This window comes from Arachis ipaensis, chromosome B4 (genome assembly GCF_059453495.1).
Source record: "Arachis ipaensis isolate K30076 ecotype BB chromosome B4, ASM5945349v1, whole genome shotgun sequence".
NCBI classification, from domain to species: Eukaryota; Viridiplantae; Streptophyta; class Magnoliopsida; order Fabales; family Fabaceae; genus Arachis; species Arachis ipaensis.
This window is the reverse complement of record NC_142439.1, coordinates 28,135,512-28,207,600: the sequence shown is the minus strand read 5'-3', so window position 1 is coordinate 28,207,600 and position 72,089 is coordinate 28,135,512. Positions and strand designations below refer to the sequence as shown.

The 72,089-nt window shown below is 36.6% G+C and overlaps 2 protein-coding genes, 1 non-coding gene and 1 pseudogene across 4 annotated transcripts; 2 read left to right on the top strand and 2 right to left on the bottom strand.

Moving 5' to 3' along the window:
• Positions 1 to 2,669: 2,669 nt before the first annotated feature.
• On the bottom strand, positions 2,670 to 3,422 carry LOC107637702 (dirigent protein 22 pseudogene; annotated as a pseudogene). Its single transcript, XR_015881047.1, has one exon. The product of XR_015881047.1 is annotated as a dirigent protein 22 pseudogene (transcript).
• Positions 3,423 to 15,682: 12,260 nt separating this feature from the next.
• Positions 15,683 to 16,201, top strand: LOC148567022 (uncharacterized). The gene is made up of 2 exons (XM_088483721.1): positions 15,683 to 15,874; positions 15,956 to 16,201. The coding sequence occupies exons 1-2, from the start codon at positions 15,683 to 15,685 to the stop codon at positions 16,199 to 16,201; spliced, it is 438 nt and encodes a 145-aa protein (XP_088339847.1).
• Positions 16,202 to 21,789: 5,588 nt separating this feature from the next.
• DG1 (Tetratricopeptide repeat (TPR)-like superfamily protein) lies at positions 21,790 to 28,610 on the bottom strand. Its single transcript, XM_016342631.2, has 11 exons — positions 28,163 to 28,610; positions 26,590 to 26,964; positions 26,253 to 26,494; positions 25,964 to 26,155; positions 25,457 to 25,538; positions 25,178 to 25,366; positions 24,973 to 25,086; positions 23,870 to 23,963; positions 23,630 to 23,787; positions 23,095 to 23,538; positions 21,790 to 22,848 (listed from the first exon to the last, which is right to left on the bottom strand). Exons 2-11 carry the CDS (start codon positions 26,953 to 26,955, stop codon positions 22,075 to 22,077), a joined length of 2,655 nt encoding a protein of 884 aa, XP_016198117.2. The 5' UTR covers positions 26,956 to 26,964; positions 28,163 to 28,610; the 3' UTR covers positions 21,790 to 22,074.
• Positions 28,611 to 47,387: 18,777 nt separating this feature from the next.
• Positions 47,388 to 47,495, top strand: LOC148567021 (small nucleolar RNA R71). Its single transcript, XR_015882685.1, has one exon. It is a non-coding gene; the product is annotated as a small nucleolar RNA R71 (small nucleolar RNA).
• The last annotated feature ends 24,594 nt before the right edge of the window (positions 47,496 to 72,089 follow it).

Genomic DNA, 72,089 nt, shown 5'->3' with positions numbered 1-72,089 from the left:
AAATCATACTGTAATAAGAATAAATTTGCTGTGATGGACGAATTTTGTATGTACTGTAAAAATTTACATATCTGTTAAACAAAATTTATGAAATTGTAAAAAAAAAAAGTAACTTTTAAAAAATAAAAAAAATTGTTATGAAAAATAATAATTTTTTATTGTTATTTCAGTAAAAAATCTAACACTAATAAGACACTAAAATTTAAAAAAAAAACGTTGCTTAATAAATAGTAAATAAATAAAAATGAGAAAGAGAGAAAAAGAGAAAGTGAAGAGGCAGGTTTTACTGTTTTAGTATTAGAAAAGAAGAGAGAGAGATCAGGCTAAAAGTAAAGAGCTTTTAATTTGGTATTAAATTTAGCATAAAGGAGTATTATCCCCTTTAACTATACATTAGGAAATCCCCTTTCTTTCATCATGAGTTATCTGTGCTTAAAACTTCTATTGTAATGAGTTTGTTCTGTAATAAAAAATTTCTTACCTGGAGAAAATTTATTTTAATTTATTTTTTTCTTAATCTACAGTATTACTATTGGTATTTGATTATTAACAATGGAAGCAAGAATGATAAACTAAAGTTGATTATGAATGATATTTGAAACTTTGAGAGTAGGGTTGGCAATATCACTCGAACTCGCGGGTACCCACTCTGCCCTTACTGTCTTGGTGCGAGGCGGGTTTTTAGCGGGGCAGGTTCTTGGGAAGGGCGGGGCGAGGTCGGGTTTAGGTAATACTCACCCCTATCCGCCCCACTATATATATAATATATATAATTTTAATATATAATATGTATAATATATGTAAAATAATTAGTAAATGATTAATAATATTGTATCATATTTAAATTTTTATTTTAATTTATATTATGTATGTGATAATGATTATATAAATTTTAAAATTTAATTTTATTTATTTGATTTTAATAATTATAGGAGCGGATAGGGGCAGAACGGGTACCCGCAAAAATGGATTAGAGTTCAACATTTTACTATCTGCAGATAGAAACGGAATGGATTCTATGCGGGTCCCGCCCCGTTGCCATCCCTACTTGAGAGCTGAACTTAGAGTTAAACCCCAAAATGGTCCCTGAGATTGGCGTCGTGCACTAAAATCGTCCTTGAGATCCCAATTGCACCAATTACGTCCCTGAGATTGAGAAAAGTGCACCATATTAGTCCCTGACCCATTTCTCCTTAACGAAGTGATGACATGGTTGGATGACGTGGATGGTAAGTAACACGTGTCACTCCATGATTTGACCACGTGTAATAATATGATGATGTGGTGACCAGTGACACGTGGCATGCTGACGTGGATAGTTATGCCACGTGTCACAATGTTATTTGGCCACGTGTCCATTTGTGCCACGTGTCACGACAGTATTCGTCCACGTGTCATCCATTATGTCATCGTTGTAAATGCACCGAATTAGTCCCTCACTTTGCATTAAGTGACTCATTTTAGTCCCTGAAATTGAATGTCGTGCACCAAACTAGTCCCTTCACTAATATTTTTTTATTTTTTTTCTATAAATTCAAAATTCTTAATATTTTTGAATACATTAATTTCAATTCTATTTTTTCACATGTTATTCAAATAAAAGTGCTTTTATAAAATATTTTTTCTCTTGCGAATATCCTAATCGTCGACTTGGAGTTGACGTGAAGGTATTTCAAGCACCTTCACTACTATCTCCGACCTCTTTCAGTACTTTTATAAAATATTTTTTTCTCTTGTAGATACCTCTAACCGACGTCTTGGAGTTGACGTGAAGGAATTTCAAGTTTCCCTCATTACCATCTCCGACCTCTTTTATTTATACTGCAAAGGTCGGAGATGATAGTGAGAGTGCTTGAAATACCTTCAATCTAGCTCATTTACACATAACGAAAATGTGTACTTCATAAGAATAAAATATATATATATATATATATATATATATATATATATATATATATATTTTTTTTTTTTTAATTATTGATTTCTTGTTAAAAGCACATGTTTTTTTTATGAAAACAAAAAGTATCCAATCAATCATATAATTATTTTTTTATAATAACATACTTATATATTACAAAAATTACCAATGTTCAATTATTAAAAAAATTATATAATTAAAACTAAAATCTTACAAATTTTTATGAAAGCACTTGTATTTAAATGATATATGAAAAAATAGAATTGAAATTAGTGCATCTAAGATATTGAAAATTTTAAATTTAAAAAAAATGAGAAAAAATTGGTGAAGGGACTAATTTGGTGCACGACATTCAATTTCAGGGACTAAAATGAGTCACTTAATGCAAAGTGAGGGACTAATTTGGTGCATTTACAACGATGACATAATGGATGACACGTGGACGAATACTGTCGCGACACGTGGCACAAACAGACACGTGGCCAAATAACATTGTGACACGTGACACAACTATCCACGTCAGCATGCCACGTGTCACTGGTCACCACATCATCATATCATTACACGTGGCCAAATCATGGAGTGACACGTGTCACTTACCATCCACGTCATCCAGCCATGTCATCACGTCGTTAAGGAAAAATGGGTCAGGAACTAATATGATGTACTTTTCTCAATCTTAGGGACATAATTGGTGCAATTGGGATTTCAGAGACAATTTTAGTGCACGACGCCAATCTTAGGGACCATTTTGGGGCTTAACTCGCTGAACTTATGAATTACAAATCTGATAACAATACATTTCAAATTGAATAAAACACCATAACAGTTAATAATGAAAGACATAAACATCATACTCAACAACGGCTACCATTTCATCAATAGAATGAGTCTTGGCCTGAGCGTACCCACGGCAGAACCGGAACACCCCACTGCCGCCGACTATTGGCATCTCCCTGACGGCGCTCTCCACTGTGTTCCGGCCAAGCACGCTGAGACTACTCCCATTGTACTCCCCTTCGGTAAATGCAAAACTCATTACCATGAGAAGCCCCAGCTCGCTCTGCGAAGCCGAACCGTACATTCCCTGAGCTCTTCCCACGATCTTGGAGCTTCGATCTGCCGTCTCCGTTAAGGGATCGTCCATCATAACCACCGAACCGAACCCCGTCGGCGATGTTTCGCTGGACGGAGCCGCTGCTACTCTCACGGCAGTTTGGTTGGTGCCGCTGACGATGTCGTGGAAGAAGAAGTGCAGGTGGGTGAGCTTCTCATCTTGCTGGCTGATTCCGAGCTCTGTGGAGAACAGTAGTTCATGGGAAAAAGAGTCGTGTTTTGCGCTTGTCGTGACGGCGACGGCAACGGTGAGGAACATGATGATGAAGACGAGGGAAGAAAAAGAAGGGAGGATTTTTGGGAAGGTATTGACCATGATGATGAGCTGTAAGTTTGTTAACTTTTTTTTTTTTTTTCGTTCTATAATTTGTGTGTATAGGAATCAACTTTTTCATTCAGAATGCTCGTATTTGTATATACAAAGAGAAGGGAAGAAGTAAAGTAATGAATCCCTCATTTTTTCCCCCTTCAAAGAAAAGATGCTACGATGACAACGACCTCACAATTTGGCAAGTTATATGGTACAAAATATAAATACTATTGAAAAACTATTAACTAGAGTTGATTTTTAACCGGGTTAACCAATATAAATGTTCCCCAATAATTTTTTTTTTTTTTTTTTTTTTTTTACCAAAGATAGGAGACTCGAACCCGTAACCTCTTAATTGAGTATGGAGAGTCTATGCCATTTGAGCTATTATTTAAATGTTGATAAAAATACACTCGAATTTTACTATCGATAAAAATATTTTTAAATAATTTAAAAATATAACAAAAATATCCAACAGTAAATATATATTTTAAAAAAATACTTTAGAAATTGAATTTTGATACAATTTTTTACAAGCATGATTATAAAAATAAGATATTATTATAATTAAAATTTGGTAATTTTTCATTAAGTATCTATGTTTTTTATAATTTTTTTTGTTAACAAACAATAATACTTTTAAAAAAATCACAATACAATATATACTTAACAAAAAATCATCAAATTTTAAAAATAATAATATCTCATTTTTGTAATCATGCTTGCAAAAAAATCGCATCAAAATTTAATCTCTAATGTATTTTTTGATAAATACATATTTAATGTTAGTTTTTTTGTAAAATTATCTAACATTAAATATGTATTTCTTAAAAAATACATTAGAGATTGAATTTTGATACAATTTTTTACAAGCATCATTTAAAAAATGAGATGTTACTATCTTTAAAATTTTGTGATTTTTGGTTAAGTATATATTTTTTTATAATTTTTTTATTAATAACTAATAATACTTTTAAAAAATTACAAAAATATTTATACTTAAAAAAATCACCAAATTTTAATAATAATAATATCTCATTTTTTTTAATTATGTTTACAAAAAACCACATCAAAATTCAATCTTTCAAGCATTTTTGAAAATATATATTTATTGGACATTTTATCGCATTTATAAATTATTTAAATGTATTTTTGTCGATAGTAAAATTTGGGTGCATTTTTGTCGGCGTCTGAATAATTGAGGGACGTTTTTGGTGGTTAGCCCTTTTTAATGATATGGTATCGATGTTATTATATTAATAAAATTTGAAATGGTTCGGTTGCTCGTAAGGATATAAGATCAGTTGGGTGCTGGGTTCAGAGCAAATACGGATGAGAGGAAAGTTTTCGGACCTAAACGCAAACTTTGCGAGAAAAGGAGATACCGGTGGGTCGGCAGGTGGGGCCACCTCAAAGACACACCGATACTAAAGTAAGTGTCCGTACGACGAGGCGGCTAATTAGGGTAAAGATGAAGTAATTTGGGGGAGGGGAAGGTCCTTCCCCATTTATACTTTGTACTCGGGTGAGCCCTCTTGGTTGGGCCTGTCAGCCTAGAAACTTCTGCCAGCTGTCCAGATCTTCCCCAGGGGTAGAGTAATAGGCCGGTCACTTTTGCGCGTACAGATCGGTAACCTATAAGGTGGACCTCTGGCCCATGTTGGGTTGGGTCAGAACAGTGCCCCCAACGTGGCAAGTTGTGAGGATCGCGGTTGGCGCATTCACGTTATTCGGGTCTTCTTGCATGATAGTCCTCCTCTGCTCGTGATTCCGTTGATGGGATCCGCGCCTTTGGTGCGCGTGACTTGCCCCCATCCATTGTCTGGGGCGTCACTTCGATTTTTGTGCTAAGAACATTAAATTCTCTTTATGACTGATTTGAAAGCGGAGGAAAAGGTCCATTTTGCCCTTGCCTTTTCACGCTCCCCCATTGACGGTTACCATCTCCGCATTCATAACTCTTTCACATCTCCTTTACTTCTCATTCTCCTCTTTTATTTTCCCCCACGACTGCTATTTCGCAACCAACACTTTACCTCCTACTTGCTGTGTATTTCACTGCATTTGCCTCCAATTCATTAATTTCTTCTGCTTCACTTACTGGTAAGTGAATCCTTCGTGCTTATTTCGTTCATTTTAATGCTTCTTTTTTGTTGCTATTTGTTGTGTTTGCTTTTGCTGCTATTTGTTGCGCTTGATTGCTGTTTACTTGAATTGAACTCGCCATTGCTAGCTAGTTTTTAGGGGGTACCATAGGTATTTGCTTCTTGGATTTAGGCCTAAAATTGTGTAAAATAGCATACGGTAGTGTTATAACAAAATGTAGAAAAAATGTAGTTCAGTTTTGACTTCTCTGAGTTTTTGACTTCCTATTTTGACTTAAGTAGTGCCCCCATTGTAGGTATGGTGTAGCAGCCTCTGGTGCAAAATCTTGTAAATCATTATGTCTGGGTTACTTCTGATGTAACGAGCACGTCCTCCAAGAAAACTCTGAAGGAGCTACAAGAATTCCAAAATTCAGGGCCACTATGCGGGGTGTGGTCCAAAGGAGGCATACTACGACTTGTTCGTTCTGGGAGCGCATTTGCTAACTAAATTTGTCGTCTTCCTGGGTTCCCGACTAGATGTAGGTGTATAAGCCCATGTTCACCATGTTGGGCCTTCGTCTCCCTTTCTCTCCTTTCATCATGGCCCTTTTGAATCGGTGTGATGTTGCCTCGTCACAACTTCACCCCAACAGCTGGGCCACTATCTGTTGTTTTGAGATGGTATGTGAATACCTAGAGCTCCCGGCCTCCATCAATGTCTTCCTTTACTTCTTCCTGCTCACCAACCCCTCCCAAGAAGGAAAGTATAAGAAAGGATACCTTTCCTTCGGGGGCTATACAGAACCGACAAATCATCGGTCTTTTAAGAGAACTGTTTCATGGTTTCAAAGAGACCTTCTTCAAAGTGAGGCCGACTAGGGGCTACCACCCCTTTTGGCTCACCCTTGAAGGAGAAAGGTGGATACCGATCTATTAGAGTTTCAGTGCTGGCGCCAACTACTTAATAAAGATTACCTATGATGCACTAGGTCGAAAGAACTAATAGATCGCTAACGTTTAAATGGTTATTTTTTGTTCTAAAAATCTTATTCCTCATCTATTAATGGGCAACCGAGAATCCGGTCGCGAATGTGTGGGTAAGATTCTCTTCCTGTCGATTTCCCATTCTTCCGACTTGCTCATTATTGTTTTGCTTCTAATTTCATATACTTTTTGTCTTCTAACTTCTTAACTTTTTTATTTTACCTTTTGCTTCTCCTGTAGTTGGGATGGCTATAGGGCACATAACTCTGTCCCGCTTGATGACTCATCTCTTTCCAGGAGATGATAGTGGCAATGATAGCTCGACGACCCCCACCGACGAGCCTGAAGCCCCTGTAACCGACAAGGGCGAAGATTAATCACGTCCTCCACCTGAGGAACCTATCTGGAACGTCGCTACCGACGAAGATGATCGGGGTAAGGGGATAATGATCGAACCTGAAGCCGAGTTGATCGTTATTTCCAGCCCTAAGAAGAGAAAGATAAACTCCGGCTCACAGAAAGTTCCCTCCATGGTGGAGAAGAACTTTGACGCAGGGATCTGCATCGACTCCCAACTCCTCCCTAGTATTGAGGAGTTCTTCCAGAAAGAAGACCTGGTCGCTTGGGTGAGGTGAACGTACCTGAGAGAGCAAGAACGTAGTAACAAGAAATTGCAAGGAAAACTAAATCAAGACAAGATCAAAATCTAAATCCATGAGGTAATTAAGCTAAATCTATCCTAATTCTAGAGAAAAGAGAGAGCTTTTCTCTCAAGAAAATAACCTAAAATATGTTGCTAAACTAAACCTATTTGCTCTCCCTTTGTTCTCTCTTGAATTTGGCCTCAAATACTTCAAAAATGAGTTAGATTTGGGCTTGAGGAGGTGTAGAAATCGCACGCCACGTTTTCTTTAAGTGAGTCACGTGCTTCGTGTCACGCATACGCGTGAGGTATGCGTATGCGTGACCTGACAAAATCTCCCACTCACGCGTACACGCAAGGCATGCGTACGCGTAACCGTGAATTACTCCAAATCCTCATTTCTTCATGAATTCTCCACTTTTCATGCTTTTTCTTCACTTATTCAATCCAATCTTTGCCTTCTAAACCTAAAATCACTAAAAAATACATCAAGGCATCGAATGGAATTAAAGTGAATTAAATTTAGCAAATTAAGGGCCTAAAAAGAATATTTTCACTCTTAAGCACAAATTAGGAAAAACTCACAAAGCTATGCTATTTTTGTGAATAAATGTAGGAAAAGTTGATAAAATCCACTCATTTCAATACAAGATAAACCATAAAATTGTGGTTTATCAATCTCCCCATACTTAAACAATAGCATGTCCTCATGCTAAACTCAAGAAAGACAAGAAAAGGGTGTTAACATTTATTCAAAGTAAACTACATATATACAATTTATCTAGATACATGCAACTATTTGGTCAAAATATATAATTTTCAAGAATACATATATGAACATAAGGGTTAAAGCAATCACAACCAAATCAAATCCAACAATTGATTAGAGTTCTAGAAAAGAATTTATAAACTTGCAAGGTAAGAAGTAATCATAGGTGAAAACATAGAATTGAGCAATCGAACCCCTCACCGGATGCGTATATGCTCCAATCGCTCAAGTGTTTAGGGTTGATTTACTCAATTCTCCTCCAATCATGCTTTCTAAAATTTGTTTTTCATCTAACAATCAATAATTATTCAATATATGCATACAAATATCATGAGGACTTTTTTTGTCTTTTTGTCTTTTTTTTTCTTCTTCTTCTTTATATATATATATATATACAAAAGAGACTAATGCATATGGTTTAAGCAATTAATGCATGAATATATACCCAATTCTCAAGATCTTCAACAAAAAATATAAAAATACACTTTTATCTCAACCAATGTTCCCAACTTTTCCACACTCGAATTACACATACTCTCACTAGCCTAAGCTAATCAAAGATCCAAATGAAGGATATTTATTATTTTTTACTTAGGAATAGTGATGTGCTAAAATTAAGAATAAAAGATAATTAAATAGGCTCAAAATTAGTTAACAAAGGTGGATAAAAGGGTAAGACCATTTGGGTAAGTGAGATCAAATGAAATAACAGCCTCAATCATATAAATGCATATATACATCAAATAATGGACATAAAGAATCAAACAAATCAAATATTACAATCATAGAAATAGAATAATACACACAAGAATGAAAATAGTGGTTAATATGATGTAACCACATAATTAGGCTCAAAGCTCACATGGTTGTGTGTTCTTAGCTCAAAAACGTGTTCCACAATTAATTCAAGCAAGTTTCAATGAAAAGTATTTTAACTCAAATCAATTTTGGAATGCCCTATAGATGAACTCCTTGGAAAATTTTATTATTTTGACTAAGTTTATTATATATGTATATATGAAAAGAAATGCAACTAACTAAGAAAAATGCAATTGAAGCTCTAAAATATATACAAGCTAAGAAAAAATGCAACTAAGAATTCCAAAAGACCTAGTAATAGAATAAATTAAAATGCGAAAGTATTTGGGATTAAAAATTTTTCACCCAAGATTCGCCACTCGGTCGGACGACTGACCCCCCACACTTAAAAGTTTGTACGGTCCTCCGTGCATATTTTTTCTTCTACATTCGTTTTTGCTTATGGTGGATCATCCTGAAAGATAGAAAACAGGATAATAAGATAAGTAAATGCAAAGCCAAGGAAGTATAGATTATTGGAATGAGGAAAGAATCACTAAAATGAAGTGAGTAAATAAGTTTGTGACATTAAGAAAAATAGTATGTGACGCGTGGTTTAGAATTCACACACTAGTATTGAAATCTATATCACAATTACACAAAAGAAGTATACACTTCACTCATTCTAGTGTGCTTGAGATACTTTAAATAAAACTTATAGGTTAAGATAAACAAACAAGTAGTAAAGAAGCATAAAAGCATTCAAGCAATAATCAAGTGATTGTGAAATGGATAATGAATGGGCATTGGTTGATGTGCAAGAGAATTCAATGAACGAAAGAAAATATAAAAGTTACACATCAATCAATGACACATTTTGTGCTTTTGTTCGTATCCCCTAATTGACATAAAGCGGGAGACATGAGTTCTATGCAACTTAGAAAAATAGAGATATAAAGTGATATCAATCACATAGCAAACATAGTCCACAAAGCTTAAAAATTTCAAAAAGATATCACTGGATGAGCTTACAATCCAATTTCATAAATGAAGCGTTATGCCAAAATGAATGGTTTCAAGTATGTGTAGACCACATAGTTAAACAATTAAGGGTCAACATGTCATTAAGGCTTAAGCATAACCTGGTAATAAAAACAATGATCAATATGAATGCATATGATCAAGAAACACAATGCATTAAGATAAAAGCATATCATCAACCATCAAGAAATTTCCTAGTCACGGTTAAAGGACGTAAATATCATGGTGGCCAAACACATGTAATTCAAAAGATTTAAAATGTTTTGAAGGCAATTCACAAGCACTTGGTACTTACAAATGTTAAGCATGAAAATTTCAATACCAAGCAACAAATTATAACCTCAATTTCAATCTAATAGTGAGTATTAACAAGAATGATGCTAAAATAGCATCAAGTCAGTAATCAGCAGCAATATCTCAGTAGAATCAGCAAATTAAATCAATAATCTAACACTTATCACCAAAATATAACATATCCTAGCCAACTAATCTACTAAGACAGAGAATTAACTAACTAACTAACTAACTAACTAACAAATGGAGATGATGGTGGATGGTGAATATTGGTGGTGGTTGAAGGAGGGAAAGAAGAGAAGAGAAGAGAAAAGAAGAAAAGAAGAAAGGAAATAGAGAGAAGAGAAGAGAAGAAAAGTATGTAAGATAGGGGAGTCATGCGTACGTGGAAGGTCACGTATACGCGTGACATGGGAAAATGGGATGTTGCGCGTACGCAGAAGTCACGCGTACGCGCGACTTGGAATTGTCCAAACGTACGGTATTCACACGACACTGGCACAACAAGGCAAATGTTCTGTCCAGGGGTGACGCGCATACGCGTGGAGCAAGCTTACGCGTGACTTTCCTTTTGTTTGTTTGTTTGTTTTTTTGTTTGTTGTGCATTCATTATGCAGAGGCACAAAACTCGCACAAACCCCATTTGGTTCAGGAAGGCGGTCACGCATACGCTTAGGGCAAGCATACGCGTAAGGCAGCCATACACGCGGCATGGTGCTCTACTTTTAATGATTTTTCAAATTTTTACACCAAATCAAGCATTCCAAACATCCAAAAAGTTACTTAAAGACTACCAAACCTTATTGATCATATTAAACTATCAAACAAACCTAACGAAACTAAAAAAAAGTGAAAATTAAGCTTAGGTACCAATATATACAAAAGAGAAAGTGGAAAGAATTTACCATGGTGGGGTGTCTCCCACCTAACACTTTTAGTTATAGTCCTTAAGTTTGACTTTTTGGGAAGCTCTTTGTCATGTTGGCTTATGCTTATACTCATCTTTGAACTTCCAACAATGCTTGAATCTCCAAAATGCTCCATGATTACTAATTGATTGTACCAAGCATTGATAAAGTTCCAAACAAGCTAAGGGCTCCCAAAGTAGATCTTCCTTTTGTAATCCGAGGTCACAAATCTTATTTTCACACCCGTCTTCAAGTTGATCATCGAAATTCCAATCGGATGTCAAGCAATCTGAATTCTCATTCAAGCTCACAAACATCTCCCTAGACCCAAGCAAGTGAGCTATACAACGTTTGAATTTCAACTTTGAGCTTTCAACCATAATGAACTTTGAATTGTGTTTTCAACCACTAACCATCTCTCTTTTTCTCTTAGAGCTACAAAGAGCTTTAAGTTGACCATCCGTCTCAAGTAAACCATATTCAAGCGTAATAAGAAAGCTAAGAGATATAAATTTTACCCACTTGAATGGAAGAATAGATGGTAATGGCTTAGGGGTAGATGTCTCCAGTAAATAGGGCACAGTTCTTCCGTTTTCAGAAAATCTTTTTCATTCAATTAAAATCATATTTCTCTCAAAATCGTCTTCCGCTTTAAACTCTTTATTGCAACTAATTATTTTTTCTTCAAAAACTAAACTCAATTAATTTCAATAAAAATTCATATATTTATAAATAAATAATTTTGTTCTTTAAATCTTTCTCAAAAGCCAAGTCTCTGCTCCTTTTTACTCGAAAACTCTGTTCAAAATACTCATTTAGTTATAATTAATTCCAAATCAAAATTCGACTGTCAGAACTCAGTTGCATACTATCATATAACTCAGTTTTCAGCCAATTATTCAACAACAACATCTCAGTGCCTTATTTCTCAATATGGCTGAAACACAACAACAAATCCAGCAGCAATTCAGCTAAAATTTCAACAGCCAACAATCACATATTTGAGCAATAGACATCAATAGACAACAATCCAACCATAAATATCAATTATTTCATAATTTTAGCCGATTAAAGAGTCAAACTCTGCCTCTGTGAAGCGTAGAACACACACAAGATACTGGAGGAGGTTTCTGATCGGTCAAACGGAGTGAAAACATCGAAAACTCAGTGGGTTCCTTCCCTCTTTGGGTTCGGCCAAACTGGTTCCTGGCAGAAGCAGCTCCACTTCACGATTCTACCAAACAAAACACACATCACCGCATAGAGGATGAAGATACGGTCACTTTTATTAGATCAGAATTTTTGTGGGGATCACGGATCTTAAGAAATCAAGCTCGGAAAGATGAAAAATCAACAAAAATTATCCATGCATGTCACAGCTGAACTAGAGGAGAGAGAGAAGATTTGTGCTTATATATAATGTGTAATTAGTGACTAATGTCACTTAATTAGATGGGAAAGGCATGTGTCACGACACGTGGCGTATTAAGCGCTGCGTGTTGCGTTTTTGAGCTACTGAGTCAGCGAGGTTAAATTTTTAAATATCTTAGAAGATAATTAAGATAATTAGATATGGTAAAAACTCAAATAATTATCTCAAGTAGTGGTATTTAATTAGAATAAAGATTGGATAAATTACTAATATAAATGACATTAGTAAAGCCTAGCTTTTTTCAATCTTCTAGGTCCAATATCAAGTGATTGTCTTTCATCAAATAAAATTAAATAATAACATAATATTAATATTACATTATTATCCATTTTATTTAAAAATCAGAAAAAAAAATTTTTTATAAGCGCAGACTGATAGAAAGAATTATTGTCGGTCTAGAATTTTTCTCAATAGAAATAAGAACTTTGTTGTAAGCATAGCTCCAAACCAACAAATAACTCTCACATCAAATTTTAAAAGTTTTTGGTTGTTACAAAGTACAAACCCCAATAAAAATTAACCGAAGTATTTAAACCTCGGGTCGTCTCACAAGGAATTGCAATGAAGTGATCAATTATTGGCTATGAAGAACAAGGGGGTTTGATTTTCAATTGACAAGAAAATATAATGACAATAAAGTAAATGACAAGAACTAATAAAGGAAAGGAAAGAACTCTTGGCTAAGCATAAGAATTGAGATCACCATCCTTGTCTACAAACTAAATATTGACAATTACGAGGAACCGAGCTCATTAAGTCTACTTTTATGCTTGAATTATATCGAATGGCTTGATCAACATCAATCCATAAGTCCTAACCTAGCTACTAATTGACTTAGTAGTAGACTAGTGTCAATGGTTATCAAATTGACCACAAAGAGTTCTCAAATCTCCAAATCAATGAGACCCAATGACTCAAGGTCACTCAATTCCCTTAGCCTAGGCCAAGAGTAAAGAAAACTACTAAAAAAAACTAGTGAAAATATTTTATCAAACACCTAGTGTGCAAGAAAAGTAAACATCACAAATTGCAAGAATTAATGAAGCTATAACTAACAAAAATAAGGAATCAACAATAACAAGTGAAGTAAACATCAAAAGACATAGAAACATAAAACTGCACTAAAAGAAAATTCAAATCAACAAGAGTTCATGAAACATAAAAGCAACAAAATAAAGAAAATGACAAGTAAAACTAGAAGAGTAGAGATTTAACAACAAGAAATTAAAAGAGAAAACTAAATCAAAACAAGAATTGAAAGTTGGATCTAAGAAAATTAAACCTAAACTTCCCTAAATTCTAGAGAGAAGGGAGAGCTTCTCTCTCTAGAATTCTCACCTACACTATGATGAAAACTAAACTATGACTACTTGCTTTCTTCCCCCCTTCAATCCTTGGGTTCAATAGCATCAGAAATGAGTTGGATTGGGCCCAAAATGCCTCAGAAATCGCTGGCCACGAGTTGCTCAAAATGGCCCACGCTGATCCTGCGACGCGCACGCATGGGCGACGCTTCGCCTAACTGTCTGGTAACTATGGCAAATTTTATATAATTTTGAAGCCCCAGATGTTAGCTTTCCAACGCAACTGGAACCGTCTCATTTGGACTTCTGTAGCTCAAGTTATGATCGTTTTAGTACGAAGAGGTCAGAATTGACAGCTTAGCAATTCCTTCATTTCTTCATGAGTTCTCCATTTTTACATGCTTTTCTTCATTCCTTCAATCCAATCTTTGTCTTCTAATCCTGAAATTATTTAACAAATATATCAAGGCATCGAATAGAATTAAAGTTAATTAAATTTAGCTATTTTAAGACCTAAAAATATGTTTTTACACTTAAGCACAAATTAAGGGAGAATTACAAAACTATGCTATTTTATTGAATAAATATGAGAAAAGTTGATAAAATTTCCTAAATTAAACACAAGATAAACCACAAAATTGGGGTTTATCACGCACACACTATCTAAGTAGCTAGACTGTAATAAGGTGGTTAAACCAAAGTGATTTAGGTTTTGTTACGCATTTAAATGTTTTTGTCAATCAAATTTAATTAAGTTGGTTCAAACTCAACAAAAATTATTTACACACGTACGTGTGAATCATACTTTTTTTACGTGAAAAATAACACTGAAATTATTTAATCGTGACATTGAATTTTTTTAAATTTTGACACTACAGTTTGTTTTTTTATTTCTTTTTTTTCTTTGTGCAAAATTTATGTGTTTTTATTTATAAAATACGTTTTTTCTTTTAAAAATTTTAATGTTTATTGTAAAAAAAGATAAACCAATAAAAAAATAAAACTTTGCATAATTCTTTTATTTTATTTTTTTTATTTAATTTTTTCTCTTTTTTTGTTTTTATTCTTTTGAGAGGGTGAAATAAAAAGAAGGATGAGGAGGAAGAGTTTAAGAAAAATATAAAACAGAAAATAGCATCAAAATTTTTTAACAGCGACACAAAAATTTCTTACTTTTGACACGAAATCTCTTAATTGTGACACAGAAATTTCTTAATCGAAATTTCTAAGGACTTGATACAGTAATTTTTTAACAAGAACTTATTTGACTGCTTCTTCTTATTCTTCTTCTTTCTTCTTTTTCTTTGTTGTTTTTATTTGTTCGTTTTTGTTATTTTTTTTTGTTTTTCCTCTTCTTATTTTTATTCTTGTTTGAGAAAGAGATAAATAAAAAAATAAAATAAAGAAAAAGAAGAGAAAGAGAAAATAGGAAGATAAATTGACGTAGAAAAAGAAGAAGATGCATGATGTGTACGTAAAATTCAGTTATTTGAGTTTTTGTTTATACTAAAATAAAATTGGTGTGTAGATCTAAGATGTGTAAATACAATTTGATTTAACTTGAAAAAAAAAACTTGAATGTGCCTAACTTTTTTGAGTAATCTAAAGTTTAAACCTTTTTTTTTATCTTTTTGAACCTTTAAGACAACCAAAGAAAGGTAGGAATTTTTCTGTTTCGTCTTATACCACGTAGAAGAAAAGAACCAAAGAACCAATTATTTAGGAGTAAATAGTCAAATTGGTCCCCGAAAGATAGCCCGATCTTCAAACGAGTCCCCGTAAGAAAAAGATAATAAAATTTGTTCCCGAAAAATTTAAAATTGGTAACGTTAGTCCTTCCGTCAACGTTTCGTCAATTCCGTCAGTGATGCCGTTAACTGTTGCTTATGTGGCTGTCAGTGTGGCATATGAGCATGCTAGCTTGGCGCAGAGTGGCTGGTGACAAGATATATTTCCATATGTATGTCAAATTAGTCCTAGGTCTGTAAACCCTAATCCCCTCTTCGTTTTAAATTGCCATTGTTGCTGCAGCTTGAGATTGATTCTGCAGAGGCCGAAAATTCATGACCGATTGCACGATGGGTAGCGTAGGTGGGGGTCGCAGTCGACAAGTGTCGCAATCACACGGAAGTCATGCCTCGAGCTCTTCGCTGCGGTGGCGGAGGAAGAACTCTGACCTAGTTTGCTTTTGTGAGCTGAAGACAGTGATCAAGAAGCCTGGGACAAGAGAAAATCCTGATAGATTGTTCTATGCTTGTCCAAGATACCGGGTGAGTTATCAATGTAGTCTTCTTGAAACTTCAAATGATTTGAGTTGGATTTTGACATTTTGGTACCCTGATGTTGTGCAGAAGGGCAGCCACTGCAATTACTTTAGGTGGGCTGAGGACGACGAGTATGAAGGATTAGAGCACTTAGGAGAAGTTAAAACTGATGCACAAATGGAGAGTGATGCTGCTTTGTTGAACCATAACATATCTTGGAGAATGATGACCTTAGAAGCTGAAGTAAAAGCACTTAGGATGCAACTATATTTTGGATTAATAGTTGTGATTGTGATTTTTATGATTATGTGTATGTTCTTTAGTGGGAAGTGAAGCAGTTACTGTGAAAAGGTGAAAAGGATGATGCTGTGAACCTTGACAGTTTTCTGTTGTTGTGAAAACCTTGCATGTTCATGTTTCTTTACTAGTAAAAAGGTTATTTACATGCAACATTGTTGTTGATCATAACATAATGTAAGCAAATCAGAATAAGCAGAATTAAAATTAAGTGAAGTAGGAATAGCATAACATCATAACATAACCAATGGTGAACTAGTTTCCATTGTCACAGATTCAAATAAGAACATTATTTTAACATGATAATAATCCAAAAGGTAGTAGCTGACAGTTGAAAGCAGTATACCATAAAGGGCTATACAAAAAACAGGGCTATTGAAGATACCACAACTACCACATTGTTTATAAATGGTAAAATTTAGCCCTGACAAAATAACAGATACTAATTGTCCTATATTTTATGTCTTCAAGTCTTGAAGTCATTCCATGTCTTTTTTTTTCTGGGAGGTTTGAAACCCGGAGTTGGAACAAATGTCATGAAGCTGGCAAGTTTCTTGGCTGTTGCGGAGCTGCTACCCTTGATGGTTTCAGCAGATACAGCAATTGCTCCTGGAGAGGCATTTCCCTTTGCCCTGGCCCTGGTGACATGGAGTTTTGGAGGCCTTCCTCTTTTTCTAGTCTGAATCAAACAGTTATCATCATTGTCTGAAATAAAAAATAGCTACAAGTAACCAATGCTCAAATTAAAAGTCATGGGCAAGATTACCTGAGTGACATTGGTTGAGGTTTGGGATTGTTGTGTCAGTGGAAGCTGAGCATGCTGAGTAACAGGAATTTCAGTCTGTTCATCTGGAGCAGCTACTGCTACTGCAGGTGGTGTTTGTATGGGCTGAGTGTGATCTTCCTTTTCTGCTTCGGGACCAGGTGCATGTTGTAGTTGTTGAACAGCTGCAAGCTGCGATTGCATCATCCTTGCTTTCTCTTGAGCATCGTCTTGCTTTTTCTTGCTGGAAGTTCTCTTGGTGTGGCCCACCTCTCTACAGTACATGCACCGAATTGGAGCATACTTCCTTTTCATTTTTGTTTTCGTGCCAGTGGGTCCTTCATCCTTGTCCTTCTTTCTATTTGTTGTTGGTCTGCCTGGTTTAGGTTTGATAGGAGGTGGAACAGGTGCAGGAGAACCAGTTTTCTCCCATAGATCTTATCCCTTGACAGGATTAACATTGAATTGGTATGTTCTTCTGTAAGCATCCATGCTCAACCATTCGTGGCAATACTCCTCAGGCCTCTTATCATTTTTTTCTTGAATGGCTGATATTGCGTGCATACAAGGCATTCCTATATATTTCAGAAAAAAAAATTCATTCAGTTAAGTATGAAGCATGGTATACATATGAAAAATGAAATCAGTTATGAATTCAACCAGTCAACTGCCAAAACCTGCAGGAGCAAGTATGCTTCCCCAAATCTACCACCATATTAGTAGGCTATCCTTGAACTTCGTAGACTTCCTCTTTCGCATCACCCGACCAGTAGGGAGCCCAGTTTCTGGATAACTTAATAAGAGATTCTAGCATACTTTGCTGAACTGGAGCAAGTTTTCCTTGATAACTCAGAAGCTTCAGTCTATTATCAGACATGCTTTTCATAACCATTCTTTGTACCTCCTCTGCCAGACTCAGAATAGGCTTACCTCTGTCATGCTTCATCTTTGCATTGAAGGATTCACAAGCGTTGTTGCAAATGTTGTCGACCTTTGGCCCTTCACTGAAATGGGCTTTGGTCCAAGCTTCCTTCGGCCACTTGGCTAAGTATTCCCAAGATTTTTGATTAATCCTTTTGACTCTATTCATATTCCTCTCGAACTCAACCGGGGTCCTCGATCTTGCACACTCCCAGACCAAGTCCTTAAGTTCGACGCTGCCCCAGTGTTTGGAGAAGTTCCTCCACAAATGCCACACACAAAATCTGTGTGGAACTGCTGGGACGAGTTCTTTGACTGCTGGTATTAACCCCTGCACAAACAGTCAAGCCCGACAACATTTACAGTCATTACAGTCCTCAAAGAAGCATCATTAAATCAAAAAAGTCCTTAAAAATCAAATCGTGATTCAAATTAGTCCTCACCTTTTGCATGTCTGATATGAAATACAAGTTCTTTGCCTCATATTCTCTCAGGTCTGATAGGAGCAGCTCCAAGAACCATTTTCAGTTATTTCAACATCAACAATTGCGTATGCAATCACAAAAATGTGATTGTTTGCATCCTGTCCGCATGTAGTGAGAAGCTGTCCTCCATGTAATGTTTTCAGGAATGCCCCATCTAGACCTATCAATGGCCTACAGCCTGCTTTGAAACCCTTCTTACAAGCATCTAGACAGACATAAAATCTCTCGAACTGAGGCGGATTATCAGTTATGGGAATCACACCCACCTGAACTGTCGAACCTGGGTTGGCAGTGAGCAATTCATGTGCATAATCCCATATCAACCCGTATTGAGCAATCTCATCCCCTTCAACTATCTTCCTAGATGCCTTAAGAGCTCGGGTAATGCATGAACTATTCAGCTTCACGTTGCACTTCCTAACAAACCACTCATATACCTCCCTATGCTTCATCTTAGGGTGCTTCCTAAGTTTTGGGTATAACTTATTCACAGTCCATTCCAATGTAGTAGCTCTGTTTTTTCATTTTCTTGCGCAAGTGTGATTGTCAACTAGTATTTTTATCTGCCAGGAACCATCACTGGGGTTGTGTCTACAATATACTACCCATGGACAGTCTTCACACTTACAAACTGCCCTGACTCTAACCTTGTCATTCTTACAGAACCTAATATTCCTATCCCATTGTATAGTGTAATCTCTAGTGGCAGCCATAAAATGTTGCTTGGATTTGAAAACCATACTTACCTCAAACTTCAGATCACCAAATTTGGTCTTGTCATTATAATGTGGATACACAGCTGGCCCTTCATCTTCAGAGTCTAACTCATGGGCAGAATCTTCTGACTTCCATTCATCTCCATCTGATGATTCTTCCCAATCAAATTCGTCATCTGACTCTGAAATTACATGAAAATACCGTAAGATTTGTGTAGAAAAAATAAATTAGTTGAATCAGATCTATTAAACAAGTAAATTCAATAACAGATATACAATTAATTATATAATACCTTCATCAGAGCATTCATCAGATTCGATGTCCTCATAGCTGGAGTCATCAGTGTCAATAGCTTTGTCCCTTGTTCTGTCAGCAGCAGGCCTATGCTTCTCTCTGTGATCTACTTTCTTGGCCCAAGAAGACTCTACTCCATCAACTCCACTATCACTGTCACTACTGTATATGGGATCTCCTGCAACTTTTGGAGGCTTGTACAAACTGTCTTCAGCACTATCATATGAATCATGAGATTGACTATCATCTGCAAATGGAGTTGCCTTAACCTGCCTTCCAGATCTTGTACTGGTTGTGGCTTTCACCTTCTTGCTGATCTTGTCGGCTGCTGTAGCCTTGCCACTCCCTTTAGCAGCCTGGGGTTTAGTCCAAGGTTTGGGCTGCTGGACGGGCTTTTGCATGGGCTTGGTTTTGGGCTTTGGAGTGGGTGTACATGTGGGTTGGGGGTTGGGCTGAGGAGTAGGCTTAGGTGTGGGCTCAGGAGTGGGCTGAGGTGCGGGCTGAGGTGTGGGATGAGGAGTGGGCTCAGGTGTGGCTTTAGGTGTGGGCTTATGTGTGGGCTGAGGAGTGGGCTTATGTGTGGGTTGAGGAGTAGCCTTAGGTGTGGGCTGAGGACTAGCCTTAGGAGTGGGCTGAGTTTTGGCTCTTTTTGGCTTAGGTGATTTTTTTGTTGTCTTACAGTAATCTTGGGACATTGCATCATTGTGGTCCTTGTTCAGTTTCTCTGCTTCTTCAGGGATGGTTGGCAAACAAAGTACTTCATCATCATCCTTACTCATGCAGTCAACCACGTGTGGCTTAGACACTACATGCTCAAAATAGATGTTGATGAGGTGATGATTCCTCCTGCAATCCTTAACCAATTCCAACAGATCAGTGTCATTTTCTAGCTTCCTCAACCCATTATCCAGCAGCGTTCCAGGAACTTTCCACAAGCAATTGTTCATCTCAGCATATCCCAGCTCCTTGTAGTATCCCTTCACAAAGAAAACGTCTAGAGTGTCTAAATCTACACCCATTAATACTTCAGTATTATCTGGTTCATAACACAGATAGCCTGATTCATCTGTTTGGAACTTCCCACCATGGTGAAATACAAAGGTCGTTGGGGGACCTTCCATCTGAAACCAAAACAGCAACACACACAACTGATGCAAATTTATTTCATGGAGAGGCAATGCATATTCAACATCAACTCCCAAAATGAATCTAACACACACACATGCAGCTACACAGAGCACAAACAACGTTCTCAAGAATCCAAAAACAGGGTCATATCATGGATAATCACCAAAGCCCTAAGCCTGAACACATTCTCCTAAACCCTAACATTGTAAACAATAACAATGGATTTCCAACGATAATACAACTACATTGATCAGGAGATAAAACCACAATCACTCTCACAAAATAAGAAAAGAAAGCTAACCTACCTCTCACGCAAGGCGATGGAGTGCCCTTTTCGGTTGACCAACGTGGTCGCAAACCGGTCACCAACAACTCCAGCACACTGTCGTCGTTGGTCAAGCCTGGTCGTCGCCGTTCAATGCTTCGTCTTCCTGGAGGAAACAACTAAGACGAAGGGATTGCAGGAGTTTTTTCGTTTGAAGATCGGGGTATCTTTCGGGGACCAATTTGACTATTTACTCAATTATTTAGCCTCCAAGGTGTAGAAAACTATATTCAGTCTTTATCATTGATCTTGATAAAATTTTTACTACGAACATAGTTTTTTGGATCCCAAACCATGAACTAAAATTCTGAGTTCACTTTCAGAAACTATAGGAATTTTCTCCCTAGTTTTCCAAACTAGAACTGTAAAATTCTTTCGCCTAAAACTATAGAATTCTTTACCGATAGAGTTTCATTTGTAATCATGAACTTTTTTTTTAAAGAGATTAAGATTCTTAAATTTCACATATCTCTTTATTTTTTCTTTTAAAAGTTTGAAAACAACTTTATAGTTATCTATTTTTCGTTTCATATATAAATATTCAAACTAAGTCGTTAAAAAACAAAAGACTGATACTCTTAATAAGAATTTTCACCAACTTTAGGAGGAGGCTTTGGTAGGACAACTTTAGAAGTCTTGCAAAGTCTTGTTTTCATTTGTTGTTGTTCGATTGCCTTCTCTTTACGACTTTACCAAGAAACAAATTTAAATTTCACAATCGGAACTTGAAAAATGAACTAAATTATCAATAAATTGAAACTCATGTTGAGGGACATACCTGAGAAGAAAGAAATCTAATGCAGTAAGAGAGAACATGCACCTTGGCATTCAAATTTAATTTCATTCTTAACCATTATCTTAAAAAGTTTAGGGCACCTAATAATTCCACAACAATTGCTATGTTGATATGTATGTCCCAATATCGAAATTTAAGAAAATAAATAGAGCACAACAGAGTAGAACAAGAACATTAAGTGGCCCTGAACACTTATTTGGTATCAATAGTTATGAAATAAAAATTGAGTTTCAGCAATTAAGTATGAACTACAAACAAAATGAAGTAAACTTGACAACATCTGTGAACAAGTTCGTGATATAGAGAATAGCCTATGATGTTTAAAGAAGATGAATAATGTTTATTCCTTAAACTATACTTTAATATACATCCCTTCCAATTACAACAGTGGTGCTTAAATAAAGCTGGTCAAATTCAAAATCTCCCTGCCCCTTCTGCTATAAAAGATTACCAACTTTTCCTCACTAGCTACAACCAAGTTCAGTGTGTAAAATGTATCTTATCTTCCTTCCTCATTTTCTTCCATGCTTCCAATATTTCATATGCTGAGGGCTTGCCAGGTACTCCCTCACCATCATCATCATCATCTTTATAGTTTCCATCTTCCCCGAGCACCTCATTTGAATTATCGGAAGACTTTTCGGGTGCGAGATTATCGGCAAATTCCAGCCTATTAGCACCATAATTTATTCTATCTTCCATCTTAAATTTTTGAGGCCTGAAAAAGTCATTTTCTCCTATATCATCTTGATCATAATTGAAGATAAATGCCTCTGATTCACTGGAGTCATTTACGAGCTCAGCACTTTCCATCCTCATTCTCCCTGAAATATTTGGCTCATCTTCTCTTCTTTCATCTGAATCAATTTCGTCATTCTGAAAATTTCCCGTACTTCCAATCCCAGAAGGGATGACTCTAGAGATTGTTTTTGACGCACCTAATCCGCAGAGAACATGCAACGATCTTGATAAATTTGAGACTGTTGCTTCTGACACGACATCACAGTTACCAAGAGAATCCAATAGCCGCTGTAGATTTTCATGGTTAATCCGGTCTTTATTTTCCTTAAACATGTCTGTCCACTGCTTTTCAGTCACTCGGAATGGTGCATATGCCATGGTGTTAACTAAGATAACAGCTCGCTCATAATTGTGTTGAGATATAGCTTGAATCACCAATTCAAAAAAGAACATACGGTGAGGAATTTCACCAGCTTCCAGAATCATGTCGAATTCATGCTCGAGTAAATGACACTGCAATGAAACCAAAATGTTAAAAGTTACCAGCACAACAATAAGTACTATTTGTGGTTCCATTTCTGACTGAATCACTGATATATGGCACCAGTAATATGAAAAAAAATGCAGAGAATCTAAATAATCATGATAATAGTGCCACAAAGAAGTTAAAAGATTTGCGTTTGAGCTGAATTTGGCAGGAACATATGAAAGTATGGCAGAAATATAAAACAAACAAGTACAAAATAAACTAGTTTGTACCTTGCCAGCTCTTGATGCTTTTACAAGTACTGTCGCAGATTTATTTTGATCCAATTTACAACAAAAAAGAATCATCTCTTTGTAGACATGCTCGAAGTATTCCCACTGATGAGCACTGGCAGATGCTTCCAACATAGCACTATATGTGTACACGTCCGGGATAATCGAGCTACCATCACCAACAACTTCTTGAGGGGCAAAGGTATCTAATCTAAGGGCCCTAACTTCCTCAAATAACTCTTTAGCTTTCAAATACATATCATTCTGGCCATAAACTTTGAGCATCGTATTCACAGCCCCTATGTTAGGAGTACAAATGCCTTTCATGTGTTCAAAAATATGTATGCAATCGTTAAGATGCCCACCATCCATTGAAGACATTATCATGCCGGTGAAGGTAACTTCCAACGGCCGAGCATGAGAAAGTCTTCTAATCTTCTCGACCTGCAGCCATATTTCAACAAGTTGTATTCTTATACTGGTTTACAAGTAGCTTCAAGTATGTCTAACCATACCGATGCAGAAGTAAAGTTACCTCTACAATAGCATCTTGCCACCTTCCATAATTGCAGAGGCAACACGCGAGTTCATAATACACGCTGGCAGCTCCCATAACTCCTCTACTTTCCATTTCCCTGACAGTTTCAATAGCTTCGTCAACTTTACCTTCCTTCCACAAACATCTTACCAATACTAAGAAAGTTAAAATAAATATGTCAGGGCAACCAGCTGTCAAATATTGGTAGTAAACAATCAGAAGGAAACAAAAATCTACCTTTATAAGTTAAAGCTTTTGGAACTTCCCCACTTCTCGTCATCTTTCCGAACAGCTCATGGACAAGGTCATAATTGCCTGATTCCAGCATTACCTTATCACATGGATTGCTTGTAAGACTTGAATGCAAACATGCTTTAGGGTAATAATATCTAAAGGTAAATAACCGTAGGACTATCAACCAGTTTTCCCATTCTATCATGAAAACTCGGAAAAAGAATATAACTTAGAATTAGCTACTTAATTTGTGAATGAACTGATAACTAGAGCCATCATACAAACATGGGTACCTTCGTCTCTACATAGTTTAACCACATCACCTAAATGACAACCTTAAAGAAACATGTTTCCAAAAGACACCAGGTAGTATACATAAAAAGCTTCCTATCTTCCATTTTTCATTTTTCATTTTTCAACTTCCTAGGGAAACTGAGTTAACATATGAGCTCAGTTGTTAATGATCTAACATGCAGAAGATGCTAGCATGTGAATATCCACAAAGAAATTGTTAGTTACCGATCCTAATACAAAGCCATTACACCATGAAAGCCATCCAGTTGGGTTTGGAGAAGGTAGTGCAAAAACTACCGAAGCCTTGTGAATGGAGCTGTTTCCAATATTTGATCCCATTATCTACAAGTCACAAGTGTACAACACTATTTCACCATAGTTTTCTCTCTTATGGAGCCATTACACCTTACAGGAAAACTAAAAATAGAAAGGAGAAGTAAAATATGTAAAGGTTGTTCGAGAGACCTCAAAGGCCCCACCTGAAAACTTAGTTGACAACCTGTACAATTCCCCCTCTTTACTTATTCCACTCAGTTCCAGTTTTTCCCTACTTTCCCACCTCCTTGCCACCCAGGCAAGATAGTTATATCTCAAGTCTCTCTTTTTCCTCTAACTCATATTTCTCGCATGGTTGTGTAAGATGTGCCTAATATAACACAATAACTACCAAGTTAGAATATCAGTTTTCAATTCCATATGCATGTTCAACAATAAACAAAAACATAGTGATGTTATATTGCATCTCCCTATTCCCGGGTTACAGTAGACAAAATAGAAAAATTAGATCGGCAATGTTGATATCCTGTACTTACCTCCATTGCAAGTCCATAAGTTGCTCCATTAGGTTTCAGACCACTTCTCTTCAGTTGCTTGAAAACCCAGGACACAGCTTTCCACTGTTTCGTTGGAACACAAGCATTAAGTACCTATTGAATGGAAGAAACTCAACAGTTTAATAAATCGGCAAACTAGCATTTAGTACAATGTTTTATGAAAGATATTTAATTACTTTCTTACAGCATTATAAATAACCAAATCAGGTTCAAGAGTTGGATCCCAGTCCTTGTGACGCATGAATTTAAATATTTTGGGTTTCTGCCTCATGCATTCAACAATAGTCAGCAATTCTTTAAGAAGACCAGCTTGACCAAGTGTAACAGCAACACTGTGATATGCAGCCATATCAGGATATGCATGGATATTTCTCTGAATAAATTGAAAGCAAAATCAATCCAACTGTAAAACAATATATGTTAGAAAAGAAACCCTCCAGGTGAAAAACAAACTGACTCTTACACGCATCAAATTAAAAATCTGAAGAGCTTCCTTTGGTCTTCTTGCCTTCCCAAGAACAGAAAGAAGTTTTGTGTACACAAACCTACAAAATTATCAATAGTTTCTTAACAATAGAAAACATACAATGCCAAGCACTAAGCATATTGATACACAACTAACACATGGGTCAAAATTACGAAATAACTCTGCACACTGTGATTTAATAGAACAGGATAAATACGTTTTCTATGAGTCCTTCCTTTATCAAGATTATTTATAGACAAATGCCAACAAACACATTCAAGTCCCAAGGCACTATGCCACTATGTTACACTTGCACCATCCAATAGGGTGGCTCAAAGTGCAAGGCTTCAAGCTGGTCGCGCCAAGGAAGGATAAATGAGCACAATTTCAAAGCCACGAATGAAATTACGCAGAATTTCTCTAATGGTCTTAGAGAATCTCGCCAAGCAAGACAGATTCCACATGTGAAAGATATAAAAGTGATGCTTTATACTAACAAATCACCTGCTTTGATATTTCCTGTGATCTTTATAATTATACACCCATTGGACAGCAGAAAGTGCTTGCTTCCAACAACCTTTGGCACCAAGCAACTCAACAATCCTCATCAACTGACCCTCGGTAAATGGTAATCCTGAAAGCTTCATTAATCTTGAAAACTTCCAATCCTTCACAGTAATCTCCCTATCACATAACCTACAAAAAGAAATAACTTTGAAAAACAAAATCAAAACTTCACACACAATCCAAAGAATAGAGAAATTAACTAGAAATATGAAAATCAAACACAAACCTATCAACAAGAAACCTTATGACATCAGCCTCACTACGACTCCTTGTCTTCTTTCCCTTATGCCAGCCTTCATTATCCGCATTGAACCAAAGCTCGTTCATTTCGATATCATCATCGAAAACCCACTTCAGTTCATCCACCTTTCTTGCCTCAAACATGTCCTTCAGCTCCTTCAACCTCTCCCTCTTCAGCTTCCCTCCTTCACATTCCTCGTTTGCCCTCACTCGCTCCCAAAACTCAACCTTTTTTTATAACGATAACAAGGTGAAGAAATAACTAACTGCACCAATAATTAACTAACTATCAAAACTTACTACAAGAAATTAGTTAAAGTTACCTTTTGAGTCCCCTCCCAAGGCTTCCCCACCATCAAGAACCTGTGATCATTTTCACTTTCCTTGGGTTTTAGAGCTTCAACCACTTTGTTGAACTCCTTGTACTCATGCTTAAGAACTTGGAATTGCTGTTCCTCCAACATGGCTTGCTTCTGTGACTCCGTGAGTGGAGGGGGCTCATTGGATTTCTGGGCTTGGCGGTTGAGCTTCCGGTTGTGTTTCTGAATCTGTTTCTTGCGGAGGTTGTGGACGATTTTGGGTGTGGGGTTGACACCCTTTCGGATGAGGGTGCGTTTGATGGCTTCCTTGTCGGGTTCGAATTGAGCGTGAGAAGGGAAGATGGTGGTGTATCTCTGAAGTGCTTCCATGGTGTATCTCTGGCAAGGAGGTAAGCAAGGCGAGAATATGAGAGATGAGAGCCCAAAAAGAAGAAGAACCGATGAAGGATTGCAGCCATAGTTATCAGAACCGAACTGCTAATTGACCCGGTTTCAACCAGTGGGTTACTCATTCCCCCAGTTGACCCAGTCATAATTAAATAAAAATGTAAAATTATAAAAATAAAATTAAAATCAAAAGTTAAAACTTAAATACATATCTTCACAAACATATTAATAACGATCAAGTATCAATTTTTAGACATAACGAATGATGTAAAAAGAGATAATAAACTAGTCAGTAGTACAAAATGCTTTCTTAATTTAAATGAACATGGGAGAGAGCAACAAATAACACAATCAGTAAATCAAACTCAAAAGGTGATCTCAAAGTTGGCATCTATATTTTCATAGGACAAATTTGAAGCTTGACCAACATTTCCTTCATTTTGATTTGCACCTATATCTACATTTGTATATTTTTCACAAATCAATACCAAGAAGAATTCATAATAGCAACTGAGTTGTGATGAAGACATTTTTAAAATTCTAGCATAAAAAAAAAGAGCATGGGAACAACAATTTTATTCTGAGTTGCAGAGAGCATGAACCTCAGTTTTCACAACAAATTCAACTATGATCATTTTCAGCAACAAAATATTTAGCTCAAAAGATGATTTACAGATTTACAGCAACAAAAAATTTAGCTAAGTGATTATTTCAGCAAGACAACAACAGATTCAAGCTTCAGTGATGATAATCAGTAACAAATTCAACTCAGTAATGATTTTAAGCTACAAAAATGAGTTCAGTGATATTTTAAGCAACAAATTCAACTTTTAGCAACAAAAAATCAAGGTGCAGTGATGAATTACATCATCAAAAAATTTAGCTAGGTAATTTTTCAACAAGACAGCAACAGATTCAAGGAACAAAAAAATTAGCTCAGTGATATTTTCAGCCACAAATTAAACTTTCAGCAACAAAATCAAGGTTTACATCAACAAAAAATTTTTAGCTGGGTGATTTTTTCAACAAGACAGCATCATATTTAAGGTTCAGTGATGATAATCAGTAAACAATTCAACTCTGATATTTTCAGCAACAAATTCAACTTTAAGCAACAAAATCAAGGTGCAGAGATGAATTACAGCAACAAAATTGAGCAAGAAAGAACAGGGAATTTGTTAGAACTCACCAAATCGGGGACCAGCTGCTGACGGCGAGGCTCGAAGCAAGAAGACGACGACGACTAGCCCGGGGGCGTGCTGCTTCTGCCGCCGGCGACGACAATCGTAGGGAAGGCGCGACTGAGTGCGAGACGGTGACGAAGCAAAGAGCTACAACGACGACCAGCCCCGGCACCTGATGCTTCTGCCGCCGGCGACGACGAGCGCAGGAAAGGCGCGCGCTGACTGCAAGACGGTGACGAGACAGAGAGCAACGACGAGCTTGAGTGAGAGACGGGAGGCAGTGAGAGAGACCGGAGACGAGAGAGCTTGAGTGCGAGGGCGACGGTAAGAGAGATAAGAGAGCTTCAGCTTAGTGAGAGTGACGAGACTAAGACACTGAGGCGTGCCCGGGTGGGTGCGAGAGGAAGAGGAAGGAGACGTTCACTCAGCAGATTTGGATTTTCGCTTTCCTTTACTAGGAAACGACGTCGTTTCCTTTTCTGAAAACAAATTAAGCACCCGGTCCGGCCGGTCCGGGTTATGGAAACCAACCGTGTCACCAGTTTTGCTTAAACACGAACGGCCCAAATCAATTTTTTGTGGGTCTGATGCTTAAGCAGTTTAAAAGGTGGCTCGACCCGGCCAAAGAACTAAATTTTCAGTTGAACTGACCAAGGCAAGTGGAATCTAATAACTATGATTACAGCCGGTGCTCTAATTCCCCTAATCCACATTTTCAATTTCTAGTTCAACTGCATCGAACCGGTTATATATAGTTACTAGCAGAAGATCCGTGCGTTGTACGGGTTGAAAATTTTTGCTTTTTGTTTTGAAATTTTTTTTTCAGTCTTTTTGGATTATTATTTTTTATATTAATAAAAATATTTTTGTTGTTTTATTTTTAATTAAATATAACAGATTTATTTACTCTATCACTACTTAAAATATATAAGTATTTTTTCTTAACCTTTCATAGTTTGTAAGTTGTCATTTTTTAATACTATCAAAAAGAGAGGATCAAATACACAAAAAGATAAAAAATTTAAGAATTTGAAAAACATACTATATTGACCTTTGATTTTGTTTAAATGCTGATTGAATAAAAAGAAAAAGAGAAAAAAATTGATTTTTGAAATTTCTCATCAAACTTGTTAATTTTTAAGATAAAAGAAAGAAAAATAACTATAAGTGTAAAACTTCGTTTGCCCAACTTCTAAATCTCTCGACCACTACCTATACGCTATAGAGAACATTGATTTTTGGTTTATCTTTAATTTTTTCTCTTTTGCTTTCTCTTCTATTCTTGATTGGAATATGTGCAACGCACGGACGGAAAACAAATGTTGCTAAAATTAACCATCATGAGTTTCTCTCCAAATACCCTTGTTGACGGATTCAGAAAATTTTGGTAGTAGGAGCAAAATTTATATAACATAATAATAATTTTTATAATAAAAATAGTATGTGTACATAAAAAAATTAAATATTAAATTATCTATTAACCGCTATATATCTGTGTATAAATAAATATATTGTTTAACTTATTTTTAATGTGTATTTTATATTTCAATATATATTTTATACAAATAGTTATTTTTATGTACATATAGCATGATTATTGTTATAATTATATTTTGTTATTATAAAATATGATTAGCCTTCAAAATATCTAATATATAAATTGAAATACTAAAATAGTAATTTAAATAATATTATATAATTTAAAATTCTAGGTTTTATATTTTTTAAAATTAAGTAATTTTTCTTTTAATACTACCATCAAAATTTCTCTCTTTATATATATTACTAAACAATTATTTAAAAATTTACTTCTCAACACAATTAGAAGCCAACTCTTATTGATATTTATAGTTAAAAAAGTTCTTTCAATTAATACAGTTGCTACGCAAAAAATTAAAGCTAATTTTAGAAAATGATAAATAATATTTTGAGTTGATTTTTAAGAAAGAACACTAATTTTGTTTAAGTATGAGAATTGATTATTCTAACGAATATCTAATAAAAAAATTTTAAATTGACAATTAAGTACCAATAATTGAGTAAAAAATTATTGTGGGGTCAAATTTAATAATCTAATGAGAAAAAATAAATATTATTATCATATACTACTTAAAAAAATTTTAAATTATAGTGGGGGCACTTGCCCCACAACATTACACTTGGATCCGTCCCTGCCTTGTAAGCCCTAACGCATCTTCTAGCTTATGCGTTTCTTATTTTCGGTGACTCACCGCCAAGGTTAAATTTTTTCGAATCCGTCGAAGACCATAACTTGTCCCCTCCCCGGCGACCCGGCTCTGAAACCGTCTCCAAAAATCCTTGTAAGGCCTACTGCTTCTTCTTTTAGCTCATGCGTTTGTATTTTTTTGAATTTCACTTCCAATTTTGCGTTATTTGTTCTGTTACTCGGTTTGTGTAATCATTATTCGTGGAAGAAGATTGTTTCAATTTCAAATGCAGTAGTTGATCATAGTTATTTATGGTGGTGTTAATTAGATTGATGGCCAGTGATGCATGCTCCTCGAACATGAGACGAAGCAGAGGTAGAGACGGCAGACAACACGAACTCAAAGTTGGATATGCAACCTTATGTTCGCTGCAACCTGGGGATGTAAAAGATGGTGTGGCCCCAAAATGGTTCTGCAGAAAATATGCCATCCGTTACATGTCGAAGAGAAATACCGACCCGAATAGGCTATTTTTTGGATGCCCATTTGTTAAAGGTAAGCACGCAATTCTTCATGTATGCGTACTAAGTTTATGCTAAAATTGGGTTAAATTTTAAATTTTTGGAATGGAGGTTTAGACTCTAGATTTTGGTGATTTTTCCTTACTCAAGTTGTTGTGGATGTGATTTTGAATTGTTGTGAATGACTTCACAATTAGATATGAAAATGATTTGATTTCGTAAGCGGTCAGCTGCTTAATTGGGTTGAATTTGTATATGATTTGATATTGTAGCCGGTTAATTTTGAAGAATGATTGAGAATTGGAAGAAAGTTGATTTTCTTTGTCTAGAACTATCTCCAAACAAACAATCATCATTTATCTTTTGTAACTCTGGAGCAATTTAATAACGATGCCATGCTATTGTCTTTGACAAACAAAACAAAGAAGGAAATTATTTTTAAGTTTCTGAACCTATTAGAAGTGATTGTGGTTCTGATTTTGATCTAATCATTAGACTTTGTTGATGAAGCCTCCTTCTCTCTTGTCGCTGCTTCTCTATTCTTCTTCCTCAACTCTGCTTTTCTACTCTTTTTGTTCAGCAGCTTCTCTAGGTTTACTATTCTTTCCTCTACATAAGCAATCAAGTTATCCAGTCTCGAATGTTCTTCAACATCATTCGGCTTGCCGTCACCCAATCCCCTTGTTAGCTCCACCGCTCTGACCCTTACAATGTGGTTATCAACCCAGACAAAGAATTTACAATGTGGTTGTGTCTCCTAAATCGAATAGAACATAATGAATGTATGGTGGTACAAAACACTCCAATTCAATCTAATTCACATATATCACTATAATTAATCTCTAAATTCTAAATCTAAAAAAATCCAGCCGTGAGTCACCGAAAATAAGAAACGCATTAGCTAGAAGAAGCGGTAGGACTTACAAGGGTATTTGGAGAGAGTTTTGTATGTGGGTCACTGAAAAAATCAAACGCATGACGTACAGGAAGAAGCAACAAACGCATGAGGTAGAAAAAGAAGCGGTGGGCCTTCAAAAGGTATTTAGAGAGGGGTTTGCTTCCACGGATTGACCCTTGACATTTTAAGTTTCACACATTGAACCCATTCATATTGGAGTACATATACGTTAGGTAGTATAATATAAATAACATAGAATACAATGCAGTGTGAAAACATCAAATGGATTAATGAATTTTTCAAGATGATTCTTGATCAATGGCTGTGATAGTGCCACCTAAGCAAGGGTAAATCACCCACAAAATTGCCATGGGTTTGGAAGAAATCACCAATTTATAGGTTTTCTCACTTTTTACAACAAAAGTATTTTATTATTCCAAAGGCATAAAATTATATATTTAAAAATCGAGAAATAGAAAGCACAAAATTAAGAAACATGGCATGATGAGAAATCGCTGTTTTTGACATAAAAATTCTGCACAGTATAAGCAGTTAATTATCCATATTTAAGCTATAGAGACTAGTTGAAAATTTGTGCACAATAAAAGAACTAACTATAGAGATTTCCAACGTAATCAATGCTAAATTAAACTAAAAAATGCATATAGCACCATACTTGGATCTGTGGTGGAGATAGTAGCCACTCCATTGAAGTCACAGGAATCAAGAGTCTTTCCCTTCTTATGATAGTAACTATCAAAAGCGTAAGTTGAATGTGCAATCACATTGTCTGGTTCATCGCATCGTTGTCCCTGCCGCATAGTAGAGTATTCCACTTTGCCCAGTCCACACGCCCAATCTAGTGCAGCATGCAACATCTTCGGATCAGCACCCTCCTTTACAATGCAGAAAGATTGGTTGCTGATATCATTTGCTAAGAGTGTATCTGATCCAGTCAAGTGTAAAATGTAATTAGGTGCACCATTTGCATCCAAGAGTCCCCAATTCAGAAAAATAAGTTTCAAGATAAAAAAAATATGCCATTCATAATAAAAAGATTAAAAACTAATATAGTATCAACAGTCAAAATAAAATAAATATCAACAGTCCAAACCACCCTTGAGATCCTATCAAATCACCGCACTTGCTGAAAGCACAAATGCTTTCTTTCTTCTTCCTGCAATTACCTTTTCTCCCACTTTTTCCGAATCAGATCAACATCCCAACTATACTTCCATGTGAAACAAAAGAGTATATACAATCAAGCTAAGGCAACAAAGCATAAGAGATAAATAGAAATTAAAACCAAAACTGTAAGTATTCTTGGCTGTCTAGAAAATTTATATTAGAGATATCGCAGGAGTCCCCATTAAAGTTAATAGACATAATATAAAGAGCAATTTACGAAAATAAAATATTTGGCTTCCAAAATTATGGAAATACAACTTTTGCAGTTTAGATACGAAAATGCAACTTTCTACAAATCTACGTAAACCGTAGAAGAGGTCCCACGAATGTGAAATACACGTAAACCGTTGGAGGGCTTCCACGATTTACGTTGATGAAGCATTTGGAAAGAAACCGTGGTAGGAGTTCCACGGTTTCTGTGAGGATGCAAAACATGCAAAACACGCACCGAGTTCTACTATATATACTAACCTAGAGTGTCATTTTTATATACCAAGTAAATATTTAAACTATTAGTCTCTAAAATTTGAGTTAGGTAATTTAGTATTTTTAAATATTTATGTTTAGGATAAAATAAATTTTTATGATACTTACATAAAATTTTAAAGTTAAAAAATAAAAGAGTTTATTTATTATATTTATGTTTATTATGAATTTTTTATTTTAAAATTATTTTATTTTAAAATATTATATAAAATTTTAAAGAATTTAAAAAAATAAATTATTCTTTGTTATAAACACATTTATTATAATTTTTTTAAGTTTTAAAAGTTGTTTTATAAAACATAATTGTGGTATGTGCTTATTAAAAGTCATTTTTAATTTAATTTTACCAAATGTAAGTACTGCAGCAAGACAGCTTTCATAAACTACTTTCAAAAAGTAAAAGTTTTACCAAACCAAGCCTAAATGGTTATTGACATAGCCAGACCTTCGAAATGCTTGTCCCTAGTGATGTTGTAAGCTTGCAACTTCTCTTGAGGCTTATTTTTTTTTCTTTTATTTTGAATTTATCCTTCTTAAGTCACCAAAAAAATTATTAACAAATATATGGAATTATATATTATATCATCTAAATAATAAGGTTTAAAATTTTAAAAATTTAAATTATATTTATTTAAATTTTAAATATTTTGGGGGTAAAATATGTTATTATTAATAAAAATTTGAGAGTATTATTTTTTTTTTTGGTGACTTAAAAGAAAATAAACAAAAACTAAGAAAGAAAAAAAAAGACAAGAAACTGCTTAAGAAAGGCAGTCCCGCTGAATACTACTCTCAAACTCCTTCCAAGGCAATGGAAGCTCCACTTGGGGAGAAATAGTCCTCATTGCAGTCTTTGCCATGATGTCTGCTACTGTATTTGTATCTCTCAAGATCAACCGAAGATCAGCACGCCATTTCCAAGACATGATATCTCGGATTTTTAACACCAAAGGATCAGTAAACCCAGAGTAATCTTGTAAATTATTGACAATAGTAAAAGCCTCCACACAGTCTGTCTCACATATAATGTCTCTTTGTCCCGAGTCCCATGCTAAAAGAAAGCCTCTCCAAATAGCAAACAACTCTCCTTGCAAAATGCTACGACTCTCAATTGTTCCCAGACAGCCTCGTTGCCACCTTCCCTTCCAATCTCTGCTAACACAAGCAAAACCAACTCGAGCACCACTGCCAGGATAGCTAGCATCACAATTAATCTTAAAGGTACCCACTGAGGGGGGAATCCAAGAGCCACTAATGGTTGAGGGGATAGATAGTCGTTGCAACTCAAAAATATTTTGGAGCTCCTTTTCTAAGGACAAAGCCATACCAATCACCTTGTCTGTGGTCCAATGCTCGTGAGGATGAAAGATCTCGTTGTTTCTCGAACACCAAATCCACCAGAGACCAGAAAAGAATCTAAAGGGGCGCTGTTTGCTATTATGTAAGAACCAACTCATCAAATCCACTGGTTGATCGGAGATCCCTAAAGCTTGCCAAACAAGTTGGGCTTTTGGATAATCCCGAATACAATGTAAAACCGACTCCTGACTTGAGAAACATCGTGGACAGCTATCCGTGTGCGAAATGCCCCTTCTAAAATGAAATGCAGCAGTAGGAAGAGCCTCCCGAAGACATAGCCAGGCCAAAAATTTGTGCTTTTCCGGAACATGTTGACGCCAAAGCCAAAGCCAATTACCCCTATCCTCCCAACTAAACATCTTCTTACTGAGCCATAAATAACCACTATGAGCATCATAAACCTTTGAGGCCGCACCAGTCCAACACCAACCGACCTCTGAACCAGCTTGAACATCTGGGTTGTAAGAATTAATGTTGCTCTGCAGAGACTGATTCAGAGGAGAATAGATATTCTCAAGGTTCCACTGTCCAGATGACCAAAGGTCCAAGATCCTGAGATTCGAATCAGAAATGTGAACATAATCCATCTCCTGACACAGTCGCCCCTCTCTTCTCCATTTAGAAAACCAAAAGTTCTGTTCCAAATCCCCAATGCACCAACTAAAACCTTCCTTTAGGATATCCCAAGCTCGACATATACTCTTCCAAACATAAGATCCATTTCCTCGAGACCGACTAAAACAATCATCCTTAGAAGAATGGTTTTTCTCCGTCAACAGTTGAACCTATAGCTTGTTGGGATGGTGAAAAAGTTGCCAAACTAGTTTTCCAAGAAGAGCAATATTGGCACAAAAAGGATCTCTAATTCCCAGACCTCCAAACTTCTTAGGAGTGACCAACAATTTCCAGTTAACTAGATTCAGGCCTCTACCATCAGCTTGACCCTTCCATAGAAAGTTTCGCATCATGGATTCTATCTTATTAGTTACCCCTTTAGGGAAGAGAGATACTTGCATGCGATAAGTAGGAATCGCAGTCACTACCGAGTTGAGCAAACAGAGTCTGCCTGCTTTATTAAGCAATCTTCCTTTCCAGCTGGCTAGCCTTCCCCGAATCTTGTCCAAAACATCGTTGAAAGTTGCGCGTGTCACCCGAGAGTGATTAAGGTTCACCCCTAAATACTTGCCCAAGTTCTGAACGAATCTGATGGAGGAGACCCCAGTGAAAATCTCTTTTCTTGTCGCTGAAACATTCCTGGAGCATAGCGCTTTAGATTTTTCCACATTAACCTTCATCCCAGAGGCTCTGCAGAAATTTTCCAAAGCTACCATTACAGTTTGAACTTGCTGTTTTTCAGCTTTACAGAAAAGAAGCAAATCATCGGCAAACATCAAATGAGAAATTCTTGGACCCCCTCTGGAAACCGCAACTGGCTTCCACAAGCCCTTATCAACTTGCTGATTAATAGAACAGGACAATCTCTCCATACACAACACAAACAGATACGGTGATATAGGATCTCCTTGCCTAAGACCCCTGCTCAGAGTAAAGCTATTTAATCTATCCCCATTCCAGAGGATAGACAGTGAGGAAGCAGTGACACAACGCATAATCAGATTGACTGTCGGAGGAGGAAAGCCAAAACTCACCAGGGTTTGTTTCAGAAATCCCCAATCCACTCTATCGTACGCTTTCTCCAAATCAATCTTAAAGACCAGGGTGCCTTTCTTTGACTTTGTCTTCTTCATGAAATGGAGAACCTCTTGTGCTACAATGATGTTGTCAGGGGTTCCTCTCCCCGGGATAAACCCTCCTTGAAGGGGCCCAATAATCTCTTTGAGATGGGGACGAAGTCTATTGACCAGGACCTTCGTTATAACTTTGTAAACCACATTACAGAGACTAATTGGTCGAAAATCCTTCATGGAAACCGGGTTTTCTACCTTCGGAATAAGAACCACAAGAGTTTCCATCATCCTTGGATCCATATCCAAACCAGAGAACGCATGACGAACCATAGTCCAAACATCAAAACCAACAATCTTCCAGTATTCTTTAAAGAAGAAAGCCTGAAACCCATCAGGGCCCGGCGCCTTAAAAGAATGCATACTGAAAACAGCCGACTTAACTTCTTCCAGAGTAACTGGCGCTGTGAGGCTACAACATGCTTCATCATTCAGGGAAGGCAGTGGCACATCACCAAGACAACCTAAGTCTACATCCTCCGACTGGCAGAATAGGCGTTTATAGAAGGATTCAGCTTCCTTTCTAAGGACATCCGGGTCCGTTTCCCACACCCCATCTTGAAGAAAGAGACCATGAATCTTATTATGCTTTCTCCGCACAAGAGTCTGGATATGAAAGAACTTGGTATTTCTATCCCCAAATTTTACCCACTGCTCTCTGGATTTTTGAAACCATAGAAGTTCCTCCTGCACAAGCGTGTTATTAAATTCCTCAATCAGCTGTTTTTCTTTTTGCCGCATAGACAAATCTTCCATTACTTCAAGTCGCTTCTGAAGGAAATTAATCTGTCTCTCCAATTTGCATTTCCTAACGAAAATATTGCCGAACACTTTAGAATTAAACTCCAAAGAGTTCTTCTGCACTTCTGAAAGCTTGTCGTGCATCTCTCTGTAGCCAGCCTGCCATGACTGGTTCACATTATTTCTGTACCCCGGATGAGTTGCCCAAGCTACAATAAACCGAAAAGGTCTATTCTTTTTCGGTTGGGGACGACCTGTACAGCGTACTAGGATAGGACAATGATCAGATTGAAGCCTATTTAAAATTTCTGCGTAAGCCTCTGGAAAGAGAGATAGCCAGCCACTATTGATACAAACCCGGTCAAGTTTTTTCGCCACCTCAACACCATTTTTAACCCTTCTGTACCAAGAAAATTGTCTTCCAATAGTCTTCAAGTCAAACAGATTACTATCCCCTAGAGAGGCAGCAAGCCGATCTGCATGATGACTCGAGAAGAGGCAACCCTTAGATTCATGAGAGAATAGTACTTCATTAAAATCACCAAGAACAATCCATGGCCCGCAGAAAGACGAAGACTGAGTAACAAGATAATCCCATAGCAAAACTCTGGTATTAAATTGTGGACTACCATAGATACCACTGCACCTCCAAATCACATTATTTACCTGAACCTCAACTGTAACACACTGATCGAAAGCATCAACCCATTTGCAGTGAACACCCTGTATTGCAGAAAGGAACCAAATACCCCCCTTATGTCCTGACGCCTCCACTATACCAATAGGGTGATAACCAAGTCTTTCCCAGAACATTTTCAAGTGTTGAAAAGGACAGTGAGTTTCAACCACAATAAAAATTACAGGTTTAAATTTCCTAACCAGCTCTTTACAATTCACCCGGGCTAACTTATTAGAAGCACCCCTAATATTCCAAGCTATTATATTTAAACTATCCATAATATAAAATATAAAAATATAAAACAAGGAAATCAAAGTGCTTCACCAACCTCAAACCGAGGCTTGCCTAACGGAAGTGACTCCCGTGACCTTCAGGTTTGCCGGATCTCCCTAGAATATCTCCTTAATCCCGCCTACCGACGCAGTAACAGCCGGCAATGCGCCTTCCTTCTCCAATGGAATCGCCACGGTAACACCCTCCTTCACGGTTGCAGGAAGACATGACGATGCTTCCACCACCGTGCCTCCATTCTTTTCAACTGGCGAGCTCTGTAGGGACCCCGGCCTTGGTCGTTTCCGGAGAGAGGACCCGCAAGGCACTGGGGTGTGTCGGGTTGAGGAGATCGACGTCTCACCAACACGGGAAGCGCTGTGTCCGACCTTGACTCGTGACCCGACCCTAGCACGATAGGAGCTTGATCCATTCGTGTGAGAGAAGTGAATGGTGGGCCTGATTACTCTACCCGAATCGATTCTGGATTGAATGCTTCTTTGGACCTTGTTAGATTGCTTCTGACCCAGCTTGGTTTTACCTTTCCTCACAACTTGCTCCCAGCCTGGTTCATCATGCATGCAAGCCTCCTCAACATTATTTCCTTCCAAATTATTAGCCTCCAAATCTTCTTGCAAATTCGATGCAGGATTCTCGCCAGTAACGCCACCTACCACATTAGGTTCTACTTCATTTGAATTGTGACTTTTGGTCTCAGGATGTGGCACTGCCTTTGTACCGTCCCGTGGCTTGGTGGCATCGAAATCAACACTCTTTCCTTCCCTAGAGTCTCTACCCAAGCACTGTGCCATATCGTGACCATAACGTGCACAAGAGTTACAAATTAAATTTAAACTTTCATACTCCACTACATGAGTTACGCCTTCCACAATGATATGCTTGATCACTGGCAGTCCTAAATTTATTTGAACACATACTCGGGCATATCGTCCTCTCTCAGCCAATTTAGTGGCTAAGTCCACTTTGATGGGAACTCCTATTGCAGAAGCAATACGCATCATGGCCTGTTCCTGATAGCACCATATTGGGAGCCCCGAAATCCGAACCCATACAAGCGTAGACCCAAAGGATTGCTCACATGGCCAAAAATTTATATCCCACGGTTTTACAGCAACATAGTGCCCCTCAATCAACCACGGACCACCAAGCATGACCTTCTCACGATCTTCACATGCATCAAATTTTACCATGAAGTACCCAAACCCCACATCAAGCAGATCAAAGCCACCTTTGATGCGCCAAACCATCCGAAGCTTGTGTGAAAGAGCTGTGTAACTATAATTTTTATCAAGAACCTTAATCACTAAAGCTTCTCGATAAGGCTCTGCCAAACAAAGCTTGGCTTCTTCAGTTACACATGGAGGTTGGGAATCGCCCTGCTTGCCCACCACCGTGGCTATACTATCCCCAGATAGAGATCCTGCAAGTGCAAACGCCTTCGATTTTTCTGGACCAATGACTTTATTTCTAAAGGAGATCTTTGTAGGATTTGAAAAACCCCCTCGTGAAAAACCCTCCTTGACACCGGATGCACCCCCACCCACACTCTCCCTCTTATCTCTTCCGACGGCATGGCCGCCATGCTCACTGTGTGAGAGTATTATTTAAATAAATATATATAAATATACGTATTAAAAATTTAAAATATTATTTGAATATATGTACTAAAAATTTGAACGAGTTACTTAAATTAAAAAAATTAAATTTAAATAAAATATAATTCTACTTAACTCAAATTATATTAAATTAAATCAAAATAGTTTGAAAAATAAATTTAAATTAGCACTATACAAATCAATCATTTGCATAAAATTGAATTAGATTGAAAAGTATAAATCAAATCAATATTATCCAAATCGTTTAAAATTATATCATTTTTACAATTTGAATAAATTTAAAATATACTACAAAATATAGTCTTATTTCGTTGACAATACAAATGATAGATGTAAATATATCCCACTCACTCTAGGTTGGTATATATAGTGAAACTCGTGTATAAACCGTTGGACCCCTTCCACGGTTTATGCATGTTTTGCATCCTCACAGAAATCGTGGAACCCTACCACGGTTTCTTCCCAAATGCTTCATCAACATAAACCGTAGAACCCCTCCAGCAGTTTACGTGTATTTCAAATCCGTGGGACCCCTTCCACGATTTACATAAATTTGTAAAAAATTACATTTTCGTATCCAAACTGCAGAAGTTATATTTCCGTAGTTTTGAAAGCCAAATATTTTATTTTCGTAAATGCACGTTTGTTAAAATTTACATAAAGGAACTTCCGCAGCAATACATAAATATAGATAGAAAAAGAGGATGGATTACATATGCAGGAACATACATGATCATGTCAAGCATAGAATGATAGAATTGAATAACTTAAACAAACTAATAAACAATGTAAATAATAAACATAAAGAGAAAAATTGTCTCATTTCACTCATTCTAAAATATGCATTATCTCAAAAAAAAAAAAAACAAATTAAATATAATTTATATAAATATAAACAAGAAGAAAAGTTATTTAACTTAATTTTCTTGCAGACGTTCTGACCTCATTTCTATTTCCCTAAAACTGCGATGCAATCTCATATCAGAATCCAACTGGATACTCAATTAATCTCTTATATATTTTCATATACCAACAGATCACAGTATACATAATAGCAATTAACATTTATTTGAAATAAAATCAAAGAAATCCTAAAAAACACAACGACGAAGCATCCAATATCTAACCTGTTCTGGTGAGCGAATTAAAGGACTTCTGCTGTGTTCGGCCCACTTTTACAGCCCCTCATCTGAGGTCTACCATTTCGATCGCGAACTCGCCATAATGGTTTCCGCCGTGGCCTCCGCAATGCCTTCGGACACTATTCTGAGGGGTCATTTGCGGCAGAAAATAGCGATGAAACTCGGTAACATTTTCCTTTAGAGCTTCTGTCACCAGCCCCCCACTTTGACTGGACCAGATCCCGATTCCGCTCGGCATATACCGGCATTTTGAGTAATTGAAGAAATCGTTTCTTCCTCTTCATAGATGCTGTCGGTGTCACTGCAGCCATTTACAGCATCCTTCCATTGAGATCAATAATATTCCTAGAGAGAGATATCGCAGAGCAGCATTGAGAGAATAACCAGATCTGAAGAGAAACCAAACTGAAAGGAGGAAAACGGGGTTGAAGGGCTAGGGTTCCAGAGTGAGAAAAACATCGAAAGAGAAGGAGAGAGTGTGTGTCTCAAGAAAAAGCAAGGGATGGTAGAATGTAAAAAAAGATCGAGAAACAGAGAACTGGGTTTGAGAGTGAGAGCAACACCGTGAGAGAGAAAGCGAGAAAATGAAAGAGAAAGAGAGTGTCACACAGAGGAGAGGGAATGATCGAGGTCACAACACCGAGAGAAATGATCCAGGCCAGAAGGAGAGAATAGCCAATCGAGGAGAGAACGAAGGGAATGAGGCGATTAGGGTTTTCGAGAGAGATAGAGAGAGGAGAGACAGCGTCAAATGAAAGATAGAGAATGGAAAAAGAAGATGAGGGCGAGAATGAAGCGCGTTTAGGTTACTCTTTTTTCATTTTTTTTATTGCAAATTACCGTGAGAGTGGCGTGTGGCTTAATGAGCCACGGTTATTATACTAGTGGTATGCGAAATTGTTACTCTGAGGTTGTAAAATTTGTTGTTCGTTCTCTCCCTGGTAATGGCGCCAACAAACTTGTGCACGATACCATGGTCCAAACATAACTTCACAACTTCGCACAACTAACCAGCAAGTGCACTGGGTCGTCCAAGTAATAAACCTTACGTGAGTAAGGGTCGATCCCACGGAGATTGTTGGTATGAAGCAAGCTTTGGTCATCTTGTAAATCTCAGTCAGGCGGATATCAAATGGTTATAGTATTTTCGAATAATAATAATAAATAAACAGAAAATAAAGATAAAAATACTTATGTATATCATTGGTGAGAATTTCGGATAAGCGTATAGAGATGCTTTCGTTCCTCTGAATATTTTCTTTCCCGCTGTCTTCATCCAATCAGTCTTACTCCTTTCCATGGCAAGCTTTCTGTAAGGGCATCACTATTGTCAATGGCTACATCCCATCCTCTCTGTGAAAATGGTCCAAATGCTCTATCACGGCATGGCTAATCATCTGGAGGTTCTCGATCATACTGGAATAGGATTTACTATCCTTTTGCATCTGTCACTACGCCCAGCACTCGCGAGTTTGAAGTTCGTCACAGCCATCCCTTCCCAGATCCTACTCGGAATACCACAGACAAGGTTTAGACTTTCCGGATCACAGGATGGCCATCCATGGGTTCTAACTTATACCACGAAGATACTAATAACTCGGACTCGGTCCCCTGTATTAGATATCTAAGAGATATTCATTCTAGCTTGTTTGCATGTAGAACGGAAGTGTTTGTCAGGCACGCGTTCATAAGTGAGAATGATGATGAGCATCACATAATCATCACATTCATCATGTTCTTGGGAACGAATGGATATCTTAGAAGCGGAATAAGTTGAATTGAATAGAAAAACAGTAGTACTTTGCATTAAATCATGAGGAACAGCAGAGCTTCACACCTTAATCTATGGAGTGCCGAAACTCTACCGTTGAAAAATACATAAGTGAAAGGTTCAGGCATGGCCGAATGGCCAGCCCCCAAACGTGATCAATGATCTATATCCGAATACAATAGTAAAAAGTCCTATTTATACTAAACTAGTTACTAGGGTTTACAGAAGTAAGTAATTGATGCATAAATCCACTTCCGGGGCCCACTTGGTGTGTGCTTGGGCTGAGCTTGAAGTTTACACGTGGAGAGGTAATTCTTGGAGTTGAACGCCAGTTTGTAACGTGTTTCTGGCGTTCAACTCTGGCTTGTGACGTGTTTCTGGCGTTTAACTCCAGACTGCAGCGTAGAACTGGCATTCAACGCCATTTTGCGTCATCTAAACTCGGCCAAAGTATGGACTATTATATATTTCTGGAAAGCCCTGGATGTCTACTTTCCAACGCAATTGAAAGTGCACCATTTTGAATTTTGTATCTCCAGAAAATCCACTTTGAGTGCAGGGAGGTCAGAATCCAACAGCATCAGCAGTCCTTCTTCAACCTCTGAATCTGATTTTTGCTCAAGTCCCTCAATTTCAGCCAGAAAATACCTGAAATCACAGAAAAACACACAAACTCATAGTAAAGTCCAGAAATCTGAATTTAACATAAAAACTAATAAAAACATCCCTAAAAGTAACTAGATCCTACTAAAAACATACTAAAAACAATGCCAAAAAGCGTATAAATTATCCGCTCATCACAACACCAAACTTAAATTGTTGCTTGTCCCCAAGCAACTGAAAATCAAATAGGATAAAAAGAAGAGAATATACTATAAATTCCAAACTATCAATGAAACATAGCTCCAATCAGATGAGCGGGACTTGTAGCTTTTTGCCTCTTGAATAGTTTTGGCATCTCACTTTATCCGTTGAGGTTCAGAATGATTGGCATCTATAGGAACTCAGAGTTCAGATAGTGTTATTGATTCTCCTAGTTCAGTATGTTAATTCTTGAACACAGCTACTTTATGAGTCTTGGCCGTGGCCCTAAGCACTTTGTTTTCTAGTATTACCACCGGATATATAAATGCCACAGACACATAACTGGGTGAACCTTTTCAGATTGTGACTCAGCTTGGCTAAAGTCCCCAATTAGAGGTGTCCAGGGTTCTTAAGCACACTCTTCTTTTGCTTTGAACCTTGACTTTAACCGCTCAGTCTCAAGTTTTCACTTGACACCTTCACGCCACAAGCACATGGTTAGGGACAGCTTGGTTTAGCCGCTTAGGCCAGGATTTTATTCCTTTAGGCCCTCCTATCCACTGATGCTCAAAGCCTTGGGATCCTTTTTATTACCCTTGCCTTTTGGTTTTAAGGGCTATTGGCTTTTTGCTCTTGCCTTTTGGTTTTAAGAGCTTTTGGCTTTTTCTGCTTGCTTTTTCTTTTTCTATTTTTTTCGCCATTTTTTTCTTTTTTTTTTCTGCAAGCTTTGTATTCACTGCTTTTTCTTGCTTCAAGAATCATTTTTATGATTTTTCAGATTATCAAATAACATGTCTCCTTGTCATCATTCTTTCAAGAGCCAACATATTTAACATTCTTAAACAACAACTTCAAAAGACATATGCACTGTTCAAGCATTCATTCAGAAAACAAAAAGTATTATCACCACATCAATATAATTAAACTAAGTTCAAGGATAAATTTGAAACTCATGTACTTCTTGTTCTTTTGAATTAAAAATATTTTTTATTTAAGAGAGGTGATGGATTCATATTCACTACTTTAAGGCATAGACACTTTAATACTAATGATCATGTAATGAAGACACAAACATGGATAAACATTTAACACAGAAAATGAAATCAGAAAATTTAAGAACAAGGAATGAGTCCACCTTAGTGATGATGGCGCTTCCTTCTTGAGGAACCAATGATGTCCTTGAGCTCTTCTATGTCTCTTCCTTGTCTTTGTTGCTCCCAATAGTTCTGTGGAGGAAAGTACATCCCTTGAGGTATCTCAGGGATCTCTTGATTTGCAGTCAAATGTTCTACCACTGAGCTATAGACCCTTGAGATGAATCTCTCCATCTCCTATGACTTGGAGTTGGAAGCTTTTGTCTTCTCTTTTCTCTTTCTAGAGATTTCTCTGGCTTTAGGTGCCATCAATGGTTATGGAAAAACAAAAAAAAAGCTATGCTTTTACCACACCAAACTTAGAATATTACTCGCCCTCGAGCAAAAGAAGAAAGAATAGTAGAAGAAGAAGAAGATATGGAGGTGAGTTGATGGTTTGAATTTGAGTGGGTGGGTGTAGGTGGGTTGTATGATGGTTTTAGGGGAGTAATGGATGTGAGTGGTGAAAGGTTCTTGGGAAAAGGTGATATAGGATTATGAGGAGGTAAGGTGAGTGGAGGTATGTGGGGATCCTGTGGGGTCCACAGATCCTGAGGTATCAAGGATTTGCATCCCTGCACCAATTAGGCATGTAAAACACCTTTGCATGCAATTCTAGCGTTTAAACGCCGAACTGATGCTAGTTCTGGGCATTCAACGCCCAGATGTAGCATGTTTCTGGTGTTGAACACCAGCTCCATGCTTGTTTCTGGCGTTCAGCGCCAGCTCCATGCTTTGTTCTGGCGTTGAACGCCAGCCAGATGCTCCTTATTGGTGTTTAAACGCCAGTAAGTCCTTCCTCCAGGGTGTGATTTTTCTTCTGCTATTTTTGATTCTGTTTTTAATTTTTTGATTTATTTTGTGACTTCACATGATCATGAACCTAATAAAACATGAAATAACAATAAAAATAAAATTAGATAAATAAAAATTGGGTTGCCTCCCAACAAGCGCTTCTTTAATGTCAATAGCTTGACAGTGGGCTCTCATGGAGCCACACAGGTGATCAGGTCAATTTTATAGACTCCCAACACCAAACTTAGAGTTTGGATATGGGAGTTCAACACCAAACTTAGAGTTTGGCTGAGGCCTCCCAACACCAAACTTAGAGTTTGACTGTGGGGGCTTTAGTTGACTTTGTACTGAGAGAAGCTTACTGTGCCTCTTTTCCATGTTTACAGAAGGATGACCTTGAGTTTTAAATACAAGGGAGTCCTCATTCAATTGAAGGACTAGTTCACCTCTGTCAACATCAATCACAGCTTTTGCTGTGGCTAGGAAGGGTCTTCCAAGGATGATGGATTCATCATCATCCTTCCCAGTATCCAGGATTATGAAATCAGCAGGGATGTAAAGGCCTTCAACCTTTACTAACACGTCCTCTACTTGTCCATAAGCCTCTTTTCTTGAGTTGTCTGCCATCTCTAATGAGATTTTAGCAGCTTGCACCTCAAAGATCCCCAGTTTCTCCATTACAGAGAGTGGCATGAGGTTTATTCCTGACCCAGGGTCACATAGAGCCTTCTCAAAGGTCATGGTGCCTATGGTACAAGGTATTAGGAACTTTCCAGGATTCTGTTTCTTCTGAGGCAGTCTCAATTGATCCAATGCATTTAGTTCATTGGTGAACAGGGGAGGTTCATCTCCCCAAGTCTCATTACCAAATAGATTGCCATTCAGCTTCATGATTGCACCAAGGAACTTGGCGACTTGCTCTTCAGTGACATCCTCATTCTCTTCTGAAGAGGAATACTCATCAGAGCTCATGAAGGGCGTAAGGAGGTTTAATGGAATCTCTATGGTCTCTAGATGAGCCTCAGAGTCCTTTGGTTCCTCAGAGGGAAACTCCTTATTGATCTCTGGACGTCCCAGGAGGTCTTCCTCCTTGGGATTCACGTCCTCCTCCTCTCTTGTGGGTTCGGCCATGATAGTTATATCAATAGCCTTGCACTCTCCTTTTGGATTTTCTTCTGTATTGCTTGGGAGAGCACTAGGAGGGGTTTCAGTGATCTTCTTACTCAGCTGGCCCACTTGTGCCTCCAAATTTCTAATGGAGGACCTTGTTTCATTCATGAAACTCAGAGTGGCCTTAGATAGATCAGAGACTAAGTTTGCTAAATTAGAGGTACTTTGTTCAGAGTTCTCTGTCTGTTGCTGAGTGGATGATGGAAAAGGCTTGCTATTGCTAAACCTGTTTCTTCCACCATTATTAAAGCCTTGTTGAGGCTTTTGTTGATCCTTCCATGAGAGATTTGGGTGATTTCTCCATGAGGGATTATAGGTGTTTCCATAGGGTTCACCCATGTAATTTACCTCTGCTATTGCAGGGTTCTCAGGATCATAAGTCTCTTCTTCAGCAGATGCCTCTTGAGTACTGTTGGATGCAGCTTGCATTCCATTCAGACTCTGAGAAATCATATTGATTTGCTGAGTCAATATTTTATTCTGAGCCAATTTGGCATTCAGAGTATCAATTTCAAGAACTCCTTTCTTCTGAGGCATCCCATTACTCACAGGATTCCTCTCAGAAGTGTACATGAACTGGTTATTAGCAACTATGTCAATGAGTTCTTGAGCTTCTGCAGGCGTTTTCTTTAGGTAAATGGATCCACCTGCAAAAGTATCTAATGACATCTTAGCTAATTCAAACAGACCATCATAGAATATATCCAGGATGGTCCATTCTGAAAGCATGTCAGAAGGACACTTTTTGGTCAGTTCCTTGTATCTCTCCCAAGCTTCATAGAGGGATTCACCTTCTTTCTGTCTGAAGGTTTGAACATCCACTCTAAGCTTACTCAGCTTTTGAGGAGGAAAGAACTTGGCTAAGAAAGCCTTGACCAGCTTATCCCAAGAGTTCAGGCTATCCTTAGGTTGAGAGTCCAACCATACTCTAGCTTTGTCTCTTACAGCAAAAGGAAAAAGCATGAGCCTGTAGACTTCAGGATCTACTCCATTAGTCTTAACAGTATCACATATCTGCAAGAATTCAGTTAAGAACTGAAAAGGATCTTCAGATGGAAGTCCATGAAACTTGCAGTTTTGTTGCATCAGAGAAACTAATTGAGGTTTCAGCTCAAAATTGTTTGCTCCAATGGTAGGGATGGAGATGCTTCTTCCATGTAAATTGGAATTAGGTGCAGTAAAGTCACCAAGCATCCTCCTTGCATTATTATTATTTTCGGCTGCCATCTCCTCTTCTTGTTCGAAAATTCCTGTAAGGTTGTCTCTGGATTGTTGTATTTTAGCTTCTCTTAGTTTCCTTTTCAGAGTCCTTTCAGGTTCAGGGTCTGCTTCAACAAGAATGTTCTTGTCCTTGCTCCTGCTCATATGAAAGAGAAGGGAACAGAAAAATAATAATAGGGATCCTTTTTACCACAGTATAGAGGTTCCCTTGTTGTTAGTAGAAGAAGAAAAGGAATAAGAGTGAAGAAGAATGGATAATCCAAACACAAGGGTGAGGATAGGAGCAGTGATTTAGGATGAAGAGAAGTGTTAGTAAATGAATAAATAATTAGGAGATGGGAGAGAGAGAATTTCGAAAAATAAATTTTGAAAAAGAGTTAATGATTTTCGAAAATTAAGATAAAATTAAAATTAAAAATTGAAACAATTAGTTAATTAAAAATAATTTTTGAAAAAGAGGGAAGAGATTTTCGAAAATTAGAGAGAGAGAGTTAGTTAGGTAGTTTTGAAAAAGATAAGAAACAAACAAAAAGTCAATTAGTTAGTTGAAAAAGATTTGAAAATCAATTTTGAAAAGATAAGAAGATAAGAAGTTAGAAAAGATATTTGAAAATCAAATTTTTGAAAAAGATAAGATTTAAAAAAAAAAGATATGATAGAAAGATATGATTAGAATTAGTTTTGAAAAAGATTTGATTTTTAAAATCACAATTAATGACTTGGTTCACAAGAAATCACAAGATATGATTCTATAACTTAAAGTTTGAATCTTTCTTAACAAGCAAGTAACAAACTTAAAATTTTTTGAATCAAAACATTAATTATTGATGATATTTTTGAAAATATGATAAAATTAAGAAAAAGATTTTGAAAAATATTTTTGAAATTTTCGAAAATAAAAAATGGAAAAGATATGATTTTTGAAAAAGATTTTGAAAAAGATAAGATTTTTAAATTGAAAATTTGATTTGACTCATAAGAAACAATTGAATTTTAAAATTTTTTGAAAAAGTCAATCCTAATTTTCGAAATTTATGAGGGAAAAAAGGAAAGATATTTTTTTATTTTTGAATTTTTAATAATGAGAGAGAAAAACATGAAAAATGATGCAATGCATGAAAATTTTGGATCTAAACATGTGATGCATGCAAGAACACTATAAATGTCAAGATGAACACCAAGAACACTATGAATGTCAAGATGAACATCAAGAACTTATTTTTGAAAAATTTTCAAGAAAAGAAAATATGCAAGACACCAAACTTGGAAATTTTTAATATTTAGACACTAAGAATTCAAGAATGCATATGAAAAACACCATACAACACAAAACAATATAATATGAAGATCAATCAAGAAGGGTTATCAAGAACAACTTGAAGATCATGATGAATGCAATGCATGAATGCAATTTTCGAAAAATGCAAGATGAATATGCAATTGACACCAAACTTAAAATTTGACTCAAGACTCAAACAATAAACACAAAGTATTTTTTATTTTTATAATTTTATGATTTTTTTGTATTTTCTTTTAATTTTTTTTTTCGAAAAACATATGGAAAAAGAAAATAAGAAATCCAAAATCTTTAAGAAGAATTCCAGGAATCTTTCAATATTAGCCCAAAGCTCCAATCAAAGGGTTGGACATGGCTTAATAGCCAGTCAGCTTTAGGATGGAATTACATGCATTGTGGTGATTAGTTGAAGACCAATCCCAAAGTAGTTTGGATATGGCTTTATAGCCAGATAGGATTCAACATGTTACCATGAAACTCTAGAATTCATTCTTGAAAGTTTTGAAGCCATAGAATAATTAAAATTTTTTTTTCGAAAAAATTTTTTTTTGAAAAACTAAAATAAAGAAACATTTTTGAAAGAATTTTGAAAACTTTTTTGAAAAGAAAATAAAAAGAGAATTACCTAATCTAGCAACAAGATGAACCGTCAGTTGTCCAAACTCGAACAATCCCCGGCAGCGGCGCCAAAAACTTGGTATGCGAAATTGTTACTCTGAGGTTGTAAAATTTGTTGTTCGTTCTCTCCCTGGTAATGGCGCCAACAAACTGGTGCACGATACCATGGTCCAAACATAACTTCATAACTTCGCACAACTAACCAGCAAGTGCATTGGGTCGTCCAAGTAATAAAACCTTATGTGAGCAAGGGTCGATCCCACAGAGATTGTTGGTATGAAGCAAGCTATTGTCATCTTGTAAATCTCAGTCAGGCGGATATCAAATGGTTATAGTATTTTCGAATAATAATAATAAATAAACAGAAAATAAAGATAAAAATACTTATGTATATCATTGGTGAGAATTTCGGATAAGCGTATAGAGATGCTTTCGTTCCTCTGAATCTCTGCTTTCCCGCTGTCTTCATCCAATCAGTCTTACTCCTTTCCATGGCAAGCTTTCTGTAAGGGCATCACCGTTGTTAATGGCTACATCCCATCCTCTCTGTTAAAATGGTCCAAATGCTCTGTCACGGCATGGCTAATCATCTGGAGGTTCTCGATCATACTGGAATAGGATTTACTATCCTTTTGCGTCTGTCACTATGCCCAGCACTCGCGAGTTTGAAGTTCGTCACAGCCATCCCTTCCCAGATCCTACTCGGAATACCATAGACAAGGTTTATACTTTTCGGATCTCAGGAATGGCCATCCATGGGTTCTAACTTATAACACAAAGATACTAATAACTCGGACTCGGTCCCCTGTATTAGATATCTAAGAGATATTCATTCTAGCTTCTTTGCATGTAGAACAGAAGTGTTTGTCAGGCACGTGTTCATAAGTGAGAATGATGATGAGCGTCACATAATCATCACATTCATCATGTTCTTGAGAACGAATGGATATCTTAGAAGCGGAATAAGTTGAATTGAATAGAAAAACAGTAGTACTTTGCATTAAATCATGAGGAACAGCAGAGCTTCACACCTTAATCTATGGAGTGCCGAAACTCTACCGTTGAAAAATACATAAGTGAAAGGTTCAGGCATGGCCGAATGGCCAGGCCCCAAACGTGATCAATGATCTATATCCGAATACAATAGTAAAAAGTCCTATTTATACTAAACTAGTTACTAGGGTTTACAGAAGTAAGTAATTGATGCATAAATCCACTTCCGGGGCCCACTTGGTGTGTGCTTGGGCTGAGCTTGAAGTTTACACGTGGAGAGGTCATTCTTGGAGTTGAACGCCAGTTTGTAACGTGTTTCTGGCGTTCAACTCTGGCTTGTGACGTGTTTCTGGCGTTTAACTCCAGACTGCAGCATAGAACTGGCGTTCAACGCTTTTTTGCGTCATCTAAACTCGGCCAAAGTATGGACTATTATATATTTCTGGAAAGCCCTGGATGTCTACTTTCCAACGTAATTAGAAGCGCGCCATTTTGAGTTCTGTAGCTCCAGAAAATCCACTTTGAGTGCAGGGAGGTCAGAATCCAACAGCATCAGCAATCCTTCTTCAACCTCTGAATCTGATTTTTGCTCAAGTCCCTCAATTTCAGCCAGAAAATACCTGAAATCACAGAAAAACACACAAACTCATAGTAAAGTCCCGAAATGTGAATTTAACATAAAAACTAATAAAAACATCCCTAAAAGTAACTAGATCCTACTAAAAACATACTAAAAACAATGCCAAAAAGCGTATAAATTATCTGCTCATCAACTAGTAATAGATTAGTTATATATTTGGTCTTAGTTCGGTTCAATGATTTAATTTGATCCGAACGAACCATAAATACTTCTATTTTATAGAGTATTTACCTATTAAATAAAGCTCTACATCCAAACAAAATACTTAATCAAGTCTAACCAAGTTGTTATAACAACTTTTCAAATCACGCGCTCATTCTCCTTCTCCTCCTCCTCGTCTTTCTTCTTCTTCTTTTTTGTTTTTATCATCACCAATAATATCAACATTTTGCGAACATCTTTATTAGTTCTGATTTACTATAGTAAGAAGGTGATACACAATCACACTTACATTAAAAGCAGTCATGATGCGAATTGTTCTAGTGAAAGTCAGAACTTATTTAGAAAATTGTGTACACACTTCTATAACATGGCTCAGAAATTTATGACTTGTGATGAAGAAGCAGCCATATTGCACTCAGCTCTTGAAGACGCAAGAACCAATCATAATGATTATCGTGCTAATAAGCGGTCCACAAGTGTTGTTGTTACTCCGAATAGTATGTCCACATAGAGCGAGTGTGCAGTTGTGTAGACAACATTCAAGGCCCTTCAAAGATGTCAACATAAGGAATTACATTTTGAGCAAACTAAGTTCTACTAACGATAATGCGGATGTTAAGGAGATGTTAAAGTATTTCATGCGAATGAAAGAGATCAATCCATACTTCTTTTATGCAATAGATATTGATGAGGGTTACAAGTTCAGGAGTGCACTGTGGGTAGATGAAAGGTACAAGGCATCGTATGAATATTATGGAGATGTGGTGTCGTTCGACACCACATACAAACAAAAATACGTATATATGTTTATTGATGAGGTTAGATACTGGTTTAGAAATTAACAAGTTATAAAACTCGAATTCGTCAATAGTATAGTCCTAAATCGGCAACTAATCCTATCAAAATTTAGTAAAGTTTGTCACAATACGAATCAAATAACTGGAAGTTTTAAATCTCGGGTTGTTCTTCCACGGAATTGCAATCGGATATGCGTATCATTGGCTATGAGAAAAAGAGAATTTGATAACAATGAACAGAAATTTAAATGGTAAGAAATTAAAAGAGCAAGCAAGAGATTAAACTAAGAACAATTAAAGTAATTAAGACAAGGGTTGAGAATCAAGGATAACTATCCTTGTCACTGACCATGAACATGGCAATTATGAAGAGTTAATCCCACTTCGTCATCCCCTAAACATCGGAAAAAAATCAAGTAAGCATAATTGATCTCAATCCACAAATCCTAACTAACTTACTAATTTAATTTGGTAAAAGATTAGCGTTAGTGGAAACTAAATCAACTAACAACCCTAAATATAGGACATCAATGACTCAAGGTCACTTAAGTCCTCAATCCCAAGCCAAAAATGCAAAATTCTACTCTAAAACTAAGAAAGGTATTTTGTCAAACACTTAGAATACATAAAAGAAAAACATCATAAATTACAAGAATAATAAAATCTATAACTACTAAAACAAGAAAGCAATAACAACAATTCAAATAGGCAAAAATAAACATGAAAAATATCAATTGCATTAAAAAAAATTGGAAATTTAAGAAGTGAGTTCATAAACAAAGATTAACAAAAATTGAGAAGCTAACAAGTAAAACCAAGAGAATTAAGACAATAGAATAAGAAAATATAAAGAAAACTAAAATAAAACAAAATTTAAATCTATTTAAGGAGAAATTAAACTAAGAAACCCTAAATTCTAGAGAGAAACCCTAAATTTAAATCCAAAACTGTGACCATAGATCTATGGTCACCCTTTTCACTAGCTATGGTCACGGTTTTTTACCGTGACCATAGGCCTTTTTTTTTGTAGTGTTCTCTCTAGAATTCTACCTAAAACATCACACTAAACTATTCCTACACTACTTGGTTGATCCCTCTTGAATTCTTGCTTCAAATGCTTTAGAAAAGAGTTGGATTGGGCACAAAATGTGCTTGAAATTGCAAGTTACGTGTTAACTTAAGTGAGTCACGTTCTACAAGTCATGCGTATGCACAAGTCATGCGTAGGCACAACCTAGAAAATGTCCAATCTTTATTTCTTCATGAATTCTCCACTTTTGCATGATTTTCCTTCATCCTTCCAAGCCATCATTTCCTTCTAACCCTTGAATCACTTCAACAAACATATCAAGGTATCAAATGGGATAAAAGTAAATTAAATTTGGCAATTTAAAGCATAAAAAATATATTTTTAACAATAAATTATAATTATGAAAAAATTCACAAAAACATGCAATTTCAAGGAATAAATACAAGATAAATTGCTAAAAATTCACTCTTTTCAAGCAAAAAACAATAGTAAAATATGGATTTATCATTTATCTCGATATGAAGAATGGCATGCTGGCGTGAGTGGCATTATATGGAATGCTCGTTCTGTAGCCTCATTAGAGTGTGATTAGTCCAAATTGTAACACCTAACTATCAAAATATCACGCTTTTTGCTGTGCCATTCTGATAGCTCAGGTATTACGACGACTCTTAAAATATTTAATACTAAAATATGAGCCTCTTTAAAACTTAAACCGTATTTTTCAAAACTTACATCCATACTTACATTACAAAATTACAATACTCAGAAAAGTATATATATATATATATATATATATATTAGTTTACAATCATTACATAATCAAATTCATATCCCTCTTATAAAAACTTGTAAAGGTATAGTCAAGGGAAAAAGTAACTAATACAACACAAAACATCGTTTAAACAGAAACGAAATAAATAAGCTTTTCCAAACTTCGTCGTCCATAACCTGAAAAGAAAAGACATGTAGAGGAGTGAGAACATCGTCCTCGCTGGTTCTCACTATGGGGTTAGAGAAATTACTATAATAGGATACGTGAAATAAAACTGTTTTTAAAGTACAATGATTAATAGCCGCCTTATGTATCTTTTCAAAACCAGAGATTTATAACCAAAAATCCGAAATCCTTTTTAAATGAAAAAATTGTTAACTCTTCAAAAATTCAAAATCTTTTAAAAATTTTTTCCTACACAGCATGAATGACCAAGCTGTTCCAAGCATAGGTTCATTAACTCTATGCAAAACCAGTTCAGTTTTTCAGGCATTACTAAACCAAAAACACAAACCATTCACGGCCTTCAGCTCATTATATAATTAATCACAGCCATAGGCCCAAACAATTCAATCAACAGTCAATCCACCACAATCCAACCAATTTTCAGTCACAAACACAAGTAAGAAGGTTCAAACACAATCAAGGAGTTACATCAAGTATAGCAATTAGCAATTAAACATAATTATTCACATAGGCAAACCAATTACAATGTGCACACCCAAACAATGTCACATATATACATATGATGAGTGCCTGCCCTATGGCTGATGAGTCTCATCTGTCAATTATCAAGCCAATCCGACAAGTCCGGTTGCTAAACCCTGGACTATCTCCCGTTGCGCATCCCCGAAAGTCTATGCATAGCTTTTTCTCATATATAAAATTTTCTCAATGGGGGTATCCTTCCCGGGAATTTATATGTGCTCGGTCACCATTACGATGTAGGGTCAACAGAATATCGAGTCTCAACCTGGAACATGTGGTGGCAAGCCACGATACTTTACTCAAGGAAACTCGTATATCAGATAAAAGAAATGCAAAAGCCACATATTCATTCATAATCATTCATTCATCATTATTCATGCACTTCATTAACAATCCATATCAAGTCAAATCATAATTCATGCTATATATCACTTTTTTCTCAAATCACTTTACTTTAAAACCAGAAATCAAATTCATCTTTGTCTCAAAATTCAAAATCCTCAAATCTCAGTATTTTAAGCTCATAATCCACTTTTTTTCTAAAAATTAATTCTCTTTGAAAAGACTCAAATCCTTCACTTTTAAATCATCTGTTTAACTATTCTAAATCAGAGTTTATCAAATAACAACCTTGGCAAGGACTCAAGACTCTAGGGAAGAATAACCTACCTCATTTCTTAAATTCTTTAGAAATCCCCAAATTCATAGTTACTTAAATTGAAATCAATTAAAATGGAGATTTAAAACCAAAACCAAAGCATATAAGCCAAAAGTTCCAAACCAATTTTAAAACCAAAATTATTTAAGCTCAAAAACCAATTTTATTTCATTCTTAAATCGGAAACCTTCTCAAAGGCTCGGAATTATTTAATCTTGCTAAGTCAAAATTTAAGGAGTACTTCAAAGGCAATACGAATTTAATTAATCAAAGTTCTATTTCTTTTAAAATTCGCTAAAACTCCTCTAAAGGTACTTCTTTAACCAAACTTCAAAACATAGTTCCTTTTAACCCTAAAATTTGGACTTTGCCACCCTTTTCGGGTTCCAACCAAACCATTCCGTAACCCCTTCCAAGGGTTCAAAACCAAATTAGTTTAAAATTAGACTAATGCTGAAAATTCATATCATTCCCATATTTCAAGAAAACAGATTCAAACTCAATTCATTTTCAATGAACCAAACTCATTTCCAAAACTTTAAAGAAATAATTCAGCAACCATCCATTTAACAAAATCAAATCACAATCCAATCAAACAACAATCACAGTCATCCCAAAATAGCCCAACAATACATAAGACTTATACAATCACTAAAAGTACATTTATCACATTAATATCCATTTATAACAATTCGAAACTTTAAAATTGAGTTTTTTGGAAAAGTCCCTACCTCGATAAGTCGAAACCATAACCCAACGCATCACAGAAAAATCTTTTCTCTAGGCCCGCGATTAGCGGAAGCCGCAATCTCTGCTCAACCCATTCTCGCAGCAACCACAGCAACATTTTTGCAACATAAAACATTCTGAACTCAAACCTACGATACCAAACCTCAGAGTTTATAACCAAACATAACAGAAAATTAACGCAAGGGTTTTTTGAAACATAATTAGTTACTGAAATAGCAAATTGAAGCAGCCGAAACTCTGAGCATGACATTCAAGCACCGATACTCAACCTTATGACAGACAATATCGCAACACCTCAGCATAAGATAACAGAACAGCGACAAAAAGGCTTTTTGAAATGAAACACTTACCAAGACAGAGGATTCAGTGGCGGTCTTCAGCGGCAAAGGCAAGGCACGGTGACACCGAGCTCCTCCTCCTTCCACGCGACCAAGGCGGCGGCTGTAGCAACATACAGTGACTATAGTATTCGCAAAATTAAAAAAAAGAGAGAATCTATTCACAAGACCCTTACCGGCAGTGGATCCCGATGACGCAGCGGCATTCTCCGACGGCAGGAGCTTAGCGGCACACCTCCAACAGCGGCGACGAGGCTCGTGACCGTGGTTGTGCGCAGCGGTAGAGGCAGCTCCGCGACGGCTCTTCTCTTCCGACCCGGCTCTTTCCTTCTCATGACAACACCGGCAACCTTGGTGGCGTACAGACCGACGGCGACTCCCCATGGACGGCTACTGGGTGGCGCGGTTCCTTCCACCATCGCGGTCTTCTCTCTCGCCTCAGATCTGATCCGCGACGGCGATGGCTTCATGGACATCAGCGGCGGCCTTTGATAAAGAAATAAAAGGATAAACAAGAAGATAAGAATTCAAACTGAATAAAAAAGATACATTAAAATTGAAATAAAAACAAAAAGGATAGATTGAAATTGACTATAAAGAAAATCATTCTACTTTCTACCCAATTTCTTGACGCAACAAAGAAGGGACTCCTCAACCTGACTTGTCAATGCCATAGTTTGGGAATTGAATCGAAGGGACTCCTCAATCTTCTACCCAATTCTCCGATGTAACAAGAGAGGGACTCCTCAACCTCGATTGTCCACACCATAGTTTCATCATGAAACCAAAAAGGGGGTTTTTAAACCTCTAAATCATTCTATACTATGATTATAATAGCTAATGAGGTAACCTCTTATTAGGTTAAAACAAAGAAAATCCTAAAGCCCATCAATATAAGACACAATCTAGTAATTAAATAAACAAAATTAAAATATATCAAATTAAATTAAAATATTCTAAAAATATAAACTAATATCTTCTAAATAACACTTGACCTCTTCATATCATGAATATTTGAAGCATGTATCATTCTCCTCCTCTTCAAAAAATATTCGTCCTAGAATCTTGTAGGTGAAAAAAATAGTTAGAAAAAGGACAATAATTACAAAGAAGATAACTTCTTTTTTCTGTATTTTTTTTCATATCCCTTTTTGTATATTTTTTTCTTTTTTTTTTGCACTGTATGCTTTTTTTATTTTTTTTAAACAATAAAATCAACAATAATGACAAAACAATAATGAAATACAAACAGAAAACAAGAACACAAGAACTTAAAAAAAAATGCGACAGACGCTGGACTTTTTTTTATGATAAAAAAAGATAAAATATATATTAATAAGAATTAATCTAATACCTGAGCTCTGATACTAAATAATAAAGAAATAAAAGGATAAACAAGAAGATAAGGATTCAAACTGAATAAAAAAAATACATTGAAATTGAAATAGAAACAAAAAGAATAGATTGAAATTAACTACAAAGAGAATCACTCTACTTTCTATCCAATTTCTTGACGCAACAAGGAAGGGACTCCTCAACTTGAGTTGTCAATGCCATAGTTTGGGAATTGAATCAAAGGAAGTCCTCAACTTTCTACCCAATTCTCCGATGCAACAAGAGAGGGACTCCTCAACCTCAATTGTCCACACTATGGTTTTATAACGAAACCAAAAAGGGGAGTTTTTAAACCTCTAAATCATTCTATACTATGATTATAATAGCTAATGAGGTATTTATAACCTCTTATTAGGTTAAAAAAAGAAAATCCTAAAGCCCATCAACATAAGACCCAATCTAGTAATTAAATAAACAAAATTAAAATATATCAAATTAAATTAAAACATTCTAAAAATATAAACTAATATCTTCTAAATAAAACTTGAACTCTTCATATCACGAACATTTAAAGCATGTATTAGCCTTCCTCCTCCCTTGGATTGCGATGCAGCACGGCGGCCAGGAGCTGGCACGCTGGCAAGGCGCAACTGGCCGGCGAGCTCCTCATTCTCCTCTTCCCTTCTTCTCCACGGCCCCACCCCTTTTCCCCTTTCTTCTTTCTTTTCTTCTTTCTAAGTTGTTGTTGTGATAGGTTTGTGTGTTTAGTTGATGTGTGCATGTGTGACCGTGAGTGAGGGCTGAGAGAGTGAGTGTAAGTGTGTTAAGGTTTTAGGATGGTGTGGGTTAGTTTAGGTATTTTTATTAAAAATAGGGGTAGTAGTGTAATTTTATAAAATAAATAAAAAAGAGAATAATAATTAAAAATCAAATTATATTTAAATTATTCATCTTAAAAATACATTTTAAATTATCAAATCTGTAAATTATTTTTAGTTAAATACTAATTTAATATAAATTGGAGATAAGTAAATTAATTCTTTTTTATTTATAAATTAAGATTAAAAATATTAAAATTAAGACATATAAAATATTCATTATTTTAAATTATAAAAATTCTAAATTATAAATAAGAATTTGTTCAGTTGATATACAAAATCTCAAAAATATAATCTCAAGTAATTATAATAAATCATAAATAATTTATTAATAACTTTTAAAATTTCAGGGTTTTACATCCTACCCCACTTATAAAAATTTTCGTCCTCAAAAATTAACTTGATATGCAAAATACTAAAATAGTTTTGAATACTTTACTTTTGTATACTTTAGAAAAGCAAGGGTCTTGGCATATATATAATCTTTCAAATACAGGCCTTATAACTTGAATATACATATAAGGAAGAAAATGTGTGGTACAAGACAAGAGATACAAAATAGGCTTGTTACAAAAAGGTTATATGGTTTCAAGACTTTGCGAAAATTCGGAGACACACAGTAGGTGTGCAAGCTTTTTAAGATAGGCATTCACAAAAGTAAGGCGGTAGTTAAAGTGGCCAAAGGTTACAAGGCAGGCAAGTCTTAAAACGACGGGTGTAACGTTCGGACACATATATTGTACCCACTTCAGAATTTTAACTTTCCAACTCCATCAATTGCTTTATAATGTCATAACCGGTCACAAGCCTAACACCCGCAAACTCTCTCGCAAGCAACAAAATCTCCCCACAACTCCTCATAACGTTGCACACTTACCACTCCACCTTTTCACGTTCACGAACTACATTCTAAAAAGACTAACGCTTCACTTGTTACGCCTAAAGGTCATACGTGACTCTAAAGCGATCCTCGTGTTTATTCAGAAGGATACAAGACCTTGGAAAAGGACAAGCGACAAGGACAAAATTCACAAGAGTTTGAAAGGATTGTTGAGATCACAAGTAATCAGGGATGCACAAGGAATGAACGAAATTCGATAGGAATGCACAAGAGTTTTAAAATCCGCTAAAACTCCTCCAAAGGTACTTCTTTAACCAAACTTCAAAACATAGTTCCTTTTAACCCTAAAACTTGGACTTTGCCACCCTTTTTGGGTCCCAACCAAACCATTCTGTAACCCCTTCCAAGGATTCAAAACCAAATCAATTTAAAATCAGACTAATTTTGAAAATTCATATCATTCCCATATTTCAAGAAAACAAATTCAAACTCAATTCATTTTCAATGAACCAAACTCGTTTCCAAAACTTTAAAGAAATAATTCAGCAACCATCCATTTAAGAAAACCCAACCACAATCCAATCAAACAACAATCACATTCATCCCAAAACAGTCCAATAATACATAAAACTTATACAATCACTAAAAGTACATTTATCACATTAATATCCATTTATAACAATTTCAAACTATAAAATTGAGTTTTTTGAAAAAGCCTCTACCTCAATAAGTCGAAACCATAACCCAACGCATCACAGAAAAATCCTTTCTCTCGGCCCACGGTCAGCGGAAGCCGTAATCTCTGCTCAACCCATTCTCGCAGCAACCACAACAACATTTATGTAACATGTAACATTCCAAACTTGAACCTACATTACCAAATCTCAGAGTTTATAACCAAACATAACAGAAAACTAACGCGAGGATTTTTTGAAACATAATTACTTACTGAAATAGCAAAATGAAGCAGCCGAAAACTCTGAGCACAACATTCAAGCACCGATACTCAACCTTATGACAGACAACGTCACAACACCTCAGCATAAGATAATAGAACAGTGACAAAAAGGCTTTTCGAAATGAAATGCTTACCAAGACAGAGGATTCAGCGGCAGTGTCCGGCGGCAGAGGCAAGGCACGGTGACACCCAGCTCCTCCTCCTTCCACGCGACCCAGACGGCGGATGTAGCAACATGCAGTGACTATAGTATTTCCAGAATTCAAAAAGGACAGAATCTATTAACAAGACCCTTACCGGCAGTGGATCCCGGCAACACAGCGGCATTCTCCAACGACAAGAGCTTGGCGGCGCAGCGGCAGAGATAGCTCCACGACGGCTCTTCTTGTCCGACGCGGCTCTCTCTTTCTCGCGACAACACCGGCAACGTTGGCGACGTGCAGACTGACGGTTACTCCCCACGGACGGCTACTGGGCGGCGCGGTTCCTTCCTCCGTTGCGGTCCTCTCTCTCGCCTCAGATCTGATCCGCGACGACGATGGTTTCACGGACAGCAGCGGTGGCCTTCCTTCTCCCTTGGACGGCGATGCAGCATGGCGGCGAGGAGCTGGTGCGGTGGCAGGGCGCAGCTGGCCGCGAGCTCCTCCTTCTCCTCTTCCCTTCTTCTCCACGGCCCCCTCCCCTTTCTTCTTTCGTTTCTTCTTTCTAAGTTGCTGCTATGATAGGTTTGGGTGTTTAGTGGGTGTGTGCATGTGTGACCGTGAATGAAGGGGTGAGAGAGTAAGTGTAAGTGTGTTAGGGTTTTGGGATAGTGCGGGTTATTTCAGGTATTTTTATTAAAAATAGGGATAGTAGTGTGGTGCACAAAATTGTGATCTCAATGGCGCCAACAACTTGATACGTACAATTGTAATCTCAACTCTTTTCACAACTTCGCACAACTAACCAGCAAGTGCACTGGGTCGTCCAAGTAATAAACCTTACGTGAGTAAGGGTCGATCCCACAGAGATTGTCGGCTTGAAGCAAGCTATGTTCATCCTTGTAAATCTCAGTCAGGCAGATTCAATTGGTTATGAGGTTTTGATAATTAAAATATAAATAAAATATAAAATAAGATAAAGTTAATTATGTAATTCATTGGTGAGAATTTCATATAAGCGTCTGGAGATGCTTTGTTGCTTCTGAACCTCTGCTTTCCTATTGCCTTCTTCCAACCATGCGTTACTTCCTTCCATGGCAAGCTGTATGATCCTTGAGAAACCACTATTTTATGGTTTATCTTGTGCTTAATTGGGTGGTTTTTATCAACTCTTTACCCACTTATTCATACTATTTGCATGGTTTTATATTTTCTTTCCTGATTTTGTGCTATGACTGAAAACATGTTTCTTTGGTCTTAATTTGCTAATATTAATTCTCCCTTTATACCATTCGATGCCATGATATGTGTGTTAAGTGATTTCAGAGTTTATAGGGTAGGAATGACTTAGAGGATGGAAAGGAAGCATACAAAAATGGAAGGAATACAAGAAGTTGAAGGAACTGCAAAGCTGTCAGCCTGACCCTCTCGCACTAAAACTGTCATAACTTGAGCTGTAGAGGTCCAAACGATGCGGTTTTAGTTGCGTTGGAAAGCTAACGTCCAGGGCTTCGATTTGATATATAATATGCCATAGTTGCCCTGACGCTAGGTGATGCGAACGCGCGCTCCATGAGGACGCATCACAGTGACAGAAATCAGCGTGGCAGATTTCTTCTCCAGCAATTTCTGGGCTGTTTTCGACCTAGTTTTCGGCTCAGAAAACACAGATTAGAGGCTATAAAGTGGGAGAATCCATTTATTCATGAGGAGGTCGATTATTATTCACTTTTCACAATTTAGATGTAGTTTTTAGAGAGAGAGGTTCTCTCCTCTCTCTTAGGTTTTAGGATTAGGATTCCTCTTAAAGGATTTAGGATTTCAACTCTTCATCAGGTTCAATATTTCTCTTTATATTTCTCTTTCACTTTCAAATACTTTAATGCTATCCTTTAATTACTTATGTTGCCAGATTGGCTTATGAACTCTTTATGTTTAGATTGATTTTCTCTTATTTAATGCAATTGAGGTATTTCAGATCTAAGATTCTTATTTAGCTTTTTACATTATTGGCTTTAATTGATTAACTGGAAGCTCTTGAGTTATCAACTATCCGTGATTGGTTGTTATGTCGGCTAATTGACTGGTATTCCACTAACTCTAGTCTTTCCTTAGGAGTTGACTAGGACTTGAGAATCTAACTAATTAGTTCACTTGACTTTCCCTTGCTTTCATAAGGGTTAACTAAGTGGGATTAACTTCCATTCTCATAGGAGTAACTAGGATAGGACTTCCGAATTTTCATACCTTGCCAAGAGTTTATTTTACAGTTATTTATTTATTTTATTTGTCATTTAAATTACTTGTCCCCTACTTTCAAAACCCCCAATTTACAAAACTCATAACCAATAATAAGAACACCTCCCTGCAGTTCCTTGAGAAGATGACCCGAGGTTTAAATACTTCGGTTATCAATTTTAAAGGGGTTTGTTACTTGTGACAACCAAAACGTTTGTACGAATGAATTTTCTGTTGGTTTAGAAGCTATACTTACAACGCGATCATATTTTTATATTTCTTTACCGATAGAAAATCCCATCGTCAAAATGGCACCGTTGGTGGGGAATTGCAAACGTGTGCCTTATTATTGGTTATTGTAAATATTTGCTTTTTGCTTGTTTATTTGTTTTTGTTTTTGTTTTTATTTTTGCTTTTTCATAAATTAAGAGGTTATTGGTTTTTATTTAGTTATTAAAAATTTTTCAAAAATTTGTTCTTGGTGTTCATCTTGATCTTCAAGTTGTTCTTCGTGTTCATCTTAACCTTCAAGTTGTTCGTGGTTGTTTTCTTCGTTCTGATCTAAAAATTTTAAGTTTGGTGTCATTTTATTATTTTTCTCTTTCCCCATTAAATTCAAAAATATTTTAATTGATTTTTTTCGAAAATTTTAAAAAAAATTTATATCTTTTTCAAAATCTTATCTTATCTTATTTCAAAAATCAAATTTCAAATTTCAAAATTTAAATTTCAAAACTCAAAATCCAAATCTTAAAATTTTAAATTTAAAATTTTAAAAAATCAAACCTTTTCAAAATTTAAATCTTTTTCAAAATTTTTATCTTATATTGTTGACTTTTTCAAAATTCAAATTTCAAAATTCAAATTTCAAATTTCAAAATTTAAAATTCAAAATTTAATTTTCAATAACCTTTTTAATTTAAATTTGTTTTTATTTTCGTTTTTAATTTTTATTTGCTATTATGAGTTCTCACCCCCATCGCTTTGAGTTTGGTCCCAATGCTATTGCAAGGAATGGAAATTATAACAGGAACATGCATCAAGGTCAAAACAATCAAAGATGGAAGGAGCCACGAGGATCTGATCAACCCTTTTGGCAACATCACCTTCCAAGATACCATGGACAACGACCATCCTACAATGCATACCAAGACAATAGATATGGTGGACCCCCTTGTAGTTACCAGCAAGCTCCATCATATGCCAATGAACTACCTCCTCAAAATAGCTTTGGACCACCATACTCACAAGCCCCCTTTCACCATTTACCTCCATATGACCCTAACCCGTATCCACCATACCGACCACCTTATGAGCCAAATGAACCATACACAGAACCACCCCCATTCCAACACAACTACTCTCATGAACCACCACCTCAATATACACCATCTCCTTATCATTATCAAGATAAACCACCTTCCTACCATGAACCCTTTCTCCCAACAAATGAACCCTCCTATCCACCCCAAACCTCCTTGGAGAAAGCACTTATCGATCTAAACTCAAATATACAAGCTCTCGTCGCCCAATCGGACCACCAAATACCTTCAACAATCAACTCTCAAGCTCTAGTACACTTCCTTTTCAACCACAGAATGATCTCTCCATCCCATCACCACCTCCATGGAAGAGCACCCACATCCATCAATCCAAGAGCAACATGATCCTAATGATGCTATTGACATGGAACAAGAGAGAAGGGATCATCTTCGCGAATTCATACTTCATAAGGAGCTAGAGGAGGCCCTAAAGGTGAAGGTAGTAAAGACCCTTGAAGTCGAAGGAGTGGTTGAAGAATCAGTGAAGAAAGACATCAAGGAGGAGTCTGATTTTGTCTTAGAGCAAGAGGAGGCCCAAAATGTAGAGATAGGAGAGACCCTTGAAGATGAAAGAATAGTTGAAAGGAGTTGTCATGGAAAGAAAATCATCAAGGATGAGTACGATTTTATATTAAAACTACTGGACAAAGCAGTAATTATTGAAGAGGAAGAAGTGTTTGAAGACCTGGGAGATGCTGAACCTCCATGGGAAAGTCAAGACATAGAGCCTCCTTCCAAGACGGTTGCATTTGATGTTGAGGAGGGTGTACAACCTTCAAGGCATGTCATGGTTAAGGACTTGGAAGAGGTCGATCAAGAGATGGAGATTCAAGAAGAAGAAGCACAACCTCCCATGCCCTTGGAAAGCAGTGAAGAGGAGATTGAATTTGAAGAAAGCTACCAAGAGGAAGAAGTTGAAATTGAAGAAGCTTACAAGGAGGTGGAAGCTGTTAGAGAAGAGCACAAGGGAGTGGAGCTTGCAAGTTCATTAGAAACACCTCTCCCAAGGCCATTACCGTCCAACACAACGTTCAAGTGGGTAAAATTCCTACCCTTGACCTTTACCTTCCCACTTGAATATGGGCTAATGGAGACGGATGGTCAACTTAGAGCTTTTTGTGGCATTAAGAGTAAGAGGAAGATGGTCAGTGGTAAGAATTGTCCTGCAAGGTTCATTATGGTTGGAAGCTTTAAGTTTAAACGCAAAGGTTGGTGTAGAGCTCAATTAAATGGGTCTGGGAAGTTGTTTGGACGCTTCAGTGAGAATTCTAAGGCTGAACCACCCGGATAGAATCATGATAATCAACTTGAAGACGGGTGTAGAAACAAGATTTGGGATCCAGGAATATATGAGGATCAATTTTGGAAGCTCAAAGCTTGTGAAGAACTCCATCAAAGCTTGAGAAATTTACTTGGTATTGATAGAGCTTATTGGAAGTCCAAGCATTGGTGGAAGTTTCAGGATGAGTTCAAGCACAAGCCGCCATGACAAGGAGCTCACCAAATGTCCAACTTAAGGACTTTAACTAAAAGTGCTACGTGGGAGACAACCCACCGTGGTATGATCGTTCCATTTTCAATCTTATTTAGTTTTGTTTGTTTTTGAGTTTTATTTTATTTTATTGAACCTGGACTTATTCATAACATCTGCATCAGCATATGCATACTGCATTCTGTATTTTGCATACATAAAAAAAAACACGCACGTGACGTGGCAGCGTCGCTGACGCGTCTGCGTCACCAGTGCGTTTTGAAGAAAAGAGAATTGAACAGAGAGTCACGCGAGAGCGTGGCTGGAGGCGTGCCTTTGGCACAAATTGATCCACGCGACCGCGTCGCTGACGCGTTCGCGTCATGTGGGAAAAATGCCTCCCACGCGTCCGCGTCACCCACGCGAACGCGTGGCCCTGTGAAATCGATGTAAAGAGGTGTATGGCAGAAAATTATGATGGAGTGGGGCTGGAACCATGCTAGCAGCACAAGCCCTACCACGCGAACGCGTGCCCCACGCGTTCGTGTCATTTTTAAAAAGAAAGGCCATTCATGCGATCGCGTCAACCACGCGATCGCGTCACCCAGATTTTTGGCAATATGCCTTTACAACAGAGAGTTGCGCGAACGCGAGGCTGCACTCGCGCCAATCGCACAAATCAGGCCACGCGTTCGCGTGACCCACGCATCTGCGTAACCTGACCTTATCGCGCACCACGCAACCGCGTCACTCACGCATCCGCGTCGCCTGCGCCGCACAGCTTATCCAAATCAGCGCCAAAAATCTTATCTTTTCTTCCCCAATCCTAATTTTTCCTCCTCCTTTCTTACTTACTTCTTCTTCCCTTCTTTTCCTTCTCATTCTTCTTATCTTTCATTTTATTTTACTTAATTTAATTGCATACTTTCATTCATTGCATTATTTTCATTGGTGTTAGAAATTTATTTGGGTCATTATTTTCTATATTTTTGTGGATTATTAAAATGGTTTGACAATTATATATTACTTTTTAAAGGGTTGCTTGCATGTTCAATTTAATACATTCAATAACTTATTTACCATGTATGCTATGTGTTTGTGAAAATGCCCGTATGGCATTGTGCACTATTTTTCGATTTCTTTTATTCTACTACTCTAAATGCTTGTTTTTCACAAAACCCTTTTTATATTTTATTACTTAAATATAATTGTTATTACAAACATGTTGTTAGTTTGAAAGACTTAGTAATCTAACTTGAACATTGAATGCTTGATCTATGCTACTCATGCCTTTGCCAGCATGCCAATAAATATCTTGCATTTAATTGTCATTACATGCACTTGCTATATTTCCATTGATGAACTTTTCACATATAGTCATGACCATGTGTTAACGTCATTCTTCTTTATTGTGCATTGATTACTACCTTTTCCGCTCTCTTCCTTGCTCTAACCCTTAGCTTTAAAAAAGTTACTTTCTTTTTCCCTTTTCAGGATGGCCACCAAGAAGGGTAAAGAGAAAGTTACTCCCAAACCACCGGCAAGGAAAGGAACAAAAAGAGCCCCAACTGAGGAACCACAACCCCCATCCACTTGCACATCTTAGCATGCACCGAGGACGGTGCAATCTTTAAGTGTGGGGAGATCGATACCGACTTCCAGGGGTTAGTTACCTTCTTTTCAACACTAATACTCTATTTTCTTTGTTTGTTCATTGTTGCATTTGCATATTTGATTGCATGTTTGTTTGATTTTATGCATTTAGTCACTACTTGGTTGAAGTAATATTTTCTTTTTCAAGAAATTTTTTTTATAGTATTTCACTAATTTAAATCAAAACTTTTGTGTTAAACTTGTTTGGAAGTTGTATTTGGAACATAGTTAAAAGCTAAGAACACACAACCTGTGAGATTTTGAGCTTATTTATATGGTAACATTATTTAACCATAAATTTTTATTCTTGTGTATTTTCTTCTCTATAATTGCAATCTTTGCTTTGTTCCATTCTATATGTCCATTATTTAGTATATTTACATGCTTGCATATGATTGAGGCCATTATTTGTTATTAGCTCACTTATCCCAAATAAGCCTACCTTTTACATCACCCTTGTTAGCCACTTTGAACTCTTTAACCCCCCTCTATTCCATAACTACATTACTAGCCTTAAGCAGAAAAATAAAATAAAAATCCTAAGTTGAATCCTTGGTTAAGCTTAAGATAGATATTGTGTATAAATTAAGTATGGAGAATTTTATGGGAACATGGGATGATAGAAAAAAAAGGAAAATTAAATTGAATAAGTTATTTCAAGGTTTGGGAAGCATGCTCATGTGAAGTCAAAATAATTAAATTACCATGTGCATTGAAAAAAAAAAAAATAATAATAATAATAATAATAATAATTAAAAAAATTTAAATTTTTAAGTAATTGAATAAGGGGACACAAAAATTTCTCCAATGCAAAATAAAAAGAATCAATGCACATGGGACAAAATTCAAAAATAAGTTTGATACATGAGCATGTAATACAAAAGTGAAAAAATTTGGGTAGCTAGGTAAAGCATTTTAAAATTATATAAAGTATGTATATGTTAGGTAAGATCTTAGACTAATCAAGGATTCACTTTGTTAGCTCACATAGCCTTATAAATATATATCCTTACCTTTACCTCAGCCCCATTACAACCCTGAAAAGACCTCATGATGTTTGCATTGGTATATTAAATAATTGTTTATTGGTTAGATGAAGAACAAAGTTTTAGAAAGCATGACTAGAGAAGACTAGAGTGATTGACCCTAGACACTTGAGAGTTAGAGTGATATACACTACCAGTGAGGGTTCAATGCTTGATTCTATGTTCCCTGCTTTCATGAGCTATCTTCTTACAAGTTTACTTGTCTTTTATTGTATAATTTGAATTAGTGAAATCTGATTTATGTATGTTCTTGGAAGATTTATTTACTTTTAACCAAGTAGGTAGAAACATTCTGCATGTAGTTGCATTCATATAGATAGGTTGTATTTCATACATTCTATCATTGCTCTTCACCCCTTTATAGCTTCTCTTGAGCTTAGCATGAGGACATGCTAATGTTTAAGTGTGGGAAGGTTGATAAACCACTATTTTATGGTTTATCTTGTGCTTAATTGAGTGGTTTTTATCAACTCTTTACCCACTTATTCATACTATTTGCATGGTTTTATATTTTCCTTCCTGATTTTGTACTATGACTGAAAACATGTTTCTTTGGTCTTAATTTGCTAATATTAATTCTCCCTTTATACCATTCGATGTCATGATATGTGTGTTAAGTGATTTCAGAGTTTATAGGGCAGGAATGACTTAGAGGATGGAAAGGAAGCATACAAAAATAGAAGGAATACAAGAAGTTGAAGGAACTGCAAAGCTGTCAGCCTGACCCTCTCGCACTAAAACTGTCATAACTTGAGCTACAGAGGTCCAAACGATGCGGTTCCAGTTGCGTTGAAAAGATAACATCCGGGGCTTCGATTTCATATATAATATGCCATAGTTGCCCTGACGCTAGGCGATGCGAACGCGCGCTCCACGTGGACGCATCCCAGTGACGGAAATCAGCGTGGCAGATTTCTTCTCCAGCGATTTCTGGGCTGTTTTCGACCCAATTTTTGGCCCAGAAAACACAGATTAGAGGCTATAAAGTGAGGAAATCCATTCATTCATGAGGAGGTTGATTAATCCTCTCGGATGAAAACAAATCCATATGCGCTGTCACTGCACGGCTAATCATCTGTCGGTTCTCGCTAGTGTCGGAATAGGACCATTGTCCTTTTGCACACTGTCACTTGGTGCCCCACATTTGCAGGTTTGAAGCTCGTCACAGTCATCCCTTTCCAGATCCTACTCAAAATACCACATACAAGGTTTAGACTTTTCGGATCTCAGGAATGCTGCCAATGGTTCTAGCATATACCATAAAGACTCTGATCTCACGGAATGGAATGCTCTGTTGTCAGGAGAGGCAACCATGCGTCATGAACCAGGAGGCCAAGAGATATACACTCAAGCTATTGCAGATAGAACGGAAGTATTTGTCAGGCACGCGTTCATAAGTGAGAATGATGATGAGTGTCACGGGTCATCACATTCATCAGGTTGAAGTGCGAGTGAATATCTTAGAGAAGACGTAGGCCTGAATTGAATAGAAAAACAATAGTACTTGTATTAATTCATGAAGAACAGCAGAGCTCCACACCTTAATCTATGGGGTGTAGAAACTCCACCGTAGAAAATACATAAGTGAAAGGTCTAGGCATGGTCGTGAGGCCAGCCTCCAAACGTGTACAATAGCATAAGCTTGACAAAAGACCGACTTTAAAATAAATCTCTAAAAGTAGTTTTTATACTAGACTAGTTACTAGGGTTTACAGAAAATGAATAACTAAGTGCAGATAGTGCAGAAATCCACTTCCGGGCCCACTTGGTGTGTGCTTGGGCTAAGCATTGAAGCTTTTTCGTGCTTAGGCTGTTCCTGGAGTTAAACACCAGCTTTGGTGCCAGTTTGGGCGTTTAACTCTAATTCTGGTGCCAATTTGGGCATTTTACGCCAATATATTTTTGGCTGACTTTGAACGCCAGTTTGGGCCATCAAATCTCGGGCAAAGTATGGACTATTATATATTTCTGAAAGTCCCAAGATGTCTACTTTCCAACGCAATTGAGAGCGTGCCAATTGGACTTCTGTAGCTCTAGAAAATCCATTTCGAGTGTAGGGAGGTCAGAATCCAACAGCATCTGCAGTCCTTTTTCAGCCTCTGAACTAGATTTTTGCTCAGGTCCCTCAATTTCAGCCAGAAAATACCTAAAATCACAGAAAAATACACAAACTCATAGTAAAATCCAGAAATATGATTTTTGAATAAAAACTAATAAAAATAAAATAAAAAGTAATTAAAACATACTAAAAACTATGTAAAAATAATTCCAAAAAGGGTATAAATTATCCGCTCATCACAACACCAAACTTAAATTGTTGCTTGTCCCCAAGCAACTGCAAACAAAATAGGATAAAAAGAAGAGAATATACAATGAATTCCAAACTTATCAATGAAGATTAGCTTCAATTAGATGAGCAGGACTTGTAGCCTTTTTGCTTCTGAACAGTTTTGGCATCTCACTTTATCCTTTGAAGTTTAGAATGATTGACATCTATAGGAACTCAGAATTCAGATAGTGTTATTAATTCTCCTAGTTCAGTATGTTGATTCTTGAACACAGCTACTTTATGAGTCTTGGGCGTGACCCTAAGCATTTTGTTTTTTAGTATTACCACCGGATACATAAATGCCACAGACATATAACTGGGTGAACCTTTTCAGATTGTGACTCAGCTTTGCTAGAGTTCCCAGTTAGAGGTGTCCAGAGCTCTTAAGCACACTCTTTTTGCTTTGGACCACGACTTTAACCGCTCAGTCTCAAGCTTTTCACTTGACACCTTCACGCCACAAGCACATGCTTAGGGACAGCTTGGTTTAGCCGCTTAGGCCAGGATTTTATTCCTGTGGGCCCTCCTATCTATTAATGCTCAAAGCCTTGGATCCTTTTTCTACCCTTGTCTTTTGGTTTAAAGGGTTATTGGCTTTTTCTGCTTGCTTTTTCTTTCTCTTTCTCTTTTTTTTTGCTATTTTTTTCTCCTTTTTTTTTCGCAAGCTTTTGTCTATTCACTGCTTTTTCTTGCTTCAAGAATCAATTTTATGAATTTTCAGATTATCAAATAATATTTCTCCTTTTTCTTTATTCTTTCAAGAGCAAACAATTTTAACATTCATAAACAACAAATTCAAAAATATGCACGGTTCAAGCATTCATTCAGAAAACAAAAGTATTGCCACCACATCAAAATAATTAAACTAATTTCAAGATAGAATTCGAAATCATGTACTTCTTGTTCTTTTGCAATTAAAAACATTTTTCATTTAAGAAAGGTGATGGATTCATAGGACATTCATAGCTTTAAGACATAGACACTAGACACTAATGATCATGTAATAAAGACACAAACATAGATAAGACATAAAGCATAATTTTCGAAAAACAGAAAAATAAGAACAAGGAAATTAAAGAACGGGTCCACTTTAGTGATGGCGGCTAGTTCTTCCTCTTGAAGATCTTATGGAGTTCTTGAGCTCCTCTATGTCTCTTCCTTGCCTTTGTTGCTCCTCCCTTATGGCTCTTTGGTCTTCTCTAATTTCATGGAGGAGGATGGAATGCT

Coding starts and splice junctions, on each gene's coding strand:
- LOC148567022 (XM_088483721.1), top strand. CDS start 15,683: ATGGGTAGCGTAGGTGGGGGTCGCAGTCGACAAGTGTCGCAATCACAC. Junction 15,875..15,955: donor ATGCTTGTCCAAGATACCGG/GTGAGTTATCAA, acceptor GATGTTGTGCAG/AAGGGCAGCCACTGCAATTA.
- DG1 (XM_016342631.2), bottom strand. CDS start 26,955: ATGGAAGCACTTCAGAGATACACCACCATCTTCCCTTCTCACGCTCAA. Junction 25,087..25,177: donor ATTTGGTTATTTATAATGCT/GTAAGAAAGTAA, acceptor TCCATTCAATAG/GTACTTAATGCTTGTGTTCC. Junction 23,964..24,972: donor CTTATGGACTTGCAATGGAG/GTAAGTACAGGA, acceptor CCATGTGATAAG/GTAATGCTGGAATCAGGCAA.